This window comes from Oryza brachyantha, chromosome 4, assembly GCF_000231095.2.
Source record: "Oryza brachyantha chromosome 4, ObraRS2, whole genome shotgun sequence".
Taxonomy (NCBI): Eukaryota; Viridiplantae; Streptophyta; class Magnoliopsida; order Poales; family Poaceae; genus Oryza; species Oryza brachyantha.
The window spans coordinates 4,749,456-4,820,308 of NC_023166.2; the positions used below are offsets into that span (position 1 = coordinate 4,749,456).

A 70,853-nucleotide genomic window follows, 5' to 3' on the forward strand; every position below is an offset into this window, starting at 1 on the left:
GTCAAGCACTGCTACAATAAGGTAGAATCTACTCTCACTTGCATACATTTCAAATATTTCTGGTAGTTGACTATCTTGTAGTAGTGCCACATCCTCCCCTAGTTTTTTGTGAAAAAACCACACTGAAGCAGACTGGTTTAACCCCCAAGTAAATTCAGCTTTTATGCTATTCATCAGAAAATCAAGGGAAAAACTCTCTGAGTCGACAACCCATTGTCGACTGGCACCCTTAGTGTAAACTTTTCTACCATCATTATCTATTGTCACATAGGCTTGAACATTGACATCGATTGAGAACCAATGCCTACCATCGAACGACAATAGGTCAAATGGTGCAAAGAAACAACAATGTACTGCATAATCTATTGGATTTCAACTAATTGAGACCAAGTTACTCACGGTTTTGAAGCAAGCAATGCAGGGGATCCACCCAAATCCATCATGTCGTGGCCTCCGGCAGCCGCTACCAACAGCTGCTTGTGCCCCGTGCACTCGACGACGGGGTCATCACCAACAATCTGTGCCGGTGTGGTCGCTACCGCCGTGGCCGCCGCACCGGTGCCGCGCGAGCTGGCGTCTGTGGTGGACAAGAATGTCGATGCCGCACTACTGCCGGAATCTAAGGGCGCTGTCGCGCCACCGTCAGAACCCAAGGCCGCTGTTGCGCCGCCGCCGGTAGTCGGAGTAGTCACTGCGCTGCCGCCTGAGAGGGTTAGGGTTTGTGAGAGGTGAGGCTGGAGTGGAATGGGCACACGGGTGGAGCCAGGCCAGCTGCCAACAAGTCTCTTGCCGAAGGGCAAAATCGTCCATACAAAAATACGCTCAGCCTACAGTGTACTCAAGTTGGCTCCAAGCATACACAGTGGCATAGATCGAATTTGCAAAATTTACAGTGGCATGAGCCGGGTATGACGAATAGTAATGGCATGTTTCAAATTCACCAATTTTACAATGGCATGGATCCAAAAAATCCTAGATAAAAATAGCCCGAAACAAATCCTATAATAACAACTAAATAATAAGATGGTGTAACAAGGAACTAGTTTTTACTTGAGCAAGAGCAACATCATAATTGCAATCAATTGGATTGGAAATTGAACTTAATTAGTGAGTACCAAGTAGGGGCTTATTTAAGTCACTAAGGGTCTATTTGGTTGCCCGTATTCCTCTAGCCTGGCTCATCTCTTATATCCAGGCCAGAGGATTTGGCTAGTCTCTGGAGATACAAATGCAATTGTTTGGTTGTCCGTATTGAATGAGCCCGGATATGACAGATGTTGTTTGGTTGCCTGCACAAAATGGTTGCATGGAGAACATGCTGTTTGGTTGGGTTAGACACATCTTGGTCTTATTTTATAGGTTTATTTTGAATTTGAAATCGATTAGTTTCTCTTTTTGTGCCGATGAGTCTGAAATTATTGAAATCATAAAAAATAATATAGAAATGATATTATGATAAAATTTTAAATTATATAAATACTTATATTTTAGAAGAAAACGAGCAGTAAAATTAAACCGTGACCAGTTCTCTGCAAAACTGCAACCATGCAGGGGTGTCTGAATCATGCATTCATGCTTGTCTTGCCGAACGCCAACTTGCTTCGTTTAGATCTACCAACACATCTTGGCAGATGTTGCATGGAGGAGGTTACATCTTTCAAGATTGCCAAGTAAAATATCTACCAAATAATCTCTTATTAAAAATCAAACTTTCAAATACAAAATTTTGTGGGATTGTAACTCAGAGTGCCAAGCGGAGCCTTATGACATAATAAATCCAATTCCTTCCAACAAAAAATATAAATTCAATAAAGGTCTAAAGAGTGTACACTAAATTTTGCACATAACAGTGGCTGAAAAGTTCAGCAATCACATGTAACACGATTTACAGCAAATTGTATGTCCCTGTGCATTGCCTTTTGACATATGTTCAAGAAACATTCATAATCATGTGGTTCTAACTTCTGAAAAAAAAAAACCTTTCTTCTCAGCCTTCAGCCTTGAATGCATAGGAAAAAAAAAAGAGTTTCAGCACTACAATATTCGTATTTGTGTATAGACGAGGTTATATCAATCTGACATTAAAAAAATCAAGATAGTTTGTTTATAATAATAAGAGACTTCCCAGGATAAGGGGCTGTGCCTGCTACACAACTAGCTAAGTTTCACATTACAACTTTGCAGGATAGTTTATAATAGGGGAATGCTACTGGACGGTATACCGTCCGGAGCGAGCAACGGGATTCAAGGCCAAAGCCGTGGTCGGCTTGGGTTGGGTTGCAAAATCTCTCTCTCAGCGTGTCAACGTGTCATGGTGTGAGACGGTGTCACATGCATTCTTGAAAAGTTTGCCTCGTGCTGATACACTTTGCACATGTCCTGTGAACTCGTGAGATATATCGTTTGGAACGGTATAACGTTACCTTGTGTAGGTAACGTGTTACTTCTTAAGTAACATGATACCTCAAATGTATCAGGCATGATACAATATCTAGGTAACATGACATTTCACATGTATCGTGTATGATACTTCAAGGTAACATGTTCAGGTAATATGGTACCTTCTAAGTAACATAGTATCTCACATATACCATGTATGATACCTGAATAGTATCATATCTGATACTAGTGGTATCATGAACATTCCTCATCGTGGTCGCACCTGCTCTTTCCTCCCCTTCCCTCTCCTGCCCCAACTGCAAGCAACAGCTCTTCACGCTCCTCCTCCTCCCCTCACCGGCTTTGCTGCAATCTCCAGCAAGGCGGCGAGCCACCGGCGACCACGCGCCATCACCACGCTCGCTAAGGTAGGCTAGAGCAGCTTCCCTCGCCGTCCATTTCGCTTGCTTCATCTCCGCGGACGCTGCCGCTTGCGCTCCGCCTCCGCCCGGCAATGCCGCATCCGCTGTCCTGTTGCTGTCTGTTTGGACGGTAACCCGTTAGATAGCATTCCTCTTTATAATAATAAGAAACTTCCCAGGATAGTTCTTAGTGGCATTCATGAGATTTTGCCTACTACACATCTAGCTAAGTCTGGCATTGCAACTTTGCAAGCATTAGCTCAGTTCTAAAAACAATAAGAAACTAGGTTCTTCTTGTGATGTAAAACAAACTGAAATGTCATGCAACCCCCATCAGCCTGTCTGCTAATCACATGATCGATCAACCAACTAATGACAGCATCATCACAAGCATCATCATTAAACTAGCTGAAGGAAACGAGTGTAAATCGATCTGAATCTTTCACCCTGGAGATAGAGATCCATCCATCTCTCTTATCATTTTCTTTACATGCATGTGTAAGAACAATTTCAGTAACAGATGCAGTATCAATTCTCTCTTAATTACCACCCTTTGGCCGCCGACAGCCACCGCTCGCCGCCAGCCGCTCCGGTGACCACATCCTTGGTCTCCCTCCTCCTGAGACTCAACAGAGAGTGAGAAATTAAGGGAGTGAAATGCTCGTCACAAACTGAAGCTAACTATCTACCTCAATTACTTTAGCATACGAGAATTTTTTTATACTCCGGCGAGGATCAGCTTGTCGGGCGCCAGGACACCTTGGGAGTAGGAGCCATCACGATAGCTGAGGGTGTAGCTGTTGAAAGTATAAGCACATAATGATTTAATCTATCACGTAAATAAATCATGATATTGTAAAGCGAAAGCATGGCAACACATAGATCAACCAACATGTACAGATCTAATCTAAACATGTATGCGAAATAGCTACACACTAATAGATTAAATAGATACAGAACTAGATTAAACATAATTGACCTGTACCGAAGGTTGTTTTGAAGAGGATTGGAAGCAGCACGAACGACTCGCGGCGTAGGATGTTGACGACGGCGAGCCACGACCAATCGACGGGGAAGACGAGTCATTGTTGACGAATAGCAAGCAGTCGCGCAGAGCGCTTCCCAAAAACCTTATTCGCCCTCTCCCGGTGTAGGACTTCACGAGGACGACGGTTCCGGAGACCTGCTTTCCCGATCGCTGGTGCACGCCGGCGAAGGGGACGGAGTAGACGACAGTGGCGGCGCAGCATAGAGGAGAGGCAAACCCTAGATTGTTTTTCACACCGTTCCAACGAGGTAGCGGTCCGGTATTTATAGGACGTGTGATCAGCACGCCTACCACGTCATAACCGAACCGGATAGGGCGCGCGTAACCTATCTGGAGTCTACGCTGTCTCGCGCAAGAAAGAATCCGATACGATAAGTTTACAAAACTGATCACCGGAATTTCCGTTTCACGCAGCAAAACAAAACTGCAAAAGGAAGCCGCATCTGCGCAAGCACGAGGAGCCAATTTTGGTGAACCATTCACGCACATGTCATGCGCGCGCGCCACCCGGCCCGACCCGTGCCCGATCCCGAGCCCGAGCCCGAGCCAAGCCAGGCCAGGCCAGGCGAGACGAGGAGAGCGAGCGCGCGTGCGTGTTGCTCTATTTCCTTCTTGCTCAAGAGCCTAGAGAGCACTCTCCTATTTAAGGAGGTCTCACTCTCATAGAACTAGCAAGGTCTTACTAAATGTTCTCATGCATGCTTCCATGAGGTGGGCTTTTGTGATTTTCCTAGGAATTATTCTACACATGGGCCTTAGCCCAATTAATAATTCCAACAATCCCCCACCAAATCTCAAAAGACTTAGAAATTTGTCTGTCCCAATGTACTGTTTATATACCAGTATTGCGATGGAGACCGATTAAGGTTGAACATCCACCTAGAACCCTAAGCTACACTTACTGACAACTTGAACAATGGACTATGTCTTGAATTGCAAGTTTGGTGCAAGTAAGTTTCACTCAGAGCCTTGACTGATACTAGGCTGGTAGTAGCCTACCCCGCGGGTGGAGCCTATAAGTCATACTCCATGGTCTATTCATGAGCTTCCTAAAAGATTCACCAAAATCTCCATAGACTACGACTACTAGTCAAGCTCATATAGGTGTGTTCTTTCAAGATTTCTCTACAGGATGGTATCTTCGCTAATTAAAGCCAATAGAATACATTAAGGCATTGCCAACCTGCCTTGTAGCAAGAGAGTACATGCATCTTCACTTAGAGAGGGTTTATTAATTAAGAATACTATCCTCCAGTTAACTAATGGCTTGTTCTTCCCAGGTCCTATTCACGGGATCTCCGATCACATAGGTTGGGTTGCTACCATAGATAACTCATATGGGTCTCATACCCATCTCCTTCGATGCAATGTCTATCACATTCCGTGATAGCCCCTTAGTAAAGAGATTTGCCAGGTTTCTAGCTGTTTGAATGTAATCCAATGTTATAACTCTGGAGTTTCTCAATTTCCTGACAGACTTCAATCATCTCTTCACATGCCTGGACGATTTCATATTATCCTTAGAACTGTTCACCTTAACAATCACAGTTTGATTGTCACAGTTCATTAGGATAGCTGGCACAGGTTTTTCAATAATTGGTAGATCCATTAGTAGATCTCTCAACCATTCTGCCTCAACAGTAGCAGTATCTAGTGCCGTAAGCTCTGCTTCCATGGTTGACCTCGTCAAGATGGTCTGTTTGCAAGACCTCCATGAAACAACACCACCACCTAGTGTGAAGACATATCCACTAGTGGCTTTGATCTCATCAGCATCTGAGATCCAATTTAAATCACTATATTCCTCTAGCACCACGGGATAACTAGAATAGCAAAGTCCCAAGTCCATAGTACCTTTTAGATAGCGCATAACTCGCTCGAGCGCTTGCCAATGATCATCTCCTGGATTAGAGGTAAACTGGCTCAACTTGTTCACAGCAAAAGAGATGTCAGGCCTAGTTGCACTAGCTAGGTACATGAGTGAGCCAATGATTTGAGAATACTCAAGTTGATTCCTAGTTTGTTTCTTGTTCTTGGGAAGCAACAGACTAGGGTCATAAGGCGTTGGAGAAGGTTTGCTATCAATATAGCCAAAGCGATTCAAGATCTTCTCCACATAATGAGACTGCGACAGTGTAATCCCATCGTCACCCTTAATTAGCTTAATGTTTAGAATAACATCAGCTACTCCCAAATCTTTCATGTCAAAGTTTTGAGACAAAAATGATTTAACCTCTTTAATCACCTCAATGTTTGTCCCAAAGATTAGTATGTCATCAACATACAGACATAAAATAACTCCATCGCCCCCACCATGGTGATAGTATACACACTTATCTGCTTCATTGACTGTGAAGCCTGCAGATGTTAGTGTTATATCAAATTTCTCATGCCACTGCTTAGGAGCTTGTTTCAGACCATACAAAGATTTTAGCAACTTGCACACTTTGCCTTCTTGACCTTTTACTACAAATCCATCAGGCTGATCCATGTAAATTTCCTCATCTAACTCTCCATTGAGGAAAGCTATCTTAACGTCCATTTGATGAACGAGAAGACCATGTGAGGCAGCTAGAGATAGTAATACTCGAATTGTGGTCAATCGTGCAACAGGTGAGTAAGTGTCAAAGAAATCTTCGCCTTCTTTCTGACTATAGCCCTTAGCCACAAGCCGAGCCTTATACTCTTCAATAGTACCATCAGGCCTAAACTTCTTCTTGAATACCCACTTGCATCCTACGGGTTTGCATCCATAGGGTCGCTCTGTCACCTCCCAAGTCCCGTTAGCGATAATAGAGTCCATTTCACTACGGACAGCCTCCTTCCAGTAGTCTGCATCTGGGATGCATAAGCTTCTGAAATTGACTTGGGAGTATCATCCACGAGATACACAGTGAAGTCATCTCCAAAGGACTTAGCCGTCCTTTGTCTCTTGCTCCTCCTAGGAGCTTCACTGGCATCCTCCTCAATAACAATTTTATGTGTAGGTTCCGAATATTCAGTTGGAGTGACTGAACTCGGCACCATCTCAGAAGATTGGCTAGAAGTGTTTTGTCCATCTTTCATTGGAAAAATGTTCTCAAAGAAAGTGGCATCTCGAGACTCCATAATTGTACCAACAAGCATGTCCGGTACCTCAGATTTAACTATTAAAAACCTATAAGCAATGCTATGATGAGCATATCCCAGAAAGACACAGTCCATATTCTTGGGTCCCAACTTATGTTTCTTAGGAATTGGTACATTGACTTTTGCCAAGCACCCCCACGTACGCAAGTAAGAAAGTGATGGTTTTCTCCCAATCCATACCTCGTATGGTGTTTTGTCCTTATTTCTGTTAGGAATTCTGTTAAGTACATGATTCGAGGTCAACAATGCCTCCCCCACCATGCTTGAGGTAGCCCCACAGTATCTAACATGGCATTCACCAAGTCAGTGAGCGTGCGGTTCTTTCTTTCGGCAACCCCGTTGGATTCGGGAGAATAGGGAGGCGTCCTCTCATGTATTATGTCATGTTCCTCACAGAATAAGTCAAATTCGTTTAAGAAAAACTCTCCATCACGATCTGACCTAAGTCTTTTTATCTTTCTGTCAAGTTGGTTCTCAACTTTTGCCTTATAGATTTTAAAATAGTCTGGAGCCTCATCTTTCGTTTTTAGTAAATACACATAGCAAAATATAGTAGCACCGTCAATCAATGTCATGAAGTATCGTTTTCCACCCTTAGTCAACACCCCATTCATCTCGCACAGATCGGAATGAAGGAGTTCTAATGGCGCCAAGTTTCTCTCCTCGGCAGCCTTGTGGGGATTACGAGGTTGCTTTGATTGCACACAACTATGGCACTTAGAACCTTTGACAATGGAAAATTTAGGAATGAGACTCATACTGGAAAGCCGAGACATCAAACCAAAATTAATATGACATAAACGTGAGTGCCAAACATTAGCCTCATCATCCACACTGCCATAAATATGGTTCACAGACTTATTGCAAAAATCAGAAAGGGAAAAGCGGAACAGGCCTCCGCACTCATAGCCTTTACCAATAAAATATCCATGTTTAGACACGACTACTTTATTAGACTCAAACACTAACTTAAATCCATCTCTACATAGACGGGAACCACTAACGAGATTCTTGTCGATAGTAGGGACATGTTGTACGTTCTTCAGCTGCACGATCTTTCCCAAAGTAAACTTCAGATCCACCATGCCAACACCATGAACAGAAGCATGCGATCCATTCCCCATTAGGACGGAGGAATCTCGGATGGCCAGATAAGAGGTAAACAATGAGATATCAGCACAAACATGTACATTGGCTCCTGTATCAACCCACCAATTAGTAGATTGACTGACTGAAAGAACAGTAGAAAAATTACCATACCCTGTCCCATCTTCAGTCTTGCCAATGGTCACATTGACAGAGTTAGAAGTCTGTCCAGCAGGTGCCTTCATGCCCTTGCGTCGTGGGCACTTCCTAGCCAGATGGCCATGCATGCCACACACGAAGCAAGTCCTCTCTTCTTTGTTGTCATTGTTACCCTTCTTCTTGAACTTAGTGTTCTGCTTGGCTTTGAATTTCCCGTTGTTCTTGTGAGAGGGCTTGTGCACCACATTAGCACTTGACTGTCCCCCATCCCATTTAGATGCAACATCCTTAGCCCGAGCCTTCTTTTCAACATCAAGAGACAAAATCAAACCCTCAACGGAATATTCCTGTCTCTTGTGTTTTAGTGCAGTGCCGAAATTTCTCCAAGTAGGAGGAAGCTTCGCAATAATGCAAGCGGCCACAAACTTGTCGAGTAAGGCGCACTTTAGGAGTTCGAGTTCCTTAGCGATGGTTTGTATATCATGAGCATGTTCGACCACAGAACGGTTTTCAACCATCCTAATATCATGAAATTGCTCCATGATATACAACTCATTGCTAGCATCAATGACACCGAATTTGGTATTCGGCGCATCCCATAACTCCTTAGCGTCAATCATATGCATATATGACTCTACAAGACGATCACCAAGAACGCTAAGAATGCCTCCTACAAACATAGTAGTGGCTTTCTCGAATTCTTTCTGCTGTTCAGCAGTCAGAACCCCTTCAAGTTTACCAGTACTAACCCAGAAGCACTTCATAGCCGTCAGCCACAGAGTGAACCTGATCTGCCATCTCTTAAAGTGCACACCGGTGAATTTATCCGGCCTCAGTGCATCGGCAAAACCAACCATCGAAAAATAAAGGTGCCTATAATAAGGTTTTTGGATTGTTGAAAGTATAAGCACATAATGATTTAATCTATCGCGTAAACAAATCATGACATTGTAAAGCGAAAGCATGGCAACACATAGATCAACCAACATGTGCAGATCTAATCTAAACATGTATGCGAAATAGCTACACACGAATAGATTAAATAGATACAGAACTAGATTAAACATAATTGACCTGTACGGAAGGTTGTTTTGAAGAGGATTGGAAGCAGCACGAACGACTCGCGGCGTAGGATGTTGACGACGGCGAGCTGCGACCGATCGACGGCGAAGACGGTCGTTGACGAACATCAAGTAGTCGCGCGGAGCACTTCCCAAAAACCTTATTCGCCCTCTCTCGGTGCAGGACTTCACGAGGACGACGGTTCCGGAGACCTGCTTTCCCGATCACTGGTGCACGCCGATGAAGAGGACGGAGTAGACGACAGTGGCGGCGCAGCACAGAGGAGAGGCAAACCCTAGATTGTTTTTCACACTGTTGCAACGAGGTAGAGGTCTGGTATTTATAGGACGTGTGATCAGCACGCCTACCATGTCGTAACCGAACCGAATAGGCCGCGCATAATCTATCCGGACTCTACGCTATCTCGCGTAAGAAAGAATCCGATACGATAAGTTTACAAAACTGATCACCGGAATTTTCGTTTCACACAGCAAAACAAAACTGCAAAAGGAAGCCGCATTTGCGCAAGCACGAGGAGCCAATTTTGGCGGACCATTCACGCGCATGTCGTGCACGCGCACCACCCGGCACGGGCAAGCCAGGCCAGGCCAGGCGAGACGAGCGAGCGCGCGCGTGTTGCTCTATTTCCTTCTTGCTCAAGAGCCTAGAGAGCACTCTCCTATTTAAGGAGTTCTTACTCTCATAGAACTAGCAAGGTGGTACTAAATGTTCTCATGCATGTTTCCATGAGGTGGGCTTTTGTGATTTTGCTAGGAATTATTCTACACATGGGCCTTAGCCCAATTAATAATTCCAACAGTAGCTACAGGAGGAGGAGGAGGAGGAGGAGGATGGCTCGACGGAGGACGAGCGTGGCTGAGGACGACGACCGGGTGGAGGACAAGTGTGGCGGAGGACAGTAGGGGCGGAGCACAGCGACCGCCGTGGACGACGAGCGCGATGGAGGACGGGTGCGGCGACCGAAGGAGGACGAGCGCCCCAAACCCTAGTTCTTCTGTGTGGGGGAGGAAAATTAGAGCGGGAAGGTGAGAACGATTCGGGGACCCAGCCGCGCCTGCACGCGTGGGTGCAGCGAGGACACACGTATTCGGCCCAGCCGACTAGAGACGCTCGATTCCACCGTTTCTACTCAGCCTTGCTACGAGATTCTTTTTCATTTGTTGGGTCTGGCTATCGCTTTCGTCCGATCAACCCAACGGCCGTCTTTCTACAAGACAAATACGAGCCAAGCTTGATACAAGCAACTAAACATGGCCTAACCTACTGCGAAAGTTTGAGAGAGAGATAGATAGCAGAGAAGCTGAGCGCCCAGCAGAAAGGGAGCTGCGTAGGTCACATGCGGCTGGCAGGCCAGGGCACCGAGGCAGTCTGGGTGGCCGGTGGTGGGCGCAGAGGAGAGACGCCGCTGCCGCTGCTCTGCTCACTGCTCCATGCAACGTCGCTGGAGGATCTCGATACTGGACCGATTTCAGGGAGACACTGGACGACCTGCATTACTCCTAGCTATGTCCTTGTCGGAGCCCCCAAATCCCTAGCCGCCCACTTCAGTCTACCAATGCTGGCTGCTGCACCGCCGCCCCACCCAGCCCACAATCCTTGGCTTAAGCGGTCACCATTGCCATAACTATGGTCCTCCACCTTGACTCCATTCTTGCTTGCTGTGATTCACGCATGGAGCATCGGATAGCAGTGGGAGGAACCCGACACAGAAGGGAGAAGGGAGCAGAAGAGAGGGAAGAAAGGGAATATAAGGAATAAGAGAACCGGGCAAGGAAAAGATCGCGTTTCTCATCTCGAGTAAATTTCCCCATACTAATTCCTGGATTGCTGGATTTGAACTGTGCTAGTTCTATTTTAATAGCTTATTGTCAAGGAAGCTTGTTAGAACGGGTGGAGAGATTGCGATAAGCATGTTACATCCCAGCCTTAGGGCATGTAAAACGCATAACCGCTGCCGTCGATAGCGCTTCGCGAGAGAGAAAAAAATCCGATGTGGCAGCGATTAAATGAGGAAAGAGTGTGGCCGGCGTCTACTTCATCGATGGGTCGAGCTCGTGCTCCCAGGCTACTCGACGCCTCCGCCGCATGTTGTAGGAGACGCTGTGAGTCGACACCGGCGGTGGTAGATCGGCCGCGCGCTTGCTCGTGTGGAAAAATCCCTTCCCTATTCGTCCGCTTGTCCGGAGGAAGCTGGCACCCGCCATCGCCATCCATAGCCGCCGGCAGCCTACATTGTGAGGAGAACGAAGGAAGAGGAGGAAGGGGCGACGGTGGGTCGGAGTCTTGGAGAAGGACGAGGATGCCGCGAGCGTCGCCAGCCTATGTGACCCCAGGCTCCGACGATAACCCCCGGTCCTCGCTGCCGTCGAGGATGACCTCAAGGTGCACGCAGTGTTGCGGTTCAGGATGGCCCAGATGCTCATCTCCATGTGCAAGGACAGGTTTGGAGCCTTGGAGGCCACCTTCCCTGCTCTGTCCCTTCCTCCCACTGCTCGTTAGCACCATCTTGATGTGCCAGATCCACTTTCAAGTGAAGTTCTTCTAGGTTTGCTTCCACCTGATTGATGATTTGTGACCTGCCATTTTTTAAACATTGTGGTGTGCTAACCGGAGCAGTAGTTTCAGATTGTCGTGTTTTCATCTGATTGAAAATTTTGTATATATAGTCTGTTTTAGCTCAGTGTGTGATGATCCAATCGAAATCTAGCAGGTTGCACTACATCCTGAATTTAATTTTATTGAGTCTAAACATTGCTCAGATGTGTCAGATCTTACACTAATAAGATAGAAGTGTTTGCTGATATGTCAAATCTTCCACTAATAAGATACATATACATACACATATATAATCTCTTATATTAGCGAAGTAACAAAATAGCATACAAAGATCAATGCATGCTTGATCATGGATGCATATATGCATTAAACGTCCTAGAGATAACCATATAGACAACACATGTCTAAATTATTGTATAATATGTTTGCATCACTGTCTATATGTATCAAATAGACAGCTACTATCTATACCGTTGTACATGCTCTTAATAGGCTGATTTTACTGTGTGCTAGTTTTTGTCAATTTTGGTAATGTTCCCAGTCAAATCATGAGATGACATAATTACTCCTCGCTTGGTCCCAAAACAATTTTATCATTCTCAACGTTACTTGTTCCACAAAGACTACATATGTCAAGTAATCATTACATTGGAATTTGAGAAAGTGAGAGATAAGTTCATTGGAGTTGAGAAAGTAGAAGAAAAGTTTATTGGAGTTTGAAAAGTGAAGTACACGTTCATTAGAGTTCGAGAAGGTAAAGAGCACTTTAGTCTTGTCATTTATATACTAGTTCTCGTGGAATGTGAGAAAGATGAAATCTTTTTGGGACGGAGTTAGTAAAATTTTTGGACTATTAGAATTGAATTTTGGTTGTATAGTTTGGGAGAAAAGACCCCTGGAATGTCGTTGTTTAGCATTGGATGGTTGTCAGTAGCTATTCCGTTTTCTGGCTTTTAGTGGTTATTTAGATTTAGAGCTAGGATGTGTTCAAAAACGAAACCTACAGATCATTTTATGTAAATGAACAAAAATTATGATTTACAGGGTTTGGAATCATAAAATGGAGGTTTTGACCTCTTAAAGCTACCTGATCTGGTTTTGGACAGAACCATTGAAGGTTGAAAGGGAGATCTTTTTAACTAAGTTAGGGACATGGGTCGATTAGAAATGGTTGGCAAACTTAGTTTAGTACCTCAAAAGTGTATTATGTAAACTTTTCACGTTGATAAATTGAAACTTGAGAGTAGTGAAGTATTGATCATTAGGACTAGGGTTGGTAGTTTCCCCCGCAGGGGCGGGCGAATTTCCCCGCGGGGAGTCAGGCCGGGGCCCCGGTTTGGTCGGGGCCGGGGTGGGGGATGTTTTGTACTCGGTTACCCGAGGAGGTAAATTAAACTTTTTAGGTCGCGTTCGGCTCCCCTGTAAGTTAACTAACACTTCCTCGTTTTTCGCGCGCACGTTTTCTGAACTGTTAAACGGTGTATTTTTTTAAAAATTTCTATAAGAAAGTTATTTTAAAAATTCATATTAATCTATTTTATATATTTTTAATAATTAATAATTAATTAATCATGTAAGATTAGTACGTGTTTTCCGTGCCGCCCTAGTCGAACGGGGCCTTAATATAAGCCCAAAACACAAAGGCCCGCTAACTCTGAGCTAACCTACTCATCTTCTCTCTCACTCACTCTCCGTCACACGCACGGCTCAGCCTCTCACTGGCGGCGGCCGGCGGCCTTGCGCGGCGCGACGGTGGCAGCAGCGCGCGGCGGTGGCGGCAGAGCACGGCAGCCCGGCGCGGTGGCCGGGCTTGACACGCGCGGCGGCGCTCCTGCCATCCTTCGCGGTGAGTCTTTCTCTGGGAGTCTCGCTGTGCATGGCTTCTCGGGGACATCAGCCACCCCCCCCCCCCCCCCCCCCCCGCGAATTCCGTCCGTTTCGGGGCCGGGGACGTTCCAGCACTCCCCGCCCCCGCCCCGTCCAGTTGCCAACCCTAATTAGGACAGAAAGCTAAAATGCTAAATCATTGTTTTGAGAGGAGGGTTTTAGTGGGTTATGCATAGGAATCTTGTTTTTGAGTTTTTGTTTGAATGTAGAAAAGCTGGGTTACTGATGAATTCAAAGGTTGTGGTGTGACTCAAGGGGTGGAACTCTCCACTTTGTCACCCACCTTCACACTTTTAAGGTACGTATATGGTTAAACAATAAACTGGCCCTATTTGGGGAGCTTAAGATTTTGAGAAGCACCTAGTAAGAAGCCGACTTCTCAGAATATAGAAAAGCTGGGTTTTCTAACTTCTATCTTCTAGCTCATTTTCTGGATTCTACAGTTACATATTATCACAAGCTGAGTACTGTTTGAGGGGAGCTTCTGGGGAGCTTCGGACTTCTAGAGATTCTATGATAAGCTGCAGGTGTTACTTGTCACCTTTTGTGTTCCATTAATGCTTACTGTGAAGTGATAGTTATACGATGGTTATGTTATGATCAGGACTACATGGTGAAAATGGAGTAATTTAACATTCATTGCATCATATCCATACATGTCATGAATACATGTGTATGTGTTGAAACTAGCAAATGAGTATGGAGACTATGCATTCCATTTCTGACCATGAGAATGCTTAACCTGACCATGGACTATTTTTTCTAAGTTGTTTAATTTTTATATCATATACTTTGCAGAATCTTCGACTCACAACTTTTGCTTTGATATTTACTTAGGTAATCGTTAAAGGTGTCAGGTCAACATCCCATGCCATGCCTCTCCTCCACTGGCCAACAACCGCTCCTTGCCTCACTCAGATCCACCACTACCAGCACCTTCACCTCTTCAATACGCACAACCCCCGCCTTAGAGCTACCTTCTCATCTCTCCCTGCCATCTGCCTTCATATCCACGACAGCAACAACCCAGTTCGACCCTTTCCTAGTATTCCGTTGAGCAGGTGCCATGCAGCCACTGATCCGGCACCCTCTAAGATACCAGTAGGCGATGGCAGTGTGTTGGAGGCTGGAGTAGTAGGTTGGCGAGATCTGCTTCTGCAAGTTGGCGAGGTGCTGTCGCTTGGGTTCCCGGTCTGGGTGGCATCCGCTTGTGCAGTTGCACTGTGGCAGCCATCAGCCTTCCTCTGGGTCAGTCCCATGGCTCAGATTATCGGCATCTCGTTTACCATGCTGGGTCTGTACTGTTCATCCCCTCTGCGTCATTGTATCACCACCATGCCTGTCATTATAAATATTCCATTGACTCATGTTTTTTCATTTTCCACCATGCATTCATAAATTCAATTTTGTCTGATGTTTCCAATATTGATGATGGAAGTATGAACTGTTATGTATGAAATGTTTCTTCAGTATAACTTTTAGTACACCCCTAAAGCATGAAATATTGGGGTGGCCTTGGATTATACCATAGATTGGTCATTGTACATGAAATTCCTTTTCCTTCCCCTATTACCGAATTTATTATTGAAGAAAGTGAAGGTTGTTGTGAACTAAATTTTCTTGTGCGTAGGAATGCAATTTAGTTGTTTTTTTGTGACTGATATATTATTGAATTTATTTTTGTTCAGGAATGGGTATGACATTGACATTAGATGACCTGAAAACTGCACTATTGATGCCCAAGGAATTAGCTGCTGGATTTGTACTTCAATACTCGGTCAGTTACCAAACTTGCTGGCCATTTCATTTCATAATCCAACAGTCCATGTGATCATAATTTCAATTAAAAAAAAACCAAAATAGCTGCATCTTTGGACTTACCTATTACTAGAGGTGTTAGAACTTTTGTTGAATCACTGGGCAGACTTCCTATATATTCAGCAAGGCTAGTAACATGCCCATGAATTGCAACAGGCCCATTTAATGGAGGATAGGCCCACATTAGGCCCATAGTGGAAATTAACCAACCGGTTATTTCTGGTTTTGTTGGGAGCCTGTGGTTACGCGTGAGGATGGGGAATGAGCATGGATGACTGCTTTTTAAGTAGTAGAGATTATCATTTATGAAAAAGCTATATTAATTTATAATTTGCTTGTACACTGCTAGTGCAGAGCGTCATACATGTAAACTTCATTGTGGTTATGCATGTTTCTGTGGTCTTCTGTTTCCATGTTATATCCAAAACTACAGAGCTAGTGATTTATGTACAGGTGATGCCACTGTCAGGATATTTTGTGAGCAAGCTATTAAATTTACCACCCTATTACGCTGCTGGGTTGATATTGGTGTCCTGTTGTCCTGGAGGTTTGCACACACTTTATATTATTTTTGTTTATTTTGGCTCCAGTTTTTAAACTGAGAAACACAAATACTCTTTGCAGGCACAGCAAGCAACATTGTTACCTATTTAGCAAGGTAATGGGAAAAGAAAATATTATGCTTATCATGTATATACATTTAGTTGCAACCTTGTACTTGTTAGAAAATGTTGGAAAATGCCATGGTTGATAATTGTACATGCTGGTTATGATATACAAGCATTTGAAATCTTGTCAGTGATTAGGCACATGAATAACCAATTAACTTTCTGGAGTGTTAACTGGTAACAATTTTTGGATATACTAGTTGGTCTTGAATTTGCTTGAATATGACTGACATTTTATTAGTTGACTAGTAATCATGGATGTGCAAGACACATTTATATTCCCTCTGTTCAAGCATTTATAGTAAAAAAGCTGGGGAAAGCATGGGTTGCAAGGGCATGTTCACACTGAATTGATAAACATTGCAAGGGCATATTACACACTGACTTCAGATACCTTCCAAGTTCGTTCACGTTCAAACAATAATCTGGATTTTGTAAGTACAGACATGTCAAGTCCATTGTTAATTCAAATAGTTGGTGTACATTGCATAATACAAATTAAGTTTGAACTTGCAAAGATCAAATCCTAACCACGAGCAGTAATTTATTGTTTGCGGACATTGCAGGGCCAAAGGTCAGATACTAAACTCAGAGATCTTGCATCTGTTGGTTTTTATATGATGAGTTTATAAATTCTCAGTCCTTGAGCTATAAGAATTTATAATAATTAGCTTAGGTGTAATTAAAACATTGAATGGCACAAGTTCAGAAACTAATTTGGCAAATTCTCTGATAAAGTTCAGACTGCAATATATAGTTCGCGTATATTGCAAGCCCAAGTTAAGACACTAAATACAGAAAAATAATATCAAGTTTGACGTCCCCATGTTCATGACAGAAGCAATAATTCACAAGGAAAAGATGCAATTTCATCGTCAGAACAGAAACAATACATGCCTACAATACACCGCACATAATTTCAGAGTATTGTCAGACCAAGTTCATGTTCATGTTAAGACACTATTTTTAGAGTTCCCAGACCATGTTACCAACGCAAATATACAATCCCTTGAACCTTGCAAAACGTACCATCCCAATTCCATAAAGCCTCCTGATTTTGGTTGGAATGTTTTGTGACTGCATAAAAGTATAATACTGATTCTGACATGAATTGATATATATGGCAGTAAACATATAGCAGAAAAAAAACTGATCAAAGATAATATATAGGAAGATACGAAAGGTAATTTTACTAAGATATATTATTAGTTAATGATTACCACAATAAAGACTTCCATGGCTAGGTACCCGTGTAATGATTGACTGGACCATAGAAAAGCCAGTCAGTAAGCAAAAATGAATATGAAAGCAGTTAGGAGTTTTATTTTGTCCTATAGTAATCTAGAGAATGACTCGAGCAATCCAATGGGAAAATCCATGACAAAAAGGAAAAAAGTGGTAGAGTACATTATCTATGTGAAATCATTCAAGATGTGAACTCAACTAATATACAATTTGTGATATCACTAAGCGGAGTAGGTTAACTGCCACACATCATGAAGAATAATTGAGAAAAAGCACTAATTGTTTCAATTCCACAACATTTTTTAAATCAAGAAATTTCAAAATCTAGATGAACATGATTTCCGAATCATGATGCCCATGTCATGGTGAATTTCTAAACAAACATAATGATGTCTATTAATGCATATATCCAGAATTTTTGTTAGGAACAAACATGTTACCTTTCGGTGTCACGGATTCTGAACAGGTTAGGTAGCACCAAAGGAAGCATAAGTTGTGATATCTCCCAGGGGAGCCCTTCATGTTCAAGAAAATAGATGAAGTATTAGTAGCAGGCCTTAACAGTAGTCACTCATGGACTAAAGAGCAGCAGACTGTGTGATGACTGTGGAGTGAGGGGACACATAAGATGTTGCATTTTTCTTCTTGAGCTTAGAAACTGCTGGCACCTCTTCATCACTGTTGACTGTTAGTGTTTTTAACTCATGGTTAAAACCAGTAGCTACAACATGAAGTAAAACTGATGTAAAAATTCATGTCAGCAAGTAAAACAAGTAGTTGCCTCCTTACACTACTTGTAGTCACAGTTCTTTCGAACCCTGGTTTCTTTTTGGAGCAGAGTGAAGCGTACCCATTGTCACACTTCTAACTTCTGCAGCAGTTACATTAGTAACATCGGAAGTATACATCTTCCTATAACGTATGGCATGAAAAAAAAACAAATTACACCATTATGTGATTAGTAGCATTATGTGGAAGGAAAAATATTATAGCAAGGTAGTGAACACAAATAGAATAAACCTGACTACGTCGACAAGTCTAGTGTGGAGATTCTGGTGTTCATTGTATTAAGGCGACACCTCCTATTTTCACAGGCTTGTAGCAACATATATAAACATGTCTATCACAAAAGAAAAATCACCGTTTAAAAGACCCCAAAAACATGACCGGGAGTTGAAGAAGATGGTCCTCTTTAATTGTTCATGCATTCTCTTGCGAATTTTGCATAAGAACTGGTGCATTTCTTCTTTTTCTTTGGTTCTCTTATTCACCTACAAACATTTAGCAACCTACAAAGGCATGTAGCAGATCATGCTGTTGCCGTTGGGGCTTGTCCTGGGATCACTTTTTCTTGTGCAAAGGCATCTGTAATAGGTTAATCCTGTGCATGCCAATATTCTTACCGTCATGTGGTCCCCAGCATGTAGTTGATAAAGTGGCTTGATAACCCCATGGTGCATATTTTTTATAACGAAATTGTGCATTTGCATCAAAATTCTATACAAAAATATTAGAAAGAAGTATTGTTAACTACACAAGATATAGATAGTTTTGTGTGGCAGAACATTTTTTGAAAGAACCATGTGTATAAGAACTATGAGAGTATATCTTTCTGTACCATTTTAGTATGGAAATGCACAGAATATTAAGACAATTAGCATCATTGTGGCAGGGGAAATGTTGCTCTTTCGGTACTGATGACAGCAGCAAGCACTTTTGCTGCAGCGGTAATGGACCACTCTCAGTGTTTTTATCTTTAAACTCAACTCCAAAAGCTCTGGTTTTTTTTCCTTATTTTGTTTTGTTTTCTGCTTATGTAACTTCCTAATGCAGTTCATAACTCCTTTTCTGACATCCAAACTAGCTGGACAATATGTGGCAGTAGATCCAATGGGATTGTTTGTGTCAACATCTCAGGTGCTTGAAATCAATCTGATGCTATACTTTTAAATTTCCTTACTTCTGTCTAAGTTGGATATACATGAATGCAGGTTGTCCTGGCACCTGTCCTACTCGGTGCTCTACTTAATCAGTACTGCAACGGTTTAGTTCAGTTAGTTTCTCCCTTGATGCCATTCATTGCTGTGGCAACTGTAGCTGTTCTTTGTGGCAATGCTATTGCACAGAATGCTTCAGCCATTCTATCATCCGGTCTCCAAGTGGTTATGTCTGTTTGTTGGTTGCATGCATCTGGCTTTTTCTTTGGCTATGTTCTTTCAAGAATGCTTGGAATCGACATCTCTTCGTCACGAACAATCTCTATTGAGGTTGGCATGCAGGTAATTTCTGCTTTTTAGTTACAAGCAAATTTACAATTCCTTGTCTTCCTAATGTGGTAGCTAATACTCCGTCCGTTCCAAAATATAAGTATTTTTAGGACTAACATTTTGTACCAAAATATAAGCATTTCTGCACTGATTCCTATTATCTCAATAATTTGAGTGACTCTAGAGCCAATCAAATGTTTAGAAAGGGAATTTAATCAATTTAAAATTCAAAAGTTAACCACTGAAGTGTCTAAAAAGAAATCTTTTAACACCTCGGTCTATGTTAAACAACTTAAAAGTACTTATATTTTGGAACAGAGATAACATACTAAAACCAGGGAAGAAATCTCAACATAAGACTGTCAAAGCAAGCTGCTTAGTTTATTTGGAATATTTGTAAATTAAAAAATGGTTTTTGGTCCAACCATGCATGGCTTTCTAATTTAAACATTAATTTTGGCCTGTTGTCATGTTACACCATATGACAGAAACGGGTCGGGATTGTTTAATATTGTAACTATCACTATAGCGGTGTGAAAAATCTAGTCTAGTTCATTACGGCTTTCCACAGAATTCTATAGGGATCTACGAGACCGGGTATTTTAAGTCCACCCCTCCTCTAACTCATGTCACAGTTGAGATTGCAACTCATGCTTGTAATATGCATGAAGCTACCCTATACCTATTGCTAGATAGCCTTTTTATTTGGATAAGGGGAAGAATATCTATAAAATGAACTATGCTAGATAGCCATAAATGCATACATATACATCCTAACATTTTTCTCTGCCATGGCAATGGAACGAATATCACACTCTTACTCATTCATCTCAGTGTCATCTCCTTTTCACAATTTCTTTGTCTGCAGAATTCAGTGCTGGGTGTAGTTCTTGCGGGAAAGCATTTTGGCAATCCTCTCACGGCAGTTCCCTGTGCTGTTTCTAGCGTCTGCCATTCGGTCTATGGTAGCCTTTTAGCTGGAATATGGAGGTCTTTGCCCCCAAATGACAAGGGTCAATGATGTGTCATTGATCACGTTGGCAAACATGATATGCCAGTAGTTATGTCGCCAGCAGATTATCCTCTGGTCTGACATCTGCTGCAGCAAATACCATGCTTTCATGTTTAGCGTCCAGCTTGAATCTGATAGGTGTTTATTTTATTTTTAAAAAACTTGCTCGAACATTTTGCATTAAAATCTTGGAGTTTTTGTGCTTTACATATATACTAGCTGTATTCCTGCACAGTGTTGCAAGTGCCTCCAGTATGGCAGTATGCTCGTGACTTAGAGCAGGTACAATAGCAGGCTATAAGCCAACTGTAAGCATATTTTAAAGAGAGAAGAGAGAAGAGAGGTGGACTACTAATTTGTAGCCAGCTGCACATGTGCTCCAAGACAAAATATTTGTATGGCATGTCGGACCACGTATTGATGTTTTGTAGGTAACTATTGGATAAATTGGCTATTAGATTGACTATAGATGAATTGGACTTAGTAGTTGGCTATACTATTGAACTTGCTCTTAGGATGTTTTAAGAATGGATTAAGGGATTAATGTGTCTATTTTTCAAGCTTCTGAATGGTTTGATAAAAAAACTTTCTATTTTATATTTTTTCTATATATCTGTTTTAAATTCATTTTTTAACATAATATTACATCTGTTCCACATAATAATATTTTTCTCTCGATCATATAGATATCTACTAATGAATTTAGAAATACTAGCAAACTGTTTGTGCGTTGCAACGGGATTTTATATTTTTTTTAGGTGTGGGGGTGGGGGGGGGGGTGTGGGTGGGTGGGTGTAATTCAAACTTTTTTCCTGCTCCAATATTTGGCCTATTTGTTCTTTCTTCCACGCGCGCAAATGCCCTCGCGCACCCAGGCCGCAACTTGGGCCTGGGCCACGAAATCCTCCCCGCCCCTTGCGCGCCCATTTGGGCCGTATTTGGCCTAATCGTTCTCGACTGTCCAATCTAGGGTCGGGCGATTGGACGGCTAGTCGGCAAGGTAGGGGGAACAAAAACAATCGACCCAGCCGCTGCCGCCTTAAACCCTAACCCTAGACGCCTTCCTTCTCCCTCTCCTTTGGTGATTTTCACCTAGTGCGGTGTAGCTTCTACGGTCGTGGCTTGGCTCGACGGTGGTGGCGGTAGGTGCGGTGTCGCTTCTGCGGTCGTGGTTTGGCTTGGCTCGACGGTGGCGGCGCTCGGCTTCTCTTCCTCCCTCTTGCCTCCTCAGCTTATCGATGACGTCTTCATACAGCCCCTTGCCGACACGCGTGCTTGCTCGCGAGTGAGTGTGTCGTCGTTGAGCAGCCTCGCGGCGGTGCCCTCGCCAGCATCTGCGTGCATTTCTTCCTCGCCGGTGGCGGTGTTCTCCTACTCCTTATCCCGCTCCAAGCCAGCCGGTAGCGGTTGGCGAGCTCCCCGTGGTGTCGATGGCGGTATTTCTTAGCTACTCTTGGTCGCCCTCGACGGTGGCAGTTGTCTTCTCGCACAGCGTCGATGGCCCGCACACCATTGACAGGTAGGGTGGAGTTGTTGGACACTGATAGCGGGGGGTCTGTCCACACGTCATTGAATGTGCCACCATCACTGGTCTTTTTAGTATGGTATAGATAGTCTTTTTAGTACGGTATAGATACGTAAAACATATATATTGGTTAATGAATGAATTTAGGTAGGATTAAAATATCTTATAATATGAAAACGAAGGGTCAATAGTTAATTTATTCATTATGTCAAAATACTTACAAAAATCATTTGGCTGTTCAACCTTTTAGCTATTTAACACAAAAGAGCACCCTTTAACATTAACAAAATGATGTTCGATAAAGTGTTCAAGCGGGTTAATGGGTATGTGAATGTTCACCCATTAGCCATTTTGAGATCAATAGCTTTGATGTCTTTGAAATTAAATTTGTTCAAGTGTATGAACTGTAATCACGGTGGTTAATTTGAATTTTGAAAGGTTATTGGGTCAGCTGGTCCGACAGTTTGAACGTGGCCCCGTCATGAGGGGTCAAAAGGAGGTGGTTTTCGATGAGGTGATGTCCACATGTAGTAAAAGTAGGTGAAGAGAGACATCAACACTCCAATCAATAGTAAATACAACAAAATTAAAAAAAGGTAACTGTTACAATCTCCGTATCAACTGTTCTTCTTTGTTCTCATCAATTCTATACATTATTTATTTGAAATTGCTAACTAGGATATCAGATGATGCCATATAATTGAAAACCACCTTGGTTTAGCCCAAGGAATCAAAACTAGACAGTTTTGAGAGGAGTAAATTTCATAAAACTGCATATATTTTGATCAAAATATAACAGAAACACATATTTCACGCACTGTATCGTAAAATTACAGATTTAACATCACTTTTGTCACACCATTACAACTTTTTGTAACTTAAAGAGCTATATGTAAACTCTTTAGTTTTGGAGTAAATTGCAGAATCTAGTTCAGCTTGCTATGAAGATAGTGGATAAAACTATCACAAAACTGCAACTACACGATCACCCTAGGATGTTGTTGATACATGAGACCCACATGTCATACATATTGCTATAGTCAATGCAACGGTACTTGTCGTTATAACATGTTGGTATGCTACATCAGCTAACAACTCAGCCCATTACATATAGTTGGTGTATCCGGGTCAAAACTAGATCTAGGGGTGCGTTTAGATTCTAAAAAATTTTAGAGCAAATGTCACGTTAGACATTTCACCATATGTCGAAATGGGTTTTCGGACATAAATGAAAAAACAAATTATGATTTCACCAAGAAACTGCGAGATGAATCTTTTGAGCCTAATTAATCCGTCATTAGCATATGTTAGTTACTATAGCACTTATGGTTAATCATTGCATAATTAGGCTCAAAAGATTCGTCTCATGATTTTTCTCATAGCTATGCAATTAGTTTTTTTGTTCCATCTATGTTTAATGCTCCATTTATGTGTTCAAAGATTAGATGTGATGTTATTAGAAAAACTTTTTAGAAACTAAACAGCCCTAGCTTGAAAAGGGAAAGGGCAAGACAATAGGACTCCCATGCTTTATCACCGTCGTCGCCCCTCCCACCTTGTTGCGGGTGTGAAGAACACCACGATTAGGGCAAATGGCCTTCTCGCCCCACTCTTTTTCCTTTTAAAGCTAGATTGGGTCTGTACTCGGGTGCATCGACCACGCGATACTCCAGCAGGACTGGACCAAATCACGGTAGTAAATTCGAACCAAATTGGTGGGTTGAATTGTGAGCCAACGTGGCCAGGGCACGGGCACACCACGTATCGAAGGGTATTTAGATTTGTACCCAAAATATTTGGAAAAGAAATAATATATATACTACATATTACATTACATTACATATATTAAAAGTAGCGGGAAACTGCCTTCTTCCCGGGAGTTTTGCTCTGTCGTGGATTGCTTCTTTGATTGACATGTCATCACTCGGGCTGTGCTGCTGGATTTCCAGCCTTTGGGGCCTGCCGTTGTGGTCCGTTCGATCTCCATCGTATGGCTGCTGTGCGTCTTTTGGTGGATATGGCTGCCGCTGTTTTTGCGCCCTCGGAACACACGATGGAGAGAGATTTCTTGCTTTTCTGCTGTACGCGTGGTAACGTGTGAACGTGCAGGTCGCCAGCTTTCCGTGGGCCCGCTTGCCGTCGTGTTGCGTCCGCGTCCTGTTAGTGGGCCCAGATGCCATCACTCGCGTGCGCGGTTTGCCTCCATGTCGATTTGCACTGTGCGCTTTTTAACTTGTTTTGCTCCTTCTTACACCGGTGAACCTTGCGTTCCATCTTCGTGCTCTGCTGAGTGGGACCGCGCAGGCCCGTTTCTTTTTTCGTGCACCTGGTTTTGCGGTCCACGGCCATTTTTCCCTCTGCCAGAGGTGTAGCTGTTCCTACGCTCTGCGCGGCGCGTCATGACATGTATTTTTGCCTCGTCTGCTTTTACTCCCTGCCATGCGGGTCCAGATGTGGTCCCCAAGACACGTGGCTGGCCATGTTTTGTGGGTTACGATTTTTTACGTGAGCCGTTGGTTTATATAGGTCCGTGCCCGCTTTATTATTGTTCGCTTCGCCTTGCCTCATGCACTGTGACGCGGTCCGCTCTCTATACTCTTTTTTCCTTTTCTTTCTGCCCTTCCTCTCTGTCAGGTGGTCCCTGCCTGCTCTACCGTGCCACGCGGCGAATTGATCAGGGAGTGTTTCATTTGTGCTGCTACAGGGAGTTCACAGTATCTTTTACCTTTTTTTCCCCTTCTCTGATATAGCGCACGACAGACAGTGTGTACAGCCTCCTCCTTCGTTGTTTCTCTTTTCTGCCTGCCTCTTCATCGCTCGCACCCTCTCTCTTCCTTATTCTTCTCTTTGCTTTCAGTTCTTACGGTCTTCGCTCCGTCGGTATTTGCTCTCGCTGCCATGTCCTAGTAGATTTTCCCTACTGATGTACTTTCCCCGAATTGTTCTCCGTATGCTCGTAAGCTCGACCATTTGTTGTCTGCTCATGGGTGTTTTTTATTTGTTCTTGCAGGTCAGGCGGTTTGGGTGAGCTTTCTTTTGGCTACAAGGGGTCATGAGCCTGGCTCAGTCTCTGCACAGATCCTAGGTCATGCTTGCTCACTTTCTCATGGTCTCTATTTGATCTGTTTTTTTTTACTGTTTTAGGTTTTTTTGCCTAATGTTACCTCTTTGATTCAATGATGCAGGACCTCTTTTCTTTCTAGCTGTCTCTTTTGGCTACGGTCTTCTTTCTTTGGTTTGCTGCGTTGGTCGGGTTCTGCTGTAGCAACTTGGTGCGCTGGTGTTGTTCGTCCCATTGTGTGCATTACCTGTTTAGAGTCTGTTGTGCTGCCTGCAAGGTATATCATATTCTTGCTCATCCATTTTCCCTTTCCTTCCTTCCGATGTGCTGCATTGTTGCATGTGCTTTTTTGATTTCCCATGAGATATCTACTGGTTGTGCGCTTCTCTATTATGTGGTTCTAACATGTATGAATGTCACGGCGCCGTTAGATAGGCCTGTTGTGTTGTATTTACTATGCTTACTGCTCTTTTTCGCTCTGCTATAGATGAGGTGGTTTGTCTTTATTGATCTGTTAGCCGTTGTATGTCTGTGGATGCGTGTCTGGTCGGCCGTTGTGCCGTTCTCTATTTAGGTTTCGTTGCCCACACTGTATATACTCTCCTCTTCTTCTTCTGTGTTTAGGTACTCCCGCTCTGCACACACCTTTCTTCTTCCACAGCCTTTTCCCTGGGGTTCCCTAGACCTTCTTCCTTTGCCTTTTTATAGCCTGCTTTTGTCTGACCACATAAACCTCTGCCATTCAACCTCTCATTTCCGTCCTCAATACGCTGCAGGCCCTATGGTTATCGTCAGGACCTCGCATGTGCTTATTCTCAACGATGTTGTGGATCAGTGCATGCTCCCATCCCCGATATATTCGTGGGAATTTCATTGTGATGAGAGGCTGTTGGTTGGTGTAGAGCTCCTTATACCCTCTGCTGTAAACCCAGGTCAATTAGAGCCCATATTTTTCTGGTGTCCAGCATATGATAGAATCAATCATGCTCATGAGGCTGTAGCCAAAGAGGCAGTTAGGTTTCTACAGGCGCGATATGGTTTCGCTGTGCATGACTACAATTTTGCTGCAATGATCGCATATAGGAGGATAGCACGTGATGCTATTGATGCAGCGATGTCAGCGTCTAGCTACGTAGCACGGTTTAGGTCCTCATATGCAGCGATACCATCACATTGTGATGATATCCTGCGTATATGTAGCTCCCTTTGATTTAGGTTCTTTGTTGAGGACAATGAGCTATTAGGATATCTATTGGATTAGGGTGTTTCCCGCAATAATTGTTGGCTGTTGTATTGTAGTTGTGTTATGCATCACTGCGAGATGTATCGGCCACTCAGTACGTACACTGCTATGTTGTATTGCTATCTTATTGGATGAATGAATAATGTCTGTTCAATGTATCCAGCGATAGATTATGCATCATTTATTGTGTTTGTCTAATAACCACACGTGTGTTATGTTTTGCTGCTTTGCTTGCATGGTCCAGTACTTTTTCATACATGTCTAGACAGCCCACTGAAAGGGTGCGCAGGGGTGTGCCTTACTTGTCGAAGAAGGGCTGCTAATCAATTGAACCAGAACCGTGTGCTTCATTTAGAAAATTCCCAGTTAAATCCACTGCCTTTTAGTATCGTTGGCCCATCGAAGCGACCATGTTCGCTTATGGACTTCACACCCCAGATGTCAAAGACAAATAGAAAACAGCGTTGCTTGCTGCGCTCAAAGCTGACTCCTTTACCACCTGTTAACATAGGTAATGGGCAAATGGTTTCCACCTATGTTTGTCATGTTTACTCAGCTATAGATCATTTTTGACTTCCATGTCTATTGGGGTACTTTTATTTTGGCTACAGCTGATAGTGCGAAAGGCAGCGGTAGTTCATCACGAGCAGACAAGGAGTATATACAATCATTAAAGGGTGCGCACCCTGCTATGCCATAAATAGCTATCTTATTATTTAGACAATATAGCTCTGGTTGATTGTATTGATTTTTTACTCGCAGCATCCTATCCTGGTCGTTCATACTATGGCCCGCCAACATGTCAATGTCCATATTGCGGAGCTCTGTTTTGGTACCAGGAGAGAGTAAAAAGTATGTCGGTTGTATGAAAAGGAAAATAGTTTACAACCTATGCTGTAAAAGTGGCAAAATACAGTTGCCTAAGATTAAACCACCCCCCGAACCGTTGTCTACACTATTACGATTAAATGGTAATGAAAAATCAAAAAGATTCTTGAGGCAAATCAGATCATACAATTCAACGTTTGCTTTTATATCGATGGGTGCCAACTGTCGATAGGTCGATTAATACTGGCAATGCATCGTAGGTGTTCAAAATCAATGGAGTTGTCCACCATAAAATTGGAACGCTTGTTTTATATACAACTTTGAAATATGGAAAAGAGAGAGTAAAAAGGGGAAGGAAAAAAACAAACAAACCACCCTTCTACTGTATTGGCTCAATTAGGGCACATACAAAGGGCTCTCATTGCTGTCTCTATCGTTGCATGCTCGCTGACGTCGAAGAGCAAGAGAATAGGAGAGAATAGGAGAGAGAAAAGTGGTTATTTTGTATGGAGTCAGCAAAACATTTACTCTTGGTGCATAAAACAAGGAGACACAAAAAAATATACTTTGTACGTGTGCTAACTCTAATTAGAGATGCTGATTAGATGGAATGTGAACAGGGAATTAATTACCTATAATTATGAGAAGTTTTTTTTTCTAACGTGACTTGAGATAAAGCCTATAATAAGCTCTACCATTAATCCTCATAACTGTAGTCAGGCATGGCAGGGCTAGGGGGCGACAGCGACATCTGGAGGCGCGGGCGGCGGGAAGGCTGCGCCGCTGCGGTGGTGCAACTCCGACGTAGGCCGGTGGTCCGCGTCAGTAATACTAGTTGCTCATGTTAATGGTCGTCAATGGTGCCTAGCTAGCTGGATCATGTTCAATCTGTACCAAGCTAGTGCGCAGAAGCATCTCTGTTTGCCAGATTGTAGTTGTTTGATGATTTCGAAATTATTTTAGTACTATATTGGGTAAAAAAACTACATGTCTTTTTGATACTTTTAGTTTATTTTTTTGTGCCATCCTCTCCTGCTGTCCCGGAGTTCGCAGCTGCTAAAGTTGCTGGTGAGCAATACTACCAGTCTACTAGTGATCATGGTTAACTAAATTGCAACCTGAAGGACAAATGGTAAGCCAGTGCAGTAGTGCTGCAAAATGCTCCTTAATTATTTTGGATTTTCACAAATTGAAGGAGAAATGGAACTGATCATGAGGGAACTTCAATCTGAATCCTCATTTCTGGTGCGACCAGCGCAGTACAGCACAGCAGTATTGTTCTGCATGTTTGATTATCTTTTAGTACCTGCAAAGGGGGGACACCGCAAGAATCGTCGTCGGGGCGGATGCAGATGGAGGAGTGAAGCCAAAGTAGCTGGCAACGCGGGCAGCCAACGGGGCGACGCTCCTGTCGCACCGGCCGGCGACATGCCTCGTGAGCTGTAGGAGGCCCCGCCGGTGCCGTCATTGCCAGGGGAGGCTCCCGTGCCGCCCTCGTCTATGCACGGCGATCCATCAGCGAAGACGTGCTCCAGAGCGGCCATGGCGCTCCTGAGCTGCATGTATAGTACACCCCCTGTGAATCCCTCTCCTCCCACCTCTCCTTCCTCTGCCTGCAGCGCAGGTAGCGAACTGCCATCCCTCCGACGCCTGGACGGTGGCGAGCCCCCGCCAGTGAGGCGCGTGTACATGCGTATAGTTTTCTCATGCACGCATGAACGTGCTCGCGCGTTGCCTCCGCGTGAATCGATCGCCCTACTCTTTTTTTCTTCGTTTTTAGGTAGATATGTTTTGTTTTATAATTTTTAACTGGTCAAATGGACCCAAGATATACTAGAATTATCTATAATGTATATAATATTTAAATGTGAAAAACTTATATATTTTGTGCATGGAATACTTTTATTGTATAATTCTTGTATTAAAAAAATTACGTGTATATTTTTTATGTATATCAAGTTTATACATATAACATTCTATGTATAAAGTTTATTCTTATAATATTTATACATATAATATTTTGTGTATAGAGTGTATACTTATAATACTTCTACATATAATATTTTGCGTATAAAGTTTATACGTCTAAGGTTTATAAGTCATGAGAAAATAAAAAATATATATATTTTAAATACGTAGGCATCAACAGTGAAAACATATAAATCCAAATTGGAATAGGCCAAAATGTAAAAAAAAATGTAAACCTTCGAGCGTGCTTGTTCGTGCTACAATCACGCTTGGGACTGTTCACACACTAGACCTCCTTGGTACTGGCGTGACGCGCTGCAGAGCACAACCAGCTTCATGGCGTCCACGGCATTTAGTTACTACTTTTACTCGAGTAGAGTAGCTGGGTAAATTTTTTCCTTCGTTCTTAAACAGTGTTTGGGTAAATTTCCATGCTAGGAAAGGATTCCACGGGAAGTGGAGGGGGAATATATGTCACCCTAAAAATCCCCTTAGGAGAAAATTCACTAGGGTTTTTTTCCTCTCCTTCCAAACAAGGCCTAAAAGATCTTGGCCCTGTTACAACAAAGGAAAAAAAACCCAAACAATAAAAAAAGCAGGCAATAGTGTATTATTCAGCATGACAGATTTCACTTTTTGTTCATTTTCTTTTACTAGTAACATGTCGATGATCTGACCAAACCCATGTAAAAGTAGATTGATGATAGAATGTTTACTAGTAACATGTTTACTAGTAACATGTCAATTTAAGTGCGGTGGTTGCGTACTTGGATGAATGGGAAGGACTACATGCAGATGGTCAGAGCGGAGGGAAAAACAAATATGATTGTACAACAATAGAGAGATATAGAGATATTAATAACCTTATGATTAAGCTTGCACAAATCTTTTCGCTTTTGTTTGTCTGTAAGCCAAAATTTGAACTTTCAACCTTGGGATTTTTCATGGTAATTTATTTTTTAGCTATGGCTTTTAAATCGCTAAAAGTACGTATATAAAAGTTTTATTGATAAATTATTTCTCGTTTGCAAATATGCAGTTTGGTTTTTTTACTTCAGAAAACGAAAAGATGAACCCCTTGGTTTTAATTGATCTGCACACCAAAGACATGCTTCTATATACAAGGTGTACACTCTGAAGTAGGGGTGGACAGAAAACTCGTGGCTCGTTAACTCGCTCGACTCGTGACAAACTCGGCTCGGCTCGATTCGGCTCGTTTTATTTTTCTAACGAGCCGAGTGACATTTTAGCTCGTTAGAGATAACGAGCCAGCTCGAGCTGGCTCGTGAGCTGCTCGCGAGCCTAACGAGCTAGACTAAAGACATAAAATTCATCGGCGTTTATTGATTTCACCCTGGAATGGATGTGTTCAGTACTTCATAGGTTCATCATGTGATTTGTTGGTTCAAACTTTAATATTTAAATACAATTTCATATGATTTGCATGTTTGAAATAAAAATTTGCTCGTATAACCTATTGAAAAATTATTTAGATCAACTTTTTATGCATGGCTCACGAGCCTAATGAGCCAGCTCGAGCTTTATAACAAGCCGAGCTGAACTGGGTTTTTAACTCGTTACAATAACGAGCCGAGCCAGCTTGTTATCTTAATGAGCTGGACCGAGCCGAGCCAAGCCGAGCTGGCTCGTTATCCAGCCCTACTTTGAAGCCTCACTTGGTAACACTAGTCAGGAACATTGCTATACCTTCATCATTAAGTTGCTGTAACTGCCTGTGGAATCATTACTATTGGCCTAAAAGCTTCTGACCTACTGATCATGATCATGTATTACATTCTTTCCTTTTTCCTAGTTTACAACTACTGACCTATTCTTCTTCTAGTATACACAATAGAAGAAATTAAGGAATGTCTAGTGAAATATGTACAAACGGACCTAAATAGTTGCTGAGTTAGCTTTGTACAGTGCCACAAGCTAGAAAGCATGGATGGATTCAGTACCTATAGACAATAAAAAAAAATATTTTATAGGTTTCGATGATACCGACTACTGTAATTCGTCAGTAAGAACAAAACCGTGCAATAGACATAATGATATATATATATATATATATATATGTTACCTTGTCTCTGAAGCACATGGAGCCATGCATTTTCTTCAGCCTTGATGGTCTGAATGCCCAATGGAGGTGGCATTTCTCGAGAAGAAACTAACGACTGGATAAAATTTGGCAGCGATGTTATCTGAAGGGTGACCTTGGTGATCTATCTACTAGTCCATCTTTAGATTTTACAGGAGTCCGGTCCTGGTTTGCCTCCTTCTCGGCCTCCTTCTGTGCTTTCTTCTTTTCAGTCTCAATCTGCTTGATGTTCTCCTCGTGTGCTTTCCGAAATAACCCCACAAAGTTCAGAAGAGTGGAGGTGACTGTATTTTTATTGAATTCCCAATATAAGCAATAGGAAAGAAGAATACTGTTACTAGCTAATATTTCCATTATTTCGTGGATGAGAGAATGTACGAACATTGGTACTCTGGATGAGAGAATGTACGAACATGAGTTTTTTATTTACAAAATGCAAAATAAAAATAGTTTTATCATAGATGAAGCTGAAAGCAAATTATAATCAATCACTTAAAGAGAACTCTGGACGATTCATAGATCTGCTTGCCATCAGGGATTCAGGGTTCAGGCAGGAACTAGCTGTAATTGAAATGGTCAACACGATCTGAAGCCTTAGGCGCTTAGTCCATGTGTCCCCCACCCAACCCAAATAAGTTATATGACCGTGCTATGGAGGTGGCCACCACAAGAGCATGAAATTAGGAGACAAAAACGTTGATTTGTTTCCAGGCTAATGAATAGAGATACGATTATACAAATCGTGTCCTTACGTAGATGGGATGCAGAAACCTACATCTGAAACAGTAACCACTTGAGTACTGTGCGCGTGCAGTATGCCATCCGTTTAAGAAATGGGTTGCTGCTTCTGTATGGAGCCTAATGTGCAGCAGATGGCACCAGCTGCCCAGGTGCATTTTCTAAACCTTAGCTTTGTTCGGTGCTTTAAACCTTCCCTCTGTTCTAGCTTCTTGCACAATATATATGTTCTTATTAATTTACAGGATCCCAAACACAGCAAGGTGGTTGCCTGGTTCAGAAAAATAGAACGAAAGAGAACCAACATTGTAAATCCTGCTTACTACAATTCCTAAAGTTCTACTCCTTGTCAGACGTTTTATTCTTCAGTACTGACATTGAGCTAGTGAATATCACATGCTTTGGAAAAATGCTACTCTCGACTAGTGCTCACAAAACTTAAAATGGACCGGTTCTACCATGACTTGACGGAGGATTGGGAATCAACCGGGATCCCCATGGATCATTCCAAATCGACCATAGCTCAGAGTAAACTGGACAAAATTGTCATCAGCTCAGAAAGCGAGCTAGGATTTACTTATTATGGGTTGCTGCTTCAGCCAGTTTAACCAGTCAGTCCTTAGTATTTTACATTGCCCTGGTCTAAATTCAAGATTGATTTATTTAAGTATTTGTGCAGCTCCACGTGTGTGTCAACTTGCGCATGAACCCCAGACGTAAAAAAAAACAATCAATGCAAAACACTAAAATCTTTAATTAGTATTTCTCCTAAAATTTTATTTACGTGGTTTAGGTACTTGAAAAAAAAATTCCTGCCTCCACCCCTGGAAATATGGGCTATTGTTTCCAAGGGAGGAAGAACAACTGATATATGGGTTGTGGGTCTGACTTCGGAGTATTTAACTGTCAGTAGAATTTAATTAATGATATATTTTTATCTGATGACTATGATAAAATTATCTACCAAAAATTAGATCTAGTAAAAATTTTAGGGGGTAATATAGTCATTTTTTGTGATCCTAAATACCACAAGAAACAACAGAATGATATATGAGGAAAAATAGGTTGAGGGATCGTGGATGTTGAGCGAATAGGAAGCGAAAGAGGAGGAGAAGGGCTGGACAATGAACGAGGCAGATTGGACGAAGACAATGTAACAAGCAACCAAATAATTAACAAATAAAAATTAAATAATTAATAAAGTATAAAAATACCCTTTTTAATTAACGAACAAGATTAGTTATACTGGTAGTATAATACTACCAGTAAAATGCCCATGGGTTAAATCTTGGTGAATGGGAGAAGGCAGACCATTTTAAGTAATATTCCGAACACACTGCGCTAATGATCGCAAGTCCACAACATATATCTGCGCTAGAACTTTACATGCGTAACCAGGAAGGGAGAAACAAAGGTGTATACGCTTTCAGCATTTCCGCACCCTAGCAATGCAAGTTCAGTTTGATGAAAGAGATTGAATATTACCTTGTTCAAAAGGACATTTTGCAGGATCCTCTCCAAAATAATATGCCAGTGCATCTGCACTTTTACCCTGTCAATACTCAGTATGTTAAAAGGGGTTAATCTAAATTGCACACTTTTGAAAGCTAGTTGGATCACGATGGCTTACTACTTCAGCATATAGTGCTGACAAGGACCTTACATCAGCTCCAGAAGCATCAATGAACTCCTTCAAAGTCTAGATTGCATATCATCAATAAATATATTTGTTTATTATGTTTCCATACTTAAAGAAACAATACAGGATTTGCTTGATAGTAGCTGTCTAAACACCTGAGAGAAGCATAACGAAACAACGCTTATTCAAAAGGCTTTGAAATTAAATTATACCTTGCGGAAAACCTCAGAAACAGGACCATCACTTTCTGAAGCAGCAAGTTCTTGTTCAACTTTCTGCAGCCCTTTTACAACTGCCTGCTGCTCCTCAGCCAATGCTTTCAGTTGCAACTGTTCAAAGTAACTCGAGAATGTTTAATAAAATTTAGCAGTGCAACATTCTTTGCGCTAGTCTCACAAACACACCTTTGAAGCAGCTTCCAGGTTGACAAAATCCTCATGAAAATCCAGCAAATGTGGTGATTTGTCCGCAAGGCCCTGATAAAACACTTAAACCAGTCTCTGAGTCAAAAAGAATTAAAGTTTATACTATAGAAGCAAACCTAGCATTTTATCAGCAGAGAAAAAAAAGAGCAGTACGATGACAAGTTAAAGATGACCAACAGAATAGTTGCTCTGATGAATTTCATATTTTAATAGCCTTTTTTTTGGGGGGGGGGGGGTATGTGTGTTGTGGTTCCTACATACCACCACGGCACCACCTATCTTATCAATTTGGCTTAGCGCTTAAAAAATCCTTTTTAAGGTCCACTAAAAATTATTGGTAAGCCAAATTGACAGAAATGACGAGAGAGAGGAGGACAATTTTTCTGTCTTTGATATCTTATATTGCACCGAGGTCTTTCAATCACTACCATTCTACTTCTACCCCAGCGGCCATTACTCTAATGCAAGAGCATAAATTTTGGATAGAACTGGACCATGGCCAGTGATTTACTGCTGCAATAATGGCCAAAAATAACCTTCCAACCTTATACATAATTAGGTGAACAAGCATGGACCCATCTTTATCCTACCCAACAACATTGATTTATACAATTATTGAAAATGTACTTTGCAGCGTATACAAACCACATATAGAAGGTTATCACCATTTATTGCCACGGCATAATTAGAATGACGTGACCTTTTGTTTGAGGTAAAAAAAATAGAGAATTGAGCTAATGCATGCATATGTGAATAGATTTATCAATTTGATATTTATGACTTGACCTCTTATTTATGATGAGCATTATCTTTCATGTTCCTGCTAGACTTTTTGTTTGAACAAGTAGAGTAAGATAGGTATCTCCATACCTTACAAAGAAAGTGCATTAGGGTCATTCTACTGTTATTTGCACGGGTGTCTGTAAGTTTTAAAAGGCTGTCCAAGCGAAAACCAAGAGCCTGGCCTGCAACAAGATAGGGAAAGTAAATAAAGTGAACTATTTCATCTTCAGCAAGGAATACGAGGAGTAGAAAGATAAAACTATTGTGGCTTTAGTGACCCACAGATCATGAACATAGAGTAAACTGAAATTAAAACAATTTCAATCTTTGCCCTGAATTTTGTTGCACCTAGAGAAGTAACTTATTATGTTGATAGTGTAAAGGATAAATGTTACTCTACAGTAAGGTGATCAACGGATATTTTTCCATACTAAGAGGGAGCTTAGGAACTATCCAAGGAGCCTCAATGGCAAAAATGAGTTTAAGCTAATAGGCTATAGCGTCAACAGGCTAGAGTCCATTACCTCTTGGTGTGCCTTGATTTAATTTATTTCCAAGGAACAGAATTTTCTCCATGATCACCTTTAACTTCTCAGAGCCTCTGAGCTGATTGCCATATTGAAAATGAGCTATCACGTGATAAACATGAATACGAGATGCAAAATAAAATTCAATGACTTCAAGCATTTACCTCCTCACAAGCGGATGACACAGCCAGCAAATTTTTTCTGACATCCCTAATCTAAGAGGGAAATGGAAAAGTGGATAGTGAAAAATCCATGCCTATATTAAAGAAAGGAGGATATCAAAATTTCAACAGTATATGACCTGTGATTGAAATTGAATCTTGAAAGCAAATATCCTAAACTTAGATTCAACCCTCGGCACCTTCATAAGCTCTAGAAAAAACTGCAGAGGGAAGAGACGAATAGTAAGGTATATTGAAGTACAAACCATAATTTGTCATTTATAACCTGATTCAAATTGAGTGGAATTATAAATATCAATATCTAACAACAGAGAAGAATCAGTAACCATGTGAAATTCCACTTTCCTGCTCACACTTTCCAAGAGTTTCCTTGTCTCCACTGTAGTTCTGATAGGAAAAAACGTGTAACATAATTACTTTACATTTGCAAGATAGTCAGAGAATAAAAAAAATTAAAGATTACATAAGGTGTGAAACAAAGAAATATGCGGCAATTTTGGAGCAACCTTTAGAAGTTCCATCTCCTCTTTTGTTGGGCAAAATTTTATGAGATTTTCCAATTGATCAGCGTCTAGAACAGAATCGTCCAAAGCTAGAGCCGCACTCTGTTACAAGTAGAGAAAGTAGATATAGATGTACAGTAACATGATTGACATATTAAAAAAAGAATGTTTTTTGAATTGATGATACAGTTGAAGCCTTACTGGTTGCAAGTCATTTAAACAATGGGAGTGGCTTTTGAGAAAATTTCCCCTAAAAACCATAATGATTCTTAATATTGAAGTAGCTTTAGTTATGAAGTGAGTTTCATCAAACTGAGGTGATTCTTGGCTTAAAATGCAAATGGTTTCAGCATATACCATTTAGCTCATGGAAAATTGACTAAATATGGTTGAAACATAAGTAGATCAACCCAATTTACAATTGCTGAACCATTTGCAAAACACATTTCCAATCTGAACTTGAAAGGCTGGAAGGCTTACAGATTAACTTGAAAATATGCAACATAAATCAGTTCAACTATAGCAGACACTTGTTTACTATCAACGAGAAACTAAAGCAATTTAGGAACTTTCCTTTTGTCGTTTTTATAGTGCAGTGCTTACCATCATATCAGGGAGTGGCATTTTGATTTTAGTTAACATGATCTCTGTATTATTGGCTCGTCTTATATCAATCTGTGGATTTCAAAGACACCAAGATAACTCTTAGAAAACAAAATTGATAACAAAAATGAATGGTAGGTTTATTTTTCAGAGAGAAGCTAAAGAACACTCTGAATGGTAGGTTTTATTTTCTATCACATTGATGAGTTAGAACAAGTTACCAAATGAACTTTATCAGGTTTTGATCCGAGAGATTTCCCAGCTCCATCTGATTTGGAGCCACCTTTTGTCTTTGGAGCAACAGCAAAAAGAGACTCTAGTTCTTTCACATCAAATTCTGAATGGCTACATAGATGATAATACAACTTCGTAGCATTATCAAAATTATAATATGAGAAATAAATTGAGACAACAGCGAATTAAATAACAACACTTTTAAGTTGTGAAAAAGATAGAGAAGTTATATTTTCTAGCAATAAAAAACTGAAAAAAAAACAGAGGGTACCTATTAGTATCTGCTTGCTTTTGTATTTCTGCCCACAAACTCCCTTGCATTGCTCTTGTTACTTTGACCCAATGCAGTGGTTTTAGAGTTGACTTTCTTGCTGTGGCAGCTGAGTTTGGGCCCAAGGAACGGGCAAGTCCATGTCCTACTACACCTCTCCCGCCAGGTGGGGCAGGCATACCTCTTCCACCAGGAGGTGGAGGAGGACCACCAGGCACGCTAGGAGGCATTGGAGGAGTAGGTGCACCAGGAGGCATTGGAGGAACAGGTGCACCTACTCCACCATGCCCTCTAGGAGGTGGAGGAGGCGGTGCTACCCCTCCCTGACCACTAGGAGGAACGCCACCTCGAAATCCAGCTGGAGGTGGTGGAGCTGGAGGTCCTCCTAGCCCTCCAACTGGAGGTGGAGGAGGAACTCCTCCGATTCCTTTAGGTGGATGAGGAGGTGGTGGAGCATCTGCACTAGCTCTAGGATTAGGTAGTAGTGGTAGAGGAGCCTCTGCATATGTTCCCGAAGCCAGTGGCAGTGTTGTGCCATCTTGAAATCCTACTATTAAAGTAGTTTCCTTCGAAAGAGGAGGTAGCGGGGGTGGCGGTGGAGGTCCTCTATTTTCTTCATGAAAGTAATGTGATAGGGCATTCGGAAGACATTTTGAAGGATTACATGGATCTTCAGAGAGAGATCGTGGTGGAGGTTGAGCACTAGCTTTAATACATTCAGTAGAAGATAGAGGTAAAATTCCATGGTTACCTTCAGGCGGTGGTATCAGAATTCTAGCCTCTCTTTTTGCATGATCTTCCAAAATAAAACAAGGCGGAGTTGTTAAATCACTGTTAAAAGGAGACACATGTGAATGATATCCTCCAATAGGAGGAGGTGGTGGGGGTACAAGTACTACATCATGTTCTCTACAATGAAGTGGTCGCGGTCGAGGAGGACTATGAGGAGGTATAGGTGAAGATGGAACCGCCAAACATTTTTTGAGGAAATGCGGAGGAGGAGGAGGAGGAGGAGGAGGAGGAGGAGGAGACATATATTTTGAATGCTCTTCTAGGGAAAATGCAAATTGAGATACAGATAAAGATGCTTTAAGTTGATTTGGTGGTGGTGGAGGATGAGGAGGTGAGTTTTTTGTATGCGATGATAGTTGAGATAAAACTGGAGGTGATGTTGGGGACAAAGGCAAAGCCAATGTAAAAGACGGTGCTAGTGGGAGCGAGGGAAAGGGAGGAGGTTGAGGGATAAGTGATGGAAGCAAGCACATGTCACAACTTAGAGGGAATTTCACTGGTAAAATTTCTCTATACCTACTACAATGAGGAGGTGTAGGTGGTGGAATTGGGATGTCTCTATTTTCTTTACTATGAATTGTGGAGGGTAAGGCTCCATTGATAATTTTGCATTGCAAGAACTCCTTGCATGCTTTTGAAGTAATGGATAATGTTGCATCATCTAAAAATGCTTCCTCAGGTACTTGATCTACATCATTTGAACGAGAAGATTCATTTATTATAGCAAGACATGGTACATGTGTAACCATAGATATGGAAGGTGAGGAAAGTGTAGATTTGTCTTCAAACATACTTTGATCATTGTATTCTAAACATTGTGAAGAAGATAACTTAACAACATTAGGTGGTGGAGTTAATGCTACCTCACATTCTTCATGTTTTGTAAGAGCGGGGCATTTTTGTTTTGGTGATATTGCAAATTCAGTGTATGGAAAATTTGAAAACTCTGAACATACTATTGGTACCGATTCACTATACTTGGTTAGAATTGATGTCTTTAGTTGGGAATGTGATTCCGGTGGAGGCAGGGATAGTGGTGGTGGTGTATCATGTTGAAGTATTTTTGAAGATAAAGAATGTGGTACCATCATTGATTGTTTTGTATATTCACTATTAGTTGGAGAAACTGTAGTTGTTAATAGTATACTTGCTCTACATGCTACTTTGCTATCTGTAGAGTCTACTCTTGACAAATCTATTGAATCTATACTACTTTTGCATGCTGAAGTTAGAGACATATCACATGAATTGAGAGTAGTTTGTCTACAAGGACTAGAGGAGGAAGGACCTCCTTCAACCCTTCCTTGTTGATGTCTGGAGATTAGGGGCCTTGAATTATTTGGAGTGTGAGGAATATGTGGTGGAAGTGGTGGTGGTGGTGGGAGTGAAGGGTGATGGGCACACATGTTGGAAGGAGGTAAAGGGAGAAAAGACAAATTGCATGGATGTATATAATTTTCTTGTATCTTTGATGGATGAGGCTGGCATGTTGGTTCAAGCGGGGGAGGATGAAAGTTAAAATGCTGTTGATGTTTTTCATGAAACGTTGGGGAAGGAGGGGAGATATCTAGATATTCGTCAAATGAAAATTGAGGTAGGGATGAAACAGTTCTAAGTGGTCGTAGAGGGGGGTGTACTAGCGAGAACACTTTTGATGTTCCCAGTCGTGCAGATGGTGGGTGTACCAGAGGGACACTAGATGAAGAAGAATTATCTCTTCTGCTTGTACTAGGAATCCGGGATTCATTAGATTTTGTTTGCAATGCACATAGAAATGACAAATCTGTAGATGCTGAACGAAGCAGATTTCTCCTCGGTGATAATGGAGAAAAAAGACTAGATGTTGTGAGAGGAAGAAATTTTTTTCTCTTTGGCACCAATTGAGATGATTCAACTGCAATTGTACTTTGTTTGTCAGAGGCTAGAACCCCGTTAGGTTGAAAACCAGATCCTTCATGTTGCATGTTCAGAGAAGACACATAAGAGGACTGACCATTTGAATTTGATATTGAAGCCCTTGTTTCCTCCATTTGTTCTTCAACATAATTACTACCAGGAAGGTTAAGTAGCATAATCTTTTGTTCTAGACAATTTAACTCTTGATAATTGCCCATTATTTGCAGATCTGGTTTCCCTGACAATAGAAGGTTCATCCTAGTGTTGTCTTGCGTGGAATCCAAAACTACACCAATTGTGGAACTGTCACTAGTTTTTTCTTTCTCTTTGTCCTCTTGTTGTTTGATTGTTATGCTATTGTCACAAACAATGCATTCTTCGACCAGATTGTCCCCCTCATCTTGCTTTGGAGCAATAGGGAATTCTTCCTGATTGTTAGCCTCTGCGAGTGCAACAGTTTCGGAATTTTGGACAACATTACTTAACTCGATTACCATTGTATCTAGATCCATTACTGGTTTTGATGTTGTGACCTCAGATATTATAACCTCTTTGATCATCTGTATATCCTTTGGGCTATTACTTTCTGATATAATTACTTCCTTGACCAACACATTTTCTATACCCAAGTCTTCATGGATGGAATTGTTGTTTCCTAAGATGCAATCATCCTCTTTACCTCTATAATTTGAAGAATATGGGTTTCTAGTATATCTGTCCCCTTGTGTTGAACTATCTAAACATGAGATCATTACTCCAGTTTTGTTCTCATGTGTAAAATGTTCTTTAGTAGATGTACATGTAGTATTATTATGTGGTATTTCTAGTGACAAAATCATGTCATTAAATTTATTTTCTTGTGAGGTATGGAGACCAATCTCTAGATCAAAAAGGGAAATTGGTGTAGTTTTCATTTGTCGAACACTTGGACTACACTCTGTAGAAGTTGTAGAAATAACGTCGATGTCTCTCTGCCCTTCCTGTGAGTCAGGATTACTAAAAATTTCTTCTGCTTCAAAGAATTCATCGGTAGAGCCAACTTCGATCTCATTGTCATAGTCAGAGACAACTTCAGTGGACACATCAGACTCACCATCTAATTCTGAAAAGAGTACCTGGTTCAGCATTGCACTTACAATTACATTCGGTTAGCTAGAAAATAATTTTACCTGGGGACACAAGAGAAATTATAGCCTACCTCAGCTTTGAAATTTTTGGTGAACCATTGTTCTGCATCCCAAGAGATATCAATGTCCTCAAAATTCAACAATAGAATGTGAGACCGGATAAAACATGTATTGAACATCACCCGAAACATCAATCTTTCATCTTCAAGGCTATCATCTACATGCAAGCATTCAAGGACAACATCTCCTTGCACACAAGATCCAACATTTAACTTCACTGGTACATTGTCAGCCTGCAGCAATAGTTAAAAAGTAACTGAAACAAGCACAAGAATGAGGAAATGTAATATGGGATTAGTGAAACCTGTTTATAGTGGTTAGCTTGTGTCCTAGCATGTGATGGCGGCGTAATAACCTTGTAATTTTTATCAACCATCAAAAAATCCTGCCCATATACCCGAACAATTGGCCGACAACCACCTACTCCATCAAAATTAGGTACTTCACTGAGAATTACACAATCCAAAGAAAAAGGAATCCGTTGTGTATGCCATTCTAGCTTTGAATCCATTCTACATATGTATCGTAGATATCGAAGATGGGAAGGTTGAGGGTTTAATGTTGTTAACATTTGAAGAAGTTCCTTAGGTGCTTGCTTGTAAACCATGACTAGAGTTCTTTCCTCCCCATTATACTGCTTCCTATATAGAAGAAGACCTGCAAGCATAAATGCTAAAACTGGCCATCCACCTTTCTCACAATGCATGAGAAGAAGGTTTTGTTGCCCTTCAAGCATAAGCCACCTCTCGCTCACCCTTAAGAAGTGGAGAACCATGTCCAATGGAAGCAATGGGCATCCCAAATACTGACAAGGGTAGTCTTTAACTGTGATACCGTAAAGGGATAACATGCCTGAAACCAGACTTTTTCCTTCATCTTTGAAATTGAATACCATCAATGAAGAATCTACAAACTGCTCACGAAGCTGCAAAACAATGTTGCCTAGATAATTCTTGTATTCAAATGGTTCCATGGTTTTTGTAGAGAAGCAACAGTCGAATACTGCAAGCATTAAAGATGCCAATCATTTTTTCTTCATGCCAAACTAGCAAGCTATCTGTTAAGCTATCACATATGGAACTAGCTATATTATCTACCCAATATATTTTGAGAAAATATTATTCACCCTTCATACATTGTTTTACAACACATTAAAAACCTCTATCAAATTGTATCATAAGGAAAAGTATCATATTTGTATGAAGTGTCCCCCAACAAAATTGTAGAAGGAAACTCCATTTCTAACAATTCCATGGACCATAATCCTCACTTGTTCCCATAACATTTCAAAAGTGGACAACATTATAGGAACAAGATGGGGAGGAGGAAACACGGGTTACCATAGACACGATCGGCAATCTCAAGGAGTCGATCTGGCGGCTTTCGGTAGAACAACCTTCGCAACAACGCCATTCCTTTTTAGCTATCACCACTGTTGTCTCTGGTGGCTTAGCCTATGATCGATGCCTCACCTTATTTCATTAGTGCGCAGCGCCACCACCACCACCGCCAACCTGCACCCATTCCTAGAAACTCCCTCACGACAAGCGATCATACCTCACCCCAATGTGTCATCAGAGTTTAGCCGGTTAGGGTTTCGCCTCCGCCTCTGGCACAATTTTTTGTTCGATTATTATTATTATTTTTACGATAATGCTTTCGGGTGGACGCCCAACGCTATCCAAAAAATCGGACCCCCTGCTCCCATGCAAAACCAACACCACCCATCTACATATTTGCATGCAAGTGCATTTGGATGCCTCCCATGCACCACCACTGCATGTCTGCATGCAAACATGCATGCATTAGCAAGCACAAGGCTACACATGAGTGTTAAATAATTTTTGTTTCTTAATTATTCATTTAATCTTCCATCCAATTACACCATTGTATTGATTGTTGTTTACTATTTAAAAGGAGTCAAATGATTATATTTGATGAATGCAAATGTTTCAACTGGGATTTTACTGTGTTTGATATTATTATGTTTCAATGTTGCTCTCCACTTCTCTAGATGTTTTATCCATTTATTTCTATTGTTTGTTCACTAAACTTTTTGTTAATCTATGAATGAGTTTATGTTTCGTTGATGATCAACCAAAAAAGTTTGATCCTCTCTATTTTGGGCCCATATGTGTTGCTTGATTCCTTCCTAATCATGTCCAATTTTTGTTCATTAAATAGCATCATGTTTTTTTAAGTATTTGAAGTTGCTGGAAAGGAAAGTAAGGCCTTGAGGGAGAAAGAGCAGAGCTTCACATTTTTTCTAGGTTTTGATTTATTTTAGAAATGTGATAGAAAAATTGACCCGTTGAATATAGCCTATTCCAAATTCACCCTAGAACTGTGCAAATTTAACAATCAAATGTCCTAAGTTGAGCTTGGCTACAAGATAAGCTAACACAATAGAGGAACGATGATTTGCCTAAAGGATCTAGCTATGATGAGCTAGACTGCCTAATGGATCTAGCTATGGTGAGCTAGACTCACAACGCAAATCTGCAGCTGCTTGTTGATCTAGCCATGTTAGAAGCTAGACCCAAAAGACATGCACCAGATTAATTGAAAATAGACATGGAAGGACTAAATTCAAATGATAGGTGGAGAACATGGCAAAAACTTTAGCAAATAGATCAGGTAGATGATCTCGTGATATGGTAATAACTATATCCAGAAACCAACCTCTAAATCGGTTGAACATAACTATTAGCAAAGTTAGATCCAAAGAAATGAGGACAAAGAAAATCAGCCAAAACACTGGTCCAATAGGGACATCAACGACATGGGGGTTTGCACTAAGCCATAATGGTGGTTGACTCCCTACTCATTACAAAGCATAGGATCTAAAGGAACATGATTTAGAGAGAAAACTCACACCACACAAATGTAGGAGGAGAGCAATGCGTTACTGAGTTTACAAAAATATCAATATATGCACAACATATACAATAACAAAGGAATGATTAGAGGAATACAAATCTCCAATTCAACCTCGGCATGATCCCACATGCAACACTTGAGCATAGAAACTCACCTAATCTTCGAACAACTCATCGAATGATGCACAAGGGTGTATAGAGGAAATAAAGCTAAACACTCACTTTTGCAAAATGACAGTTAAAAACAATTACTATAACAAAAGCAAAACTAACAATATTTGAACATTTATTAAATGAACTAACTACTCGTCAGTGCTAAACCACACCGCACTAGACCCAATGCTAATATTGTGCTAAAACACAATACTAGTGCCCCACTAATGCCATGCTAAACAACATAGTACTAGCTCAACTATCTTAGCAAGTTTTACCATATTGATTTAATTTGAATGTAATCACAATGAATCTTGATCAATCGCCCAATAACCATGGGAGCAGCTGTTTAAACAGTTTTACTCTGATAATAGGTGTACAACTTTGCCTATAAGACACAACCCCACATAAGTATCCACCGCAACATCCCGCGAAGAGGTTGTGACTGGACCCTTCATATAACCCACTCCTGACCATACACATCACACTAAGGCTGCATCTCCCACACCCTCACTCAGGTTGGGCAGACTCTCCCCTTGTGCCACACCCTCACCTCAGTTGATCAATCCATCTCCGGACCGACCCAACTCCTTGACTTCCACCTTCGCTATATGTCAGTTGAGCCATTGCCCATGTTAGCTTGCGATAGGGATGGCTATGTCTCACGAGGGTTTCCTATTGTTGACGTCAAAAGTTGATGTGATGATGTGTCACATACGTAGGCCTGGAAGTCCTTCTAAGATCGCTTCAGTGTAGGACTTAAATTCTTAGAGAATGTGAGCGTGCCAGTCAATTTGATCCTATAACTGGCAAGATACGATAAACATGAATAAATTGTTAAACCCAAAGATTCTATCAGCTAGACAACCGATATCGCTTCAGAACTCTAGCCTATGGACCATGTCATTTGGCTTTATAGGAATTTCATGGTATATAAGCTTAAAATATCTTATCGACTATATTATTAGTATGATACAACCAAACAAATCAATCGACTAGCCTGTCTTGAAAGATCGGACTTAACCGAGGTAGTTTCAAGATTAACCAGCCGATCGATCGGATTTAGTAATTATCGCACATGCAGTCAGCAGCTGATAGGGTTCGACATAGATTAAATATGGTAAAACTGCACTACTATATTAATTATCGACATGTAACAATGTTAACTAACCATATTCACACTCATGTTAAGCCTAGAAGATCGGACTAAACAAAGACAGTTCAGGTCTAAGCATGATCAAGCATGAAATTAATGTAAAATTGCATAACACTAATAGTTAACTACTAAGCCAGCGTAATCTATCAACTTATTTGCTAAACTTGGTAGATCAGACAAGCTTTTGGAACCAGATCGCACCAAATTGACATAGATTGGACCAAACCAAGACAATATGCAATCTAGTACGATATAATTATAAACAACATGATGATCAGAGTTTAACAAGCAAACCAACATATTACTTGAGATAATGCTGGCTAGAACTCCAGCAAAAGGAGCATGCAAGTACTCGATCTAATCTATAAACATAGATTCAACAAACAAGATTAATTAGACTAAACCGAGACAGAACCACGCGAACTAAACCCATATCGACAAACTTGACAAAGTACTAGCGTAAACCTTGATCGAGGATGAACTATTACTTCAGCTAATAAATAGATCGAAACAATAGCAAACATTAGATAAACCATCGAATAAACTAGGTAGAAGATCGAACTAAATCAAGACAGTTCTATCGAGCCGATCCGATGGATTGACAATCACAAACTCACATTATGAGGCTTACCTCGTGCTGAGAGCTCGTTCTTTTCGAGAATTTGGAGACACGTTGAAAGTTGTATTGATCAGATGATTGTTGATGATTTTACAGGCTATGGGGTGCGATATTTATACCTAACTTATTACACACAGTCACAAACTCACATTATGAGGCTTACCTCGTGCCGAGAGCTCATTCTTGTTGAGAATTTGGTGACACGCCGAAAGTTGTATTGATCAGATGATTGTTGATGATTTTACAGGCTATGGGGTGCGATACTTATACCTAACTTATTACACAGAGTCGCTATTTAAAGTGTATTTACACCGAACTAGACTCAGATACATATTCGTATCTATTACCTAACTTATTACACACAATCGCTATTTAAAGCATATACCTAAAACAAACTGTTTTATTTATAGTTATTGCCCTACATGGATTCTACCCTTTTTCTAAATCAATCTGCATCTTTCCAGGGCCCAATCAGACTCCTTTGCTGATCTGATTCGTTTTTTATTGGCTCTATCCGATTAGTCCGATTGCCGCAATTCTTGTCTGATTCGGTTATGTCCTCCCATTTTTCTCTCCAACGGCTAAATCCAAATTTTGCTATTAACACTTTGCTCCTTATTTCAGAATGATTTTATTGTTCCGGAATTCTCTCTTCTTAACTGATTCTCTTATCAATCGGCTGTTTCTCTATTTTCACCGTACAGTTCCAACAGTTTCCTGTTTTCCCGCACAATGCCTAACGATCATCTTCCTATTGCTTATTTTATAAGCTTCCGTACCCCTTCTCGATTCAGCCATTCTCTCCAATCTTCTGACCTTCTTGAGCCCCTGCAATCCCTTGCGATCATCTTCATGCCACTTTCCAACTTTTCGCTCTCAATCACCCTGATAATCGCCGCTTGAATCCTGCATTGCCACCGCTTGAGTTCTGCATTGCCGTCATTCGAGGATCACCAGCATCAACTCCGGCAATGGCTTCTTCAAGCTCTTCTTCACACGCAACAGCTACTACTCCCTACGAAATCCCTAAAGTAAGCTTTGTGATTCTCCTCTTTCTTCTGCTTCATTCTTTTTCTGCTTTTGAACACTGTTTTTTTGTTTCCGCCTACCTAGGGTTTACTGTTTGCTGCAAACCCTTTAAACATTTATATCTTTAGCCGATTTCGATTTCTCTTGCACTTATCGGCTCACAAGTAGACTGTATACTGCATTTGTACTTATTTCCTCGGACCAGTAGGCAATCCAGATCATACCGACATCATCTGTTTAGGGGCCAGTAGGATTCCCTTTAAGAATGCCTAACTGAACACATCAGACTGGACAAAGTCCTTTAGATCCTTCCCTAGCCCCCTAGACGTATGGAGGAACTGGCATTCCAGAGTTTATGAGTCTAAGTCCACTCAATAGGAAGAACTTGATATTAGGCATTGCATCGTCCTTTCTCTATAAGAAATGGAGAAAGATGAACCTCTATTGGCCTTAATGACTTCTTTGGACATGGGCTGATACTCCCACCTTGGTGGATGTGGTTATCTTAGTTGTACTGAATATTAGTGTGACCACCAATCCATACAATCTGAGGAACAATTTTCAGCATTGGCTGTAGACTAAGGGAGCGGGAAGATGGGCTAAGTATATTGACACTCATAGGAAGCCCTCCGGCCAGTAGACCATAGGGAACATACTGCGTTCATCAACCTGTGGCTAGAAAGATTTGTCTTCCATGGATAAACTTTGGGTCCCACCATCAATATGGAGTGCCTAGTAGAGCAGCTAGCCAATGGCAACGCAATCCCTCTTGGTCAATTCTTGCTTGGTGCAATATTCCAAATGCCGCATCAGGTTTCCCTCAAGCTATCGGCTGGACAGCCTGTAGGACGCATTGCTGGCCCTTGGTGGTTTTTGCAACTGAAAGTGCATCTAGCCCCTAAAGCGTGTTTTGGATGATTAATGACAATCCTAGTCAAGCATGTGTGCGCTAATGAGTTCTGATTGTAGAGAAGTAAACAAATTGGCTCATGAATGGATTGCGTGAAATAGTTTCAAGTGAAAGTGATCCAAAGGCAAATGTTGACGGAGTCGGAGCTATCAAAGATGATTTTTATTTTCATTTTTGAGTCATAGGACATCTACACTATTAAGAGGGGTCACTAAGTCACTACATGCATCCTTGAGAAAGTCATGAAAGTGCGAGTCTTAGTTTTTAGAAGATTTCCAGAGAAGCAGGACCGGATTGTCCGATACCTACTCACTACTTCAGCCTAAGTGTCGACTGGATGGTCTGACCCTTGAGCCCACATGATCCGGCCCCTGAAACTTTTCCTAATGACTAGCTAATGTTTGATAGCACTATATATTCCACATCGGGATTCTAACTGTTGGAGGGGCTGGCAGTTCAAACTCTAGGGTTCCGAGGTCAGTTATAGTCCATACCAAGCCTCCTCCACTAATCCGAACACATCCTAGAGTGATGAATGCAAGGATCTAGACTAGGGTTGTGAGTGATTTTGAATGTTCTTGAGTGAAGGATGGATCCATGTGTCATCGTGGTGACCTATTACTCTTGGAGTTTGATCTTCTAGACGGATAGGCGTCACCCGCGAGCCTCCAAGCTTTGTGGATCGCTCAGGATCAAGTTTGTGAAGGTCCGTGCATAACCTCTGCAAGGAAATAGGTAAGTTTCATAGTGGATTCTTGCACTTCTTCATAGAAGGCTACAGGGTAGAGCGGGTTGCATCCTAGGACGAGGCGAGGCGCCTTGATCTTGACCTTTGTGGTCGATCAAGGACTTGCTAGTCCCTAGGTATGAATCCGGAGACCCGTGTTAGCCTTGTGAGAGGAAGCCAAGAGAGGAAAAGGATCGAGAGAGATCTCGCTCGCAGGAGCGCCTCAACGGAGAGTAGGATCGAAAGATCTAAACTTCGGGATAAAATCACTCGTGTCTCTCTTTGTGTGTTTCCTGGTTTCTCTATTTCTACGACCTTTTTGCCTTCATCCTCTACCCACAAACACACCACGTTTCAAGGAAGTCCACTGTAAAAGGAGACTTTCAAAGTCACTACTTTTACTGACCGGACGGTCCAATGCTCGTACCCAGATGGTCCAGCCAAAGCTCTTGGCTCAACCCAAGAGCACCGACCAGGCGGTCCGGCCCCTGAGCCCGGACAGTCCAGCCCCTCTAACCGCTGCTTTTCAAAAAAATTTTTAGAGAAAAACTTATTCACCCCCCTCTATGCTATCTCCCTAGGACTTCAATTGGTATCAGAGCCTATTCTTCTGAAGAGTCTTAAAAGCTTGAAGTGATCCAAGATGGGAGACAAGGCAGTGAGGAGAAGGCAAAGCCGGTTCATCTCAAAAATCGCCCAAGTCTAAAAAGGGACTATCCTTTGAATTTGATTACACTAAATCAAATTCTTCTCCTTCTACCGTATCCTTGCCTTCCAGACATGCCCCTCATTTTGATGGAACATATTATATGGGGCATGGAAGCACAAAATGAAGCTTTACTTCATCTCTTTGCATCCAAGTGTTTGGACAGTTGTGTGCACAGGGGTAAATGATATGCTGGAGGAGGGACAAGAGTCTGTACCAGCACAAGAGCTTCTCATCCACCGCAACGCTTAAGCGGCGAGTGTGATACTCAATGCATTGAGCCTAGAGGAATTCAACAAGGTTGATCAGCTCGAGGAAGCAAAGGAGATTTGGGACAAGCTACAAGTGGCTCATGAGGGATCACAAGGGGTTCAAGAATAAAAAATCGAACTCCTTTAAGGGAAGCTCGGGAGTTTCGTCATGGAGGATGACGAGATGTCGCAAGAAATGTATGACCAGATGATGGTCATTGTGAACAAGATACGTGGCCTCGGGGGTGAAGACATGACGGATCACATGGTGCTGAAGCGCTTGCTCCGGGCAATTTCACCAAGAAACCCTACCTTGGTGACTTTGATTTGTGAGTCAAGCAGATTCAAGAAGCTCTCCACTAGTGATGTGCTCTCAAGAATCATATCACATGAGGTCTTGGAAGAGGAGGTGAAGGAGGTCAAGAAGCTCGCTATTTCCACCGCTCATGCCAAGAACATGGAATTGGCATTCAAGGTGAAGGGAGCTACCTCCAAGGCAAGAGAAGAGACTTCAAGTGACTCGGAGAGTGAAGATGAAAGAGCTTGCTCTCTTGGTCCACCAGTTTAAGAGCTTTCTCTGCAACAAGTCCAAGTGGCAATCCAAGAAATCTTCCTATGAATGCGAGGAGTTTGGGCATTTCATAGTGGATTGCCCGAAGCTTGTCAAGAACAAAGAGAGCAAGCCCAAGTACTTCAAGAAGAGGCCCGGAACGGCACACGTTGGGGAGGAATGGTTCTCTAGAGATGATGAAGGCAACAAGAAAGATGATTACAAGGGAAATGACTCCAAGGGAGTAGGTGTCGTCACCGTGGCTATCTCTTCATCAAGTACGTAGCGACTCTTCCCCAACATGAGTGACGACGATGATGACCATACACCGTTGGACTTACTCAAAGTTTAGGCATAGGCTAAGGAGCACAGTTAAGTGCCATGGGCGATATCGACTGACGCCTGCCCGAGTGCGGCCATGGGCCCATAACATAGGCGTACCATTGATTCCTGATTTTGAAGGAAATCACGAATTTCATATTACCGCTATAAAACTCGTAACATTCCTTAAAAACAGCATGATATCCATTATGCCAGCACCAAAAATTTCGGCCCGCTTTGCCCTCAAGGGAACATAACAATATTTAGCCCAGTAACGGAATTTTCTAGCCGTTAGGCCCAGCAGTGGCCCATTTAAGCCTCCCGATACCCCGTCCGTTCATCTTCTCCGCTGTGCTAATCACTGTAGCCCCAATTAGCTCCAGTGACCTCGTGCTCACCAAAACCCTAGCCTCCACGCCTAGAGCTCCAGCCTCTCCTCCGCCCATCGTACCCGTGCTACCCCTCCAGCCCACTAAAGAAAGCTCCCGATGGCTTCCTTGGTGGATTCAGGAAAGACGCTACCGTTGCACGCCTGGTAGTCTTCCATCATCTCTGATCAGAACCTCTCCATCCTCTCTGGAGCTGGCCTGATTCAGACCAAGGAAGTAGCCGGGTTCCGCAGCGCTCTCGGTGAGGAGTTTCCTACCCCCGACTCACGGGAAGTGGTAGTTTTTGAGCCTTTCTTTGAGCGGGGTTTCAGGCTGCCAGTGTCTTCCTTCTTCCGGGGTTTGTTGGACTTTTATGTGATCGAACTCCATCATTTGAATCCCAATTCCGTTCTTCAGATCGCAGTGTTTGTATACACTTGCGACTCCTCCCCTTGGAATCCGCCCTCACTTCAACCTCTTCTGTCATTTGTTCACCGTTAAGCCCCAACCGAACTAGAATCATCCATCGGTGGTGGGCGGCGCAGGCATTCAGCTCCGTGAGGGGAGCATGAAAGCTTGGCTATCCCTGCCCATGAAAACGTCTCTCAAGGGCTGCCATGCGGCATGGTTTTATTGTTCTAACCTTGCCGACTCCCTTCCTCCCTTTGTCGACCACGCCCAGTAGCTCGGGAGGCCTGGTCGTCTCTTTCAACTGCCGAGGAGATGCCACAAGTGAACTCTCTCCTCAACCTGATCGAGAACTTGAAGACTGCCGGCCTAACCGGTGTTTGGCTTACTCGGCATTTCATCCATCGCTGGATCCAGCCTCTTAAGGACTGGGTCCGATTTGTCTTCAATTACATTGGGAGTGACGACCAAGCTTGGGAGACCACGAAGACACTTTGGCCGGCGGATATCCGATCGCGAGCCCACAGGCTATTTGCTCCGAACACCCCCATCCAGGCCGATGCCTCCGACCTTCCGTCTCCGTTCAATGTTGGGAATGCCCCACCGCCAGTGAGTCCTCCACCTTTCTGAAGATTTGTTTTCTACTTCTCGGGTATTCGCCTCGGCCTATCCTACCCCCCAAGTCGAGCGTTGCCCGTGCTCAAGAGGGGGTCGGAAGCTTCAGTTGACGAGTCGGCCGCTAAGAGGATGGCGTTTGACCCGAACACCGAACTCGCCGGGGTGCCCGAGGATGACGATGCTCTGACCTTGGCTCGCTCTCAAAGCCCACCTTCTTTGAGACGCTTGAGGAGGCCCTTCTTCAAGATGGGATCAAGGTAACACGACTTAGAATTTTGCCATGATCCGAGTAGGACTCTTATGTTTGCCAAAGTCATATCACCTAGTTTCTTCGTCAGGAAATCAAGCGACATCGATCTGGCTGCACCGACCGGGCCTGGGGATGCTCAGCCCCCGGGTCAGGCGGCAGCCGTGCCTCCCGCCGCCTTGAGCCTGGCCCTGTCGCAGCGGCTAACCCCGTGATGGGGCCAACCACCGAGACGGCTCTGGCGATCGCCCCGACCTCCACCGCAGCGCCGACTATGGAGTCAGACGTGCCCGCGGTGCTACCACCCACAGGCACTGAGGAGCCAAGTACTGGGGTGTCCGTTCCGCTGGTCGTAGCTACGACCTTGGCGACTCTTCCTCCGAGGTCCCAAGATAGGCGCACCGACCGGGCCAGGATTGACCCTTCGGACGACTCGAAGGACATTGCCAAAATTGAGCGATACATCGAGAAGTCGGTGAAGCTCATGAAGGTACGCTCGTTAACCGCTTCCTGGTGTGTGCGACCCTGTTAACTCTTAATGTGTCATTCAGGGGATCAAAGCACGCTCCAAGGCGAAGTTGGAGGCCCTTCAGTCGCTGGATCCTCTGTTGGTAAATATGGATGCCCTGCGGCAGGGTCGCGATGAAATCTTGGCCGGGTGAAGGCCATGGAGAGCTGCTGGCAAGGTGAGATAGCCGACCTTCGCGTGGAGCTGGTGTCAAGTACCGCTCAGATCAAAGGTGTGACGATCTGTCTTTGGTCATTGTTTTTCCTTCGTTGCTCAAGATGATCTTCTTTCGCCAGATCATGATGCAACCTTGAAGGAGCTGAAGAAGTCGAACACTGGGCTGCAGGCCAAGCGCTCCAAGCTGCTGGCGATGAAGGCCAAACTTGAGGCCGAGCGCTCCCAGCCGTCGGCTTCGAAGTCCGTGCTGGAAGCCGAATGCACTCGGCTCAAGATGGCCAAGGACACCGCCGTCGCCGAGCTTGTGGGTAAGTTTTTCTTAGCCCTTCCTTCGTTCCTCCCTTCTGGGCGATCCCTGACTCGTATGCCACTAGCAGAGGCACAGTCCCGGGTGAAGTCTGTGGTGGAGGCTGCCGAGGCCAGGACCCAAGAAGCTGAGTTGGCTCGGGACCGACTCATCAAAGTCGCCCTTAACATGCTCGGGGCGACGCCACTGTTGGCGCAGGTGTCACACCCGGAGTTTCGTCCTAAGCCTAAATCGTAAAAAGAAATCCGTAAAAAAACAATTGGCTTAATTAACTCAGGAAAAATCCCTCTAAAAGGAATTAATTCAATTAAATCGAGGCTCGCAAATCGACTAACAGGATTTAAAATTAAATTGCAGAAGTATAAAATTTGGCCAAACAAATTAATTTAAAACTCGGCAAAAGTGGGGTTTTCCTTTTTCCCTCCTTTTTCCTTTCTTTTTCCCTTCCTTCTCAAATTGGGCCGAAGTCCAATTTTCCTCCCTCTCTCTTTTTCCTTTTTCTTTTTCTTTTCTTTCCTTCCCGGGCCGGCCCAGCCGAGCCGGCCCACTCCTCCTCGGCCGGCCCAGCCGAGCCGGCCGCTCCCTCCGCCCGCCAGCGCGCGCCCCCCCTGGGCCGCGGCTTCGGCCCAGCTCGCCGCGCGCCCGCGCCGCGAGTCCGCGCCGCCTCCCTCCTCTCTCGCGCGCCACTGATAGGTGGGGCCCACCTGTCAGTGACTGTTTCGGCCGCCCGCGCCCGCGCCGCGCCGGCCGAGTCCGAGTCCGCCGCCGCGCCGCAACCGCCGCCGCCGCATCCGCCGCCGCCGAGACCGTGTCGTCGCCGACTCGGTCTCCAACCTCCGCCCGCCCTAGCCGGTGCCGCCACCCTATAAATCCCGAGCCGCCGCGCGCCGTCGCTCACTTTCCGCCGTCGCTCGTGTCGCCGCCGCGCTGCTGCCTCTCGCCGCCGCCGCGCAACTTCGTCGTCGGACGCCTTCGCCGCCGTCCAGCCGCGTCTTCACCTCCGCGCCGCTGTCACCGACCGGTCACCGTCCTCGTCGTCGCCGGTGAGCGTTCCCGCGCCGCGCATTCCTCCGTCGCGTCGTCGCCGTCGCGCCCGGTCGCCTCGCCGCCGCCGATCGATCTCCGCCGCCACCGCCGATCTCCCGCACCCACCCACGTCGCCACCTCCGCCTCAGTCTCGCCGACCCGTCCGTGCTCTCGCCGCCGCCAGTGAGCGTCCGCACCCTCTTCCCCTCTTTCTCCCCCTTTCCGGCCGACCGCCGCCGAGTCGCGCGCCGTCGCCGGACGAAACCGAAGCTCGCCCCTCCTGCCGGCCGCCGTGGTCGTCGTCGCCTCTACGTCGCCGACGTCTGGCCGCCGTCGCCTGCTCCCGCGCGTGTCGCGCCGTCGCTGCTCGCCAGCCGCCGTCGCCGCTGGTCTGCCGGGTTGCGCCCGTGCGTCGCCGCCCCGGCCGTCGTCGCCGTCGCGTCGTCGCCACTCGCCGGTCGTCGCCGTCACGTCGTCGCCGTCGCGCCGCCGTCGCCGTGCGCCGCCGCCGCGTCGCCCGCCGCTCCCGCCGGTCGCCGCCGTCCGCCCGAGCCGCACTCGGCGCCCCTCCTCTCTGTTCCCTCTCGCTGACGAGTGGGTCCCACCCGTCAGTCGGTCCCCGCGCCCGCTTCCACTCTCCTCCCGTGGGTCCCGCGTGTCAGTCTCTCCCTCTCCCTCTCTCTCACCGATAGGTGGTCCCCACCTGTCAGCCGTCAGCTTCCTCTCTCCTCGCTGACGTCAGCAGCCCCATTAATTGCGCAATAATTGATTTAGGACTTTTCTGTTTAGTTAAAAACCCAGAAAACTTCTAAAATTCATAAGTAATTCATCTAGTCTCCGTTTAGGTCCATTCAAATTTCATTAAATTCATAAAATTATCAAGAATCCATTAAAAATAGTTTCTTTTACTGTTTTAGTAGAGTTTGTGCCTGTTTTATTTATTTTTGTGCTCTGTCGCTTAGATTCGGACCCTGCCGAAGAGCCGGTTTACTTCGAGATCGTCGCCGAAGTTCCCCAAGGGCCAGAGCAAGGCAAGTGACACTCATCCTTGAGCATATTGAACCCATTATTGCAAATTCCCCGCTTATTTATTTCAAATATGCATTGTTTTAATTAAAGTACTTACTTTATGCTATTTTCGGGTAAACCTTATTGTTATGCCGTTGTTTATCCAACTTTATTCATGGCTGGACCAGGGGTAAATTGACTAGAGTTAGGCCTAGGTTAATGCTTAGCCATGCTTAGAACAAATAGCTCATGGGATCACATTTAATCATGCTTAGTTCTGAATAGTTCGGATATTGATTCACTACCCGGTTCGGGTTGATGTCAACTAAAATATTGATAATGGTGGGCTGTGGGTGCATGGTTTTGAGAGTCGCACCCATGGTAATTAAGGACCGGTTCACGGGAAACCCTGGAAGTAATTAAGTGCTAACCACATGCCGAAATGGGTAAGGTGGGATTTGGAGCATGACTTCGAACTATTTGACGTACCCAGGCAAGGGTAGGTGTGATGGAGTATGGACGGGCAATCGTGGTGTAACGAAAGCTTCTCCTGCTTCCGGATCTACCAAGGCATAAGAGGGGACTGCCCGACTTGGTGTAAAGGAGGGGGTGAAACCTGAAGTGTGGTGCGATTAAATAGGGAGGGTTGTGTAACGGGTCCTATCACGGTCTCCTTTCCGGTATACCATGGTGGTATGTCGGCGCACGTTCAAGTGTAGTGGAGTCGTGTCTTGTGGGTACAGTAGTACACCTCTGATCAGAGTATAAACTATTCGAATAGCCGTGCCCACGGTTACGGGCGAACTCCCAGCTTCACTGTGATTAGTGAACCCTAATAACTTGAGTAAATTGGTTTTCACTCGGGACTACTACAACGTGGTGTAACGTTGAGTAGTGGTTGGGCCTGTTGCAACGTGGTGTAACGTTGAACAGTGTTGTGGTACTTTACAACTGCTTATTTTTATTTATGCTTTAGTATACGTAATTGCCTTTATTCTTTAAGCTCTGTTATTTATTTAAACTGCTGCTTTGTCGCAACTACCCCTAGCCTGTCCTTGTAAATCCCGTTGCGTCATTTGTTCCCCCTTGTCCGTGTTACTTGTTGAGTACGGTGGTTTGTACTCAGCCTTGCTTAATTTTCCCAACCCAGAGCTAGAAGCAGAGTCCGATGGAGGTGCCTCTCAGGAGTGAGCTGTTCCGCCGTCGAAGTGTTGCCTGTGGACTGGAGCCGTACCCGCTGGAGCTAGTCTACCCCTTTGTTTTTCTTTCCGCTGCATTTCCGCTAGAATAAGTGTAATTTTCAGTTGTTTCTAAGAACGATGGTTATGTAATAAACATTGTCTTTTTGTGTACCCTGGCTGGTCCTGGACAGGGATTTAATACACAATTAAGTTCAGAAATTCGTGTGAGGAATTTCTGGGCGTGACAGCAGGGCTCCTCGTCTGTCAGCATAGACAGGGTAGTTCAGTAGCTAGAGAAGATGCCTGCGGCCCACAACGCCGAGTTGCGAGAAACGGAGAAGCTGGCAGCTAGCCATGCTCTCGCCATCGTAAAGTCGCTGTATCCCCGGGTGGAGGTTGATGCCGTTTGCAACGGGTTCGCTAACGACTGCGACGAGGCGACGACGATGAAGTACGTCAACGAGGCGTAGAAGGCTGTGGAGTCGGTCGCAGATGACCTTGGCCTGTAAAGAAGTAGGAGAACTTGTAGTAGTTAACCATGTTCTAGGTGAACTATTGTGATGTGATTTTATTTGATCTATTTGGTTTAGAGTCTCTTGCTGTGGTGTGTTTTATTGTCATGTGACGAGTTATCCTCTCGGTGTGTGCCTGCCCCAGCAGCCCCCGAGCGGACTTAGCCGACGCGGAGCTTAGCGTAGTGTTACACGGTTTGGTGGGAAGCAAGGTGTGGCCGAGCGGATGTGCCACCGCATCAAGACTTCGATTGACTAACAGTTACAGGGCTCCTTGGCAGTAGATTTTATTAAAAAGAACCTGAAGTTAAAGTACATTGTAGCCCCCGACTATTCTCCTGAGTGGGGATCAGTCATGGAGGGCAGTCAAGGGTAAAAAAAGAAAAAAATACAAGAAATCGACTATGTGTGGAAGGGACGTAGCTGTTCAATGTTCCATGAATTCTCTAGCAGCCTTCCGTCTTCCATCCTTAGTCGGTATGAGCCAGGCCGAGTGACTTCAGCTATGACGTAAGGCCCTTCCTAGATTGGGGAGAGCTTGTGTCGATCCTTGGTGGTCTGTACTTTGCGTAAGACCAGGTCGCCGACTAGGAATGCCCGGGTGCGAACATTCCTATTGTGGTATCGGCGAAGCCCTTGCAGGTAGCGTGTCGACTGGATGGTCACGATGTCCCTGGCTTATTCCAGCCTGTTGAGGTCATCTTCCCTGGCCGTATCTGCCGTGGACTCGTTGTAGTTGCATATGCAGAAGGACTCGTGGTCGATTTCGGTGGGTAGGACTGCTTCTGCTCCGTACACGAGGAAGAAAGGCGATTGTCTTGTAGCACGGCTGACGAATGTGCGGAGTGCCCAGAGTACTTGCGGCAACTCTTGCACCCATCGTGTGGCGTAGGGATGTAGTCGGTCAAAGACCCTGGTTTTGATTCCTAGAAGGATAATGCCATTAGCTCTTTCGACTTGCCCATTGTTCTTCGGGTGTGCTATGGAGGCGTAGCAAATCTTGATCCCACGCTCTTCGCAAAAATCTTAGAAGACTCCAGAGATGAACTGCCTACCGTTAGCCGTAATGATACGGTTCGGAATGCCGAAGCGGTAGATAATGTTCTTTATGTAGTCCCTCGCATGTGTCGAGTTGATCGTGGTGACCGGTTTTGCTTCTATCCACTTGGTGAATTTGTCGATTGCGACGAACAACTGGGTGAACCCTCCTGGTACCCGCTTGAAGGGCCCGACAATGTCGAGTCCCTAGACGGCGAACGGCCAGGAGATTGGGATAGTTTGCAGTTCCTGTGCCGGCACGTGTGTTTGCCTTGCGAAGAATTGACACCCTTCGCACCTCCTAACCAACTCTTGCGCGTATGTGATGGCGGTTGGCCAGAAGAACCCTTGCCTATAAGTTGTTCCGACCAGCATCTTGGCCGAGGCGTGGTTGCCACATAGGCTCGAGTGGATCAACTGGAGTATGTGTTTGCCCTCATTAGGGAGCACGCAACGCATAAGAATGCCCGACGCGCTTCGCCAAAGGAGCTCTTCGTCCGACACGATGTAGCAGTAGCTTCATCGGCTGACGCGTTCGACCTTGCTTTATCAGTCGGGAGGACTTTCTTCGTGAGGAACTTTATGAACGGAGTTCTCTAGTCATCAGTGACGACTGCGACTGTGCGGTCGTCGGAGTTCGATGGTTGGCCATTGTCTCCTGCATCTTCTGCTTCACCTGGGGTTGGTTTGTGTTCATCCTTCTTCTTGACTGTAGGCTTCGAGGTGTTCAACGAATATGTCGGTTGGCACCTGCAGCCGCTTTGAGTAGAGATTGGCTAGTTCGTCAGCGTCTTCGTTGTTGTGCCGCAAGACGTGGACCTGCTGGACTCCTACGAACTTGTCTTCAAACTTGCATACCTCCTGTCGATAGGCTTGCATGTTTTCATCGGCACAAGTCCATTCATTCATGACCTAGTTGACGACTAGTTGGGAATCTCCACGAACAAGCAGCTGCCTAATCTCGAGGGATATAGCTAACCGTAGCCCGTGAAGGAGAGCTTCGTACTCGGCTACGTTATGCGAGGCCGGGAAGTGGATCTGGAGCACGTACTTGAACTTTTCGCCGTTGGGCGATATAAGCACCACTCCAGCCCTAGCCTCCGACATTTGTAAGGAACCGTCGAAGTACATTGTCCAATGGGGCAGCTCATCTGGCGCGGTTTCCAATTGCACGTCGGTCCACTCAGCCACGAAGTCGGCAAGCGCTTGTGTCTTTATTGCGGTGCGGGGCTTGAAGGTGATGTCGTATGGCATCATTTCCAGTGCCCACTTCGCGATGCGGCCTTGCACTTCCTTGTTGTGTATGCTATCGCCGAGTGGATAGGATGTGAGGACTGAAACCTGGTGGGCTTGGAAGTAATGAACGAGCTTCCTTACCGTGATCAGGACGCCGTAGAGCAATTTCTGAACTTGGGGAGACTTTAACTTGGACTCCCAAAATACTTCACTGACGAAGTAGACTGGTCACTGGACCAATTGAGCGTGTCCCTCTTCTTCCCGCTGGACCACAAGGACCGTGCTGATGACTTGTTTTGTGGCCGAGACGTAGAGTAGGAGCGGCTTGTTTGGGTTGGGCGAAGCCAGCACGGGGGGAGAAGTCAAGTATTTCTTGAAGTCCTCGAAGGCTTCTTGCGCTTCCGGGGTCCATGCGAAGTGGTTGATCTTCTTTAGTAGCTTGAAGAAGGGCATCCCCCGGAGGCTGAGTCGTGAGACGAATTGGCTAAGGGCCGCCATGCATCCGGCCAACTTCTAGACGTGTCGGGGCTCGCTAGGAGGCTTTATGTTGAGTATGGCCTAGACTTTCTCTAGGTTAGGTTCGATGCCTCATCGGGATACGACGAAACCAAGGAGCATGCCGGAGGGGACACCAAACGCACACTTCTCGGGATTTAATTTCATCCTGTAACGTCGAAGGTTGTTGAAGGTTTCCTCTAGATCATCTAGCCGGTCATCCTTTTTCTTCAACTTTATGACCACGTCGTCGACGTATGCTTCCACGTTTCGCCCGATCTGGTCGTGGAGGCAACCCTGGATGGTCCGTTTTTTAGACCGAACGGCATTGTTATGTAGCAGTACGCGCCGAATGGTGCGATGAAGAAGGTCTTCATCTGATCGACATGTCTTAGGCTGATCTGGTGGTAGCCCGAGTAGCAATCGAGGAAGCTGAGTAATGCACAGCCAGCCGTCGAGTCAACGACTTGGTCGATGCGCGTTAGACCAAACAGATCCTTAGGGCATGCCTTGTTAAGGTCTGTGTAATCCAGACGCATTCGCCATTTGTTGTTCTTCTTTTTGACCAAGACGGGGTTGGCCAACCAGTTGGGGTATTTGACTTCTTTAATGAAGCCAGCCGCGAGCAGTTTGGTCAACTCCTCCTTAATCGCGTCTTTCATGTCTTGTGCGAAGCGGCTAAGACGTTGCTTAACTGGCCTAGCGTCATCTTTTACGTTCAAGGAGTGCTCAATCACTTCCCTAAGGACTCCCAACATATCAGACGGTTACCAAGCAAAAATATATTTATTATTTCAGAGGAAAGTGACGAGCGCAAGTTCCTATTTAGAATCTAATTGAGCTCCTACGAATGTAAATTTAGATGAGTCGGCGAGGTCGAGGGCGATCTGCTTCTTCTCGTTAGGGTGATCTTTGCTGCCTTTTGAGATGGTAAATCGTCGTCCTCCATCTTGCGCGTCGAGGCATCGCGTATCTGCTCCCGGCCGGCCTGCTCTTCAACCTGTTGTGCAATTTCGCAACTTTCCGCCCCGCAGCTGAAGGCCTGCTTGATGTCGCTGCACAGGGTGATTACGCCATGTGGTCCGGGCATCTTGACCATAAGGTAGGTGTATTGAGGGACCGCCATAAACTTCGCTAGCGTGGGTGGCATGGTACGCCGTCTCGAAGTCAGCGACTTCAAAGCAGATGTTCTCCGTCCGGTACTTGTCCTTTGTTCCAAAGGTAACCAAAAGAGTGATCTGCCCGAGTGGTGTTGCTGATAGCCCGGGAATGACCCCATGGAAAGGGCGCATTGCTTGGACGTAGCTCCGACCTCGGAATTTTCATGTCGTCGAGCGTCTTGGCGAAGAGGATATTGAGGGTGCTTCCTCCGTCCGTGAGCACGCGCTTCAACTTGACGCTCTTGACGACTGGGGCTAGCACCAGTCGGTACTGCACCGGGTAAGCCACTCGGTCAGGATGATCCGAGCGGTTGAACGTGATTAGGACTTCCGACCATCGTAGGTACTGGGGGACATCCACCATTGTGGTGTTTATCTCCCTTGATGCGAGCTTCAGCTTCCGCTTGGACTCGTATCGGAGCGGGCCTCCAAAGATATGGTTTAGCTCGGCTTGCGGGTCCTAGAAGTCATTGTCTTTCTTTTCAGCGGGCTTCGTCTTGCTTGGCCCGGCGGCCCCCGACTAACCTTTGGCTAACTGCTCTATGTAGTGATGCATAACAAAGCAATCTTTGGCCAGGTGGGAGGACTTCAGATGGTAGGGGCACTTGCTGTTCATGACTTTATCATAATCAGACATCTTGGGGCGCTGGATGGGCTGTCGATCTACGACGGTGACCAGCTCCTCGGGCTTACTTTTCTGTGAGTCCGAGTCCTTGTGCTCCTTCTTCTTTCCTTTGCCCGACGGCTGTCCGTTCTCCTCGTGCTTGTTTCCCCGTGAGGCGAACATCACATCGGTGGCCGCTGCGTAGGAGTTAGCCATGTCAAAAAGATCCTTGACAGTGGTCGGCTCTTTCCTGGTGAATTTAGCGATAAATGGCTCATCGCGTACTCCTTTTTGGAATGCGGCGATGACCATGTCATCCTTTATGTCTGGGATGGAATTGCGGACCATTGAGAACCGTTTAATATAGGCCTGCAGGGATTCGCTTTTCCTTTGTTGGACTTGGTACAGATCGTACTTCGTCCTTGGCTGTTCGTACGTGCCCTGGAAATTGGCAATGAACCGGTCACGAAGCTCTACCCATGAGTCGATGGACCGTTTGGGGAGCCCCGACAACCAATGTCCGGCTGAATCGTCCAAGGCAACCGGTAAATTGTTGGCCATGGCTTTAGTATTGCCTCCTGCTGCCCGCATGGCCATGGAGTATACCGTAAGCCATGCTTTTGGGTCGGTGGAGCCGTCGTATTTCTCAATACCAGTGGGATTGAAACCTGTTGGCCAAGTCAACTGACTTAAGTTCTTGGTGAAGGTCGGGACGCCATCTGTCATGTCATTGTGGGAGCTCTCGGGTGATCGATGCCTAGATGCCTTGCTATGTCTTCGGCGGTCCCGGTCGTGGCGACAGTCTTCCCGGCGTCGGTGTTCGAGCTTGTGCGGAGGTCGGCGGAGTTTTCTTGATTGAGGCGCCGCTTCTCCGCCCTGAGCTCCTGGCGTTGCTGATCCAGTCGGCGAATCTCGTCATCGATGCGGCGTTGCCTCGCGACGTTGTCTCTCCTTTGCGCCGACTCGGGAGAGTGCCGGCGCGCTCTGCTTTCGCTATGCGGCCAGGACCTAGTCGGTTGCCAGGAGACGTTCGCCCGAGACCTAGGAAATCTGGATGATTGAGCCTTCGAACGAGCCGCTGGGGTGCCTGCTGTGCGCTGAAGGGAGTGCTGGATCACAGCAGTGGTCACCATGGCCCTGACCTTATTTATGGTTTGCACCACGAGTAGATCTGGCTGTGGGAGATGCTGGATGAAGTCGCCGAGTAGATCAGCGGCCGCACGGACGTTTTGCTGGGGCGTCTTGAAGACGTCATGCCCGCCGACATGTGTTTGGAGCAGATCGCGCTGCATCTTTCGAGATTGGAGTCGCAGCGCGGCGTGAGATTTCGTCGCTTGCCGTTCCCTCTCCTCTCACTCCTAACGTTCCTTCTCTTCCTCAAGTTGGCGCTCTTCTACTAGTCGGGCCGCCTCCTGCTCTTGCCGCTTGGCTGCAAAAGAAGGCGACGCCGGCTTGCTGGCGTCAAAGACTTCTCGAGGCGATACAAAACTTCCTGTGCTGCTACATGTCTCGGAGGTGTCGACTATAGGAGTCGGCGCCGCCTTGAGATTGGTTTCGACCTTCATCGGAGTCGCGCCCTGACTTGCCTGTCGGTCTGAGCTAGGAGAAAGCGTCTCGGTGTCGTGTGACCCAGATTGGATCTGAGTCTGACCCGATGCCTCCTTGTTGGGCTCGAACCGGCAAACTTCTTCGTCCGAGTTGGAGGAGCTTGAGTCGGTATACGACAATGCGCCGAACTGGTCGGTCTGAAGCTTGATGCCGCCGAACTTGAAGGTCGAGCCCGGCGGGGACTTCCTCTTCATGATGTTCGAGTTGAAGTCTATCGAACTTCACTGAAAGGAGCTTTAGATCGCACTACATGAACTCTAGTCTTCTGTGACGATTACATTATGACGATAACAGACTGTTTCCTGTCACTGACTACCTGCAGTGACGAAATGGTTGTCATCACAGATGGTAGGTCACTAACCATCTTATGTGACCACCAGAGGACATCGTCATTGATGAAGTGACGATAGTTCTCCTGTCATTGATGAATGACGAGACAAATTCGTCATAATAAAGTGAACCGAATAACGCCACGTGTATGATAACTAGATGACAAGGCGGGTGATGTGGCAAATGACGTGGCAATTCACATTCGGCCCATATAGCATGGGCTTTTTTATTTACAATTAGAATCAGCCCAAATGGCCCAAATATTTTTTTAACCAGCTATAAATTTGCTTTTACATTTTATTTCCATTATAGCCCAATAGTACAATTCTAGCCCATATTATGGACCAGGTCAATTAAAAAAATCACAGAATATAAACCAAAACCATTTGCATAATTATATTATAATCACATTCCAGCCATAATTAATTTTCCAGCACATACAAAGGCATGTTTTACAATACAGTATGTAATATGTTCCCATAAAAATCACAAAGCATGCATAAAAATGATCCATCCACCATCCAACTACACAAGTCCCAGCCGACTACAAAAATCCTGGGTTCCAGCAACCAACGCAAAAAAATTCCCGCCACCAAAAGTGCCAACCTGCAAGTAACCAGTAGCTTGCACCAAGTTCGAGCAGCTACATACACCACCAAGTTCCTGTAGGATCGAAACAGAGTTAAACAGACCTACCAGAGGGGGGTGAATGGTAGAGAAAACCAAAACCCAAAAATCTTTCGTGGAATAAAAGATTACCTCTGGTTAGCCGCTCCTGCGATTACCTCTGGTAACGCCGTCCTATGCCGCCAATCTGGTTACGCCGCTCCTGAAATTAACTTGATCGCGTTGCTCCTGTGCCGTCAATCAGATCGTCGAGATCCAGAGAAATACCGTTAGATGAAAGCAGAATCTGTAGATTGAATGCTCTCAACTTTATTGCTTCAACTAGTATTTTCAAAGTGCAACAACAACACTCCTCTCAAAATTGTTGATCTAGAATCAACAACTATTCAACTCTAATTTTCTAATTCTAAATCTCCAAAAAGCGTACCGAGGACATACCCCTCGGTACCTATTTATATCAACAAAATCTATCTCTGACTAGGAATCAGAGTCCTTATCCTAGTAGGACTTATCTGCAAAATTATCTCTAATTAGAATCCAAACCAAACCTCGGTGCTACAGTACCCGCGCGCTACAGTGTCCGAACATGAACAGTGCGCGGTCGCTACAGTAGTCCGACTCTGCTACAGTAATCCGGGTTCGCTACAGTAACCCGCACGGCTACAGTACCCGCATGGCTACAGTACCCGACCAACTCCTTTTCGCTTTTTCTCATCCGATCTTGATCCGATTTAATTCGCGATTTTTCCGATGCTTACACATGCAACATGTGAAGCCCGTTACGACTCCATCCCACACAGTGTTCCTCCACCATGTGCCATCTCGTATTCAACACTGTCACCCGGCATCCTTGATCGTCCGGACCTCAGCTCCTCCCTGAGCTTAGTCACGATCCCACCGCCGGTGACCAGTATTGACCTCCGAGAATCACGACTCTACTCCAACCATATCACATGGCATTCCGACCATCCAGACCTCGGTTCCTCCCTGAACTTAGTCATGGTCCGCATCCCTACCATCCAGACCTCAGTTCTTCCCTGAACCTAGTCATGGTCCTTACCAGCCATTAACCACAGTTGACCTTAAGTCACCTGCACACACAGAGACAAACAAACCGTTTCTGGGCACAGATATCGCAACCTGACCCGCATTAGTCACACACACTCACACCAACACAATAACTGTTTACCAACTAAATCTATCAATTTACAAGCCAATTGTTCATCACAAAATATAGATCATGAGTATGATCTTACAATCTCCCCCTTGATGAACACATTGGCAATAACTCCAAAATGTAACATTGTTTTTTAAAAAATAAAGACAAATAAATATGTCAAAAAGCATAAAATCGACTATATTAAAAATCGAAGCAAATTTTTATTAAGACAAATAAATATGTCAAAAAGCATAAAATCGACTATATTAAAAATCGAAGCAAATTATTTCTCCCCCTTTCAAGATGCATTTTGTATATTTCTCCCCCTTTGACGATGATTCATCAAGAATTTCAAAAGGAAAAATATAAAACATGTATATGCAATGCAATATTCAAAAACCTTGTCAAAATTTAACTCTTTTTTTTTCTGAGAGCGTTTGTAATATACCAAAAGTAATTCAAGAGCATGTATTGCAATAACAAGTTAGATAAAATGACTAGTTAGCTAACAAGCATGCATTCATGTTTAAACATGAATCATATCTATTACAATTAAGATCAAATCAACATTAAAAATTCATGATTTCAATGATTTATAATGCAACATATCTACTAGCCTAACAAGGAAAGAATGACAATCACATATAGACCAGAAGATTAAAACATTATTTCTCAAATTGACGTGCTCATTCTCAAGACAAACATATTTCGGGTACGTCCTTGTCGTAAAAACTATTTCCAAGGATTCGGCACCCATTATTTTTCACATCGAATATGTCCTTGTCGTCAAGACTGTCCAAGGATTCGGTATTCATTTTTTTCTTTTCTTTTTTCTTTTTTTTTTCACCACTTGAGACATTAAAAGAGCATATGAGGAATGTAAAAATCATCAAGCATAAATATGAACGCCAATCATCCAAATTAGTGCTAGTATCAATATTGCATATTTACTTAATTCAAGTAAAAGAATTATATGTCATGTATCATATCACTTAGATGTAAAAGCAATGACTCATATCAAAACATGGAAACATACAAGCTAAGCCAGTAGCCATAAAACCTAACAAGTATTGTTAGCAAGTACAAGAATATACTTAAAGCATATAACAAAGCTCTCTTTTTAATTTTTTTTAATTTTTTTGTTTTTTTTATATCACACCATGAATGCAAAAACGAAATCAAAAGAACAAACAATATACACACTACAAGGAACCAAAAAACTCCCCCTCAATTGATGCCAAAAGGACGCATAACTCAAAATTCTCCCTGAAAATAGGCAATTGAAAAGCCTACAACAAAAGCAGATGTCGAAACCTAAGTACTTGGGTTAGACAATAAAAACTTAGGAACCCAGTATTGAGACACACGACCAGAACCAATAGAAGCAAAACCAGTAGAAAATTCAACACGTTTTCGGTTGGAAGAAACTGCCTGAAACCGGTCTGACCGTGGATTTGGTCTAACTGATAGTCGGTCTGATCGCTGGTACAAAGTCGGTCTGACCGTCCTTCGAGAAGAAAAACTTGGTTTCTGTCACTTTGATTTTGCAAAACCAATTTCTCTTTCTTTTTTCTGTTTTCGAGCAAGTCTAAAACAAAAACCAACCAAGTGTCCGTCTTTTCCACAAAAAGAGCAATTATATTTTTCTTTAGAAATAGATGGTTTTGAACTTTTTGTTTTTGTTTCTTTCAGTGTTTCAGAAGGAGAGGACATAAAACCAGCAGACTTAAAAACTGTTTTTTCATTACTTAGTTTTGTCAAAGTTTTGAAACCAACACCCCTATTGCAGCTAGTCACTTTAGATTGATCCAAAATCATGTTAAGTTGTTTCTTACCATCAGAAAATCTTTTCAAGGAACTTTTCAAATAAGAAACCTCTTTTTCAAGATTAGCACAGTTTTTGCAATCAACCTTGACACTTTTACTATTATAACATTTGGGGCAAGAAAGCACTTCATTAGTTTTTACAATTTCTTCCATGTACTCAACACGAGCTAAAGCATATTTTAGCTTCATCTTGTTTGATGTGCATGTCGAGCAATCTAAAATATCACGGTGTTGTTTTAACTTTTTAGCACAAAGCACGTTAAACATCAAACTAGCATAAAAAGCAATTCGATATTTCTTCAACATCTTTTTAGTTAAAAACAACTCATCACAAGTGCATGTAAGCATGGCAAAACCAAGAGCAAAAGAAGATTTAGTTTTCAGATCATGTGAAATATTAATATCTCTAATTTTTGAAATTTCATGCATTAAAACCTCACAATTTTTGCAATCATCATCATTAGGAATAAGAGATTTTAATCTAGCAATTTCAGCATTAAGAGATTCAATTACAAACTCTTGTTTCTTATACATCTTCTCACATTTTTTATTTTTTGCACTTAAAATAAAAATAGCTTGTTCAAGAGAACTTACCTCATTGTCCTCACCCTCTGAATCTGATTCATCACGCGACATGAGGCAAACACCGGAGATGTGCCTTCCTTTATTTTCATCTTCTTCACTATCTCCATCTACATCACTTAGTGGCTCAAAGGCGACGCAGACTTGATCCAACATCTTCTTGAGAGATTCCTTTGACCTCCTTCCTTTGAATGAACTCCTCGGCTTATCATCCTTGAACTTGTCTCCATTGTCGTCCTTCTTCGCTCTCCCTAGCTTGGGACAATGAGATCGGATGTGATCTAGCCCTCCACATGCAAAGCAACGAATTGGACCTCCTCTTTTCTTGAACCTGATATTATTCATAGCTCGAGACAACTTGTTAATAAGCGCAGCCAAGTCCTCCTCCTCGAGTTGCTCGAGTTGATCATCGGACATGGCGTTAAACGCAGAAAAAGCATTAAGTGCCCATTATCAAAAGAGGATGCAGGAGAACCCAAAGCATTAGACATAGACTCAACTTTACGGGATAGAATATTCATCTCATGAGTTTTGAGTTTAGTGTAAAGCGAATCTAAAGTCAAAGCAGACATGTCTACAGACTCCTGAATAGATGTAACTTTCATCTCCCAAATAGACATATCAAGACCATTCAAAAAGTGTCGAGAAACTTCAGATTGAGAATAGTTCGTTTCAAAAGAAGCATCAACTGATCGAAGATTGCTTAAAACTTTATTGAAACGAGCAAGGTAGTCATCCAAGGACTCTCCAGATTTCATCTCAAATTTCATGTAATCTTTTTTAAAAACATCTTTGCGAAGTTCCTTGATATTGGAAGTCCCTTGATGAAAATTGTTTAGGGCTGTCCAAATCTCATTCGCAGTTTCAAGATGAGAAACACGATCAAAATCAGAACGAGATATTCCATTAAGTAAAATATTACGAGCTTTGCAATTATTTTCAAATTGAGTTTTTCGAGCAGCAGTATTAATCTGATCAGGAATTTCATAGGGATTTTCAACTTTTAACCAAATATCATAATCCTCAGCCATAATATACGATTTCATCTTTTTGCACCAATAGGGAAAATCAGTACCATCGAACACATGGGGCTTAGTTGAAAATTTATTAGCCATAGCAACCGAAGATCAAATAAAAATCAAAAAAAGATGCAAACGAGGCTCTGATACCACTTGTAGGATTAAAACAGAGTTAAACAGACCTACCAGAGGGGGGTGAATGGTAGAGAAAACCAAAACCCAAAAATCTTTCGCGGAATAAAAGATTACCTCTGGTTAGCCGCTCCTGCGATTACCTTTGGTAACGCCGTCCTATGCCGCCAATCTGGTTACGCCGCTCCTGAAATTAACTTGATCGCGTTGCTCATGTGCCGTCAATCAGATCGTCGAGATCCAGAGAAATACCGTTAGATGAAAGCAGAATCTGTAGATTGAATGCTCTCAACTTTATTGCTTCAACTAGTATTTTCAAAGTGCAACAACAGCACTCCTCTCAAAATTGTTGATCTAGAATCAACAACTATTCAACTCTAATTTTCTAATTCTAAATCTCCAAAAAGCGTACCGAGGACATACCCCTCGGTACCTATTTATATCAACAAAATCTATCTCTGACTAGGAATCAGACTCCTTATCCTAGTAGGACTCATCTCCAAAATTATCTCTAATTAGAATCCAAAACCAAACCTCGGTGCTACAGTACCCGCGCGCTACAGTGTCCGAACATGAACAGTGCGCGGTCGCTACAGTAGTCCGACTCTGCTACAGTAATCCGGGTTCGCTACAGTAACCCGCATGGCTACAGTACCCGACCAACTCCTTTTCGCTTTTTCTCATCCGATCTTGATCTGATTTAATTCGCGATTTTTCCGATGCTTACACATGCAACATGTGAAGCCCGTTACGACTCCATCCCACACAGTGTTCCTCCACCATGTGCCATCTCGTATTCAACACTGTCACCCGGCATCCTTGATCGTCTGGACCTCAGCTCCTCCCTGAGCTTAGTCATGATCCCACCGCCGGTGACCGGTATTGACCTCCGAGAATCACGACTCTACTCCAACCATGTCACATGGCATTCCGACCATCCAGACCTCGGTTCCTCCCTGAACTTAGTCATGGTCCGCATCCCGACCATCCAGACCTCAGTTCTTCCCTGAACCTAGTCATGGTCCTTACCAGCCATTGACCACAATTGACCTTAAGTCACCTGCACACACAGAGACAAACAAACCGTTTCTGGGCACAGATATCGCAACCTGACCCGCATTAGTCACACACACTCACACCAACACAATAACTGTTTGCCAACTAAATCTATCAATTTACAAGCCAATTGTTCATCACAAAATATAGATCATGAGTATGATCTTACAGTTCCATAGCACCAAAAGCGATCACAACCTTGATGTTCAACTACACAAACACCAGTCATCAAATTCCAAGCTCAGCCACCTCATTCCTGCCATCAAAAAGTGCATATTTTCAGTTGATGGTGAATAAAAAGCCCATTTTGTTTGGGATTGGAGGCAAGCAATTGAACAAATAGTGTTTAGAGAGTAATTATACATATGCTTAATTCCGGGCCGTCAGCGGCTCCCTAAAGAAAAAAATAGGTATTTTGTCCACACTCTTTACAGTATATGTACACTCAGCTATACATATGCTTAATGCCGTATATAGATTATATTTACACATTTTTACAGTATATGATGTTGAGCATCTAAACTATTACTAATATAACTTGTCAAATAACAAATGTTCACTGCATAATTTGGTCAAGTAGCACGTCCTCATATTTATCTTTCACTGAAAATTTTGTCTATCAATTTTGTCATGTAACAGCAAAAAAGAAAAGAAACATACGGTCTTTACCTTGTTATTAGCCGAACCATTCGACAAACTGCACATGCAGCTCGCCGGCCTCGCTAGCTCTGGTGCTCCCAGCCTCAAACCCCGACCCTCCACAGCCTCAGTGTGCAGCTGGGCAGGAAGCAAGATGCTGTCATACATAATACAACTAGCTATGCCAAATTGCATCAATTAGCAAGGAAACAAACAAGCAAGCCAACATAAGTTTGCTGCAAATCAAATCCATGCTTAAAATCAAATCCTCGCTACCTCACTGATGTTGGCTGGCTGCGGCTGGGGAAGTGGTGAGCGGGGACACCGGGATAACGGCACTGCGCCTGGCCGCCTTCTCGCCTCGCCGTCGCTGCCTTGTCGGTGGCCGGCCGCTGGCCTTGCCCGAGTCCCGATG

The 70,853-nt window shown here is 43.7% G+C and overlaps 4 protein-coding genes across 12 annotated transcripts; 1 reads left to right on the plus strand and 3 right to left on the minus strand.

Annotated features, from left to right (window-relative positions):
• The first annotated feature begins 13,529 nt into the window (after positions 1-13,529).
• Positions 13,530-28,657, plus strand: LOC102706184 (probable sodium/metabolite cotransporter BASS1, chloroplastic). Of its 8 annotated transcripts, none has more exons than XR_001550162.2 (12): positions 13,887-14,047; positions 14,172-14,276; positions 14,587-15,043; positions 15,438-15,526; positions 16,021-16,114; positions 16,192-16,225; positions 19,153-19,207; positions 19,314-19,397; positions 19,472-19,759; positions 25,295-25,369; positions 25,470-25,622; positions 28,133-28,657. XR_001550162.2 is itself a non-coding variant. In XM_040522990.1 (11 exons), the coding sequence occupies exons 4-11, from the start codon at positions 14,623-14,625 to the stop codon at positions 20,766-20,768; spliced, it is 1,218 nt and encodes a 405-aa protein (XP_040378924.1). In that variant the 5' UTR covers positions 13,530-13,708; positions 13,959-14,047; positions 14,172-14,276; positions 14,587-14,622; the 3' UTR covers positions 20,769-21,107. The 8 variants fall into 8 exon arrangements, 4 of the variants coding, with proteins under 4 accessions (XP_040378924.1, XP_040378925.1, XP_006652126.1 ...); XR_001550163.2 differs by having other exon boundaries at positions 28,146-28,657; XR_001550161.2 differs by having other exon boundaries at positions 28,137-28,656.
• A 2,402-nt stretch (positions 28,658-31,059) lies between these two features.
• Positions 31,060-37,647, minus strand: LOC102720515 (formin-like protein 12). The gene is made up of 15 exons (XM_040523035.1): positions 37,391-37,647; positions 37,107-37,230; positions 36,886-36,957; positions 36,286-36,384; positions 36,106-36,166; positions 35,899-35,950; positions 35,762-35,807; positions 35,595-35,676; positions 35,158-35,252; positions 34,267-34,338; positions 34,075-34,191; positions 33,854-33,922; positions 33,709-33,775; positions 31,468-31,769; positions 31,060-31,345 (listed from the first exon to the last, which is right to left on the minus strand). Exons 1-14 carry the CDS (start codon positions 37,645-37,647, stop codon positions 31,585-31,587), a joined length of 1,398 nt encoding a protein of 465 aa, XP_040378969.1. The 3' UTR covers positions 31,060-31,345; positions 31,468-31,584.
• A 3,445-nt stretch (positions 37,648-41,092) lies between these two features.
• LOC121054234 (formin-like protein 12) lies at positions 41,093-42,881 on the minus strand. Of its 2 annotated transcripts, XM_040523387.1 has the most exons (4): positions 42,606-42,881; positions 41,570-42,267; positions 41,277-41,498; positions 41,093-41,180 (listed from the first exon to the last, which is right to left on the minus strand). In XM_040523387.1, exons 1-4 carry the CDS (start codon positions 42,676-42,678, stop codon positions 41,175-41,177), a joined length of 999 nt encoding a protein of 332 aa, XP_040379321.1. In that variant the 5' UTR covers positions 42,679-42,881; the 3' UTR covers positions 41,093-41,174. The 2 variants fall into 2 exon arrangements, with proteins under 2 accessions (XP_040379321.1, XP_040379320.1); XM_040523386.1 differs by lacking the exon at positions 41,093-41,180 and having other exon boundaries at positions 41,204-41,498.
• Positions 42,882-66,437: 23,556 nt separating this feature from the next.
• On the minus strand, positions 66,438-68,101 carry LOC121054158. Its single transcript, XM_040523036.1, has 3 exons — positions 67,605-68,101; positions 67,095-67,250; positions 66,438-66,449 (listed from the first exon to the last, which is right to left on the minus strand). The coding sequence occupies exons 1-3, from the start codon at positions 68,007-68,009 to the stop codon at positions 66,438-66,440; spliced, it is 573 nt and encodes a 190-aa protein (XP_040378970.1). The 5' UTR covers positions 68,010-68,101.
• Positions 68,102-70,853: the final 2,752 nt, after the last annotated feature.

Excerpts from the sequence above, each read along its gene's own strand:
- LOC102706184 (XM_040522990.1), top strand. The coding sequence starts at position 14,623 with ATGCCTCTCCTCCACTGGCCAACAACCGCTCCTTGCCTCACTCAGATC. Across the intron at positions 15,044-15,437 it reads CATCTCGTTTACCATGCTGG|GAATGGGTATGACATTGACA; the intron begins GTCTGTACTGTT and ends ATTTTTGTTCAG. Across the intron at positions 19,208-19,313 it reads CAAGCACTTTTGCTGCAGCG|TTCATAACTCCTTTTCTGAC; the intron begins GTAATGGACCAC and ends TTCCTAATGCAG.
- LOC102720515 (XM_040523035.1), bottom strand. The coding sequence starts at position 37,647 with ATGCCTCCTGGTGCACCTACTCCTCCAATGCCTCCTAGCGTGCCTGGT. Across the intron at positions 36,958-37,106 it reads AACCTGATAAAGTTCATTTG|ATTGATATAAGACGAGCCAA; the intron begins GTAACTTGTTCT and ends TGAAATCCACAG. Across the intron at positions 33,923-34,074 it reads TTTCTGAGGTTTTCCGCAAG|ACTTTGAAGGAGTTCATTGA; the intron begins GTATAATTTAAT and ends TATGCAATCTAG.
- LOC121054234 (XM_040523386.1), bottom strand. The coding sequence starts at position 42,678 with ATGGCGTTGTTGCGAAGGTTGTTCTACCGAAAGCCGCCAGATCGACTC. Across the intron at positions 42,268-42,605 it reads GATTGCCGATCGTGTCTATG|TATTCGACTGTTGCTTCTCT; the intron begins GTAACCCGTGTT and ends TAATGCTTGCAG. Across the intron at positions 41,499-41,569 it reads AAGCTAACCACTATAAACAG|GCTGACAATGTACCAGTGAA; the intron begins GTTTCACTAATC and ends CTATTGCTGCAG.
- LOC121054158 (XM_040523036.1), bottom strand. The coding sequence starts at position 68,009 with ATGTCCGATGATCAACTCGAGCAACTCGAGGAGGAGGACTTGGCTGCG. Across the intron at positions 67,251-67,604 it reads CAGAGGGTGAGGACAATGAG|TTAAAACAACACCGTGATAT; the intron begins GTAAGTTCTCTT and ends TGTGCTAAAAAG.